At 37.4% G+C, this 72089-nt stretch overlaps 1 long non-coding RNA gene across 1 annotated transcript; it reads left to right on the plus strand.

Annotated features, from left to right (window-relative positions):
- The first annotated feature begins 21949 nt into the window (after positions 1–21949).
- LOC113835959 lies at positions 21950–43001 on the plus strand. The gene is made up of 3 exons (XR_003485861.1): positions 21950–22000; positions 23104–23213; positions 42956–43001. It is a non-coding gene; the product is annotated as an uncharacterized LOC113835959 (long non-coding RNA).
- Positions 43002–72089: the final 29088 nt, after the last annotated feature.

A 72089-nucleotide genomic window follows, 5' to 3' on the forward strand; every position in this document is an offset into this window, starting at 1 on the left:
TCTTTGTTATAAGACGGATGACTACTCTTTGTTCAGTAGGATATTGAGCAGTGTCCTAGTCCCCTACCATATGGATGCCAGCAGCACTTTGTCCTCCATCAATTCTAACAACTCAGAATGTATCCTGGTGTCATATGTTCTTATGGGGAAGGGCAACTGTACAAAAATCTTCCTTCAGTAAGAATCAGTACTTCACAGTAGTAACACATTCACTAGTAATGATGCAGCACACTGGACAGCTGTTGCAAGAAGGAAGAGTGAACAGATAGGCATTTTACATAAAGCAGAAAGTGGACAGAAACACTTACTACGCTGGCAAGCATATGTAAAAGTCAGGAAATAGGACAGAAGTTAGGGCACCTCATTTGGGGAGAACAGGTGACAAGGCCATAAGTGTTGATGGAATGTGAGAGTGAGGATTCCTCCACACTGAGCCTACATCCTCATGGAACCCATCTCTTTAGCATTCTAATCTGTTGGTGAGTCTTAGAGTTCCATTCTTTGCCCTATTTTCACAAGTTCACTGGAAAATCTCTTCTTCCCTAGACAATAACTTTAATCTTGCTAAATCCATCTCTACAGATCTAACCCCACACAGTCAACTGCCAACAATACATCAATCTCTCTGTGGGAGTTCTTCTTGATAGATGTCTAAAGTTAAAGCTGTTGTAATTTCCCTGAAGAAATCCTTGGTCTAAAAAGGCAACTCTACTCATTAGTGGTTAAATTGTGTCTGGAAATTTTGCTGAACACCTCACAGCCAACTAGTCTCTATGAATCATTAAATCCTTCACATACATATCATTGGAATCCATTCTATTTTCTACATCCTTCATTTTATTGCCTCATCTTTCCTATCAACTTCATTCCTACCTTCATATCCTACCATGCTATTCCTCTGCATTTCAATGAATAATGCATGTATAATCTTTTTACCTTACTACACTCCTTCAGTGCCTCTCTGTTGCTCTCAGGACAGTGAACCCAGCATCACTTGAGCTGATCCTCAATGTTATGTCTTCTGGTCCCATATCATGGTTTGTTTTCTCTAAAATTGCCTAAGTGCCCCTGGCACATACTACATACTGAAAAGCTTTCATATTTACCAACCATTTCCCAATTTCTTCTAAGTTTTTTTTAATCTACAGAAATTATCTATTCTAAAAACTAGGGTCAGGTCTTGTTTAGGCATCCACATTGTAGAATATCATGGATGTATCTTCCTGTTATATTAAGAAGACACAATCTTAAAGCAGTCTTCTTGCTCCTCCAGCTCTTACAATCTTTCCAACCCTTCTTTTGCAATCTTCTCTGAGGCTTAAGTATAGAGTTTCAGTTGTAGATGTATAAACTGGATGAGTACCCTCTGATCAGTTGTTCTCTGCATTTTTACCAGCATGGCTTGCTGTAATGGTTTCCATTCACTGTACAAAGAAGTTTCTTGGACAGAAGGTGAGAATTATACTATCTGTGGGTATTCATATTAAATCCATAACCTGACTAGCCATTTGTAGTTGACAGAATTTGAGTACTAGGCATGATTTCTCTCCTGTTGATCAAACCTTGTATCTAGTTACTACAAAGACTTAAGTGCCATGAAAGCACCATTAGGAATACCTTGCCATGCTGGTTATTTTTGTGGTTTGTAAGCATGCCAGATGAATAAAACTATTTCAGGGTTCCTTCATGGCAACTTGCATTATAACCTTGATTTCTGGGAATGCTATTCCTTGGGGGAGGGGGTTTTCAAATCCGATTAAGCTTAAATCTCTGATTTCTATGTCCAAAGTGCTTGGTATCTTCAGCAATAGGGATGTATCTTCAACTACCAGGAGGCAACAAGGTCAGCAACAGTAGTTTATTGTGGAGAGCCACAACCCTAAGATGGCAGCTGGCTGAATGCCAGGTAGTCCGAGCTTAGCTGTAAACAAGCCTTATTTGGAAGTGCTTGAGGCATTGTCGCGCTTCCTCCTTCTGTGGCCTATCTGGGATTGCCAGATGGCATGAGCTGATTGGGCACTGAGCATCTACTTAAGGGCTTTTGGGGGCTGGGAGAAGGGAGAAGCTGATGTACAAGGTTTCTGAGTAAACTGCTTGAAGAAGAGTTGTGGTCGTGTTTCTCTTGCTGGTCAAGATAGACGAGACAAGCTTAGGGCTGTGGCTCTCCACAGTTTATATATTGCTTTAAGAGTCTGTTGGACTCTCCTGACCAGTGACTCAAAAGGAGGCTCCTCATACTTGATACTGGTGTTTTCCTCTTAGATAGTCTATGACTCTTGTTTGGGAAGAGTATTATCATCTCAAGTGTCATAACCTCATTTAAACCATGTATATGGGTGTGTAGACATGAAAGTAAATTCTATTCAATTTTAAGGAAATATAAAATAATATGCCCAATATATTTTAAAAAAATACCTTTTGGTTAATTATCTCTCCTCCCTGTATCCTCCACAATTAAAATACACCCACTAGACTTTTTTTTCCATTTCTCCATTTATCATTTGTTTCCTGCTGCTCCCCTCTAAAGTTCTCCCCCCCCATTTTTTCCTTTTTTTATATTTTTAAAATCCATTAATTTCTGGTTATTTACTTCTTTGTAAGCTTCTAAACAATTCTACACATGTTTTTTTCCTAGAGTGGACAATCAATAAATGTTTGCCAAATGAACAAGTGAAGTGTCCTTTACTAAATGCTCCATTTATTCAGGTCTCACTGGTGGCAGGTTTAGTACTTCTTCCCCCAATGCAGTATGCAATCAAGAAGCCCAAGGCAAAAAATAAAGTCCATCTGCAGGACATAGTCCATCAGAACGAATCAAGAGTTTGTTTTCTTTTGTCAAGCTTTGATGGGAAAAAATGCTGAGAAAAAAATTACCAAGTCTGAGACAGCCAAGGTTTTCTCTCACATAAGAAGACTTTTCAGCTCAATAGTTTCTATTCTCCAGACAGAGAATGCTTTTCTCCCATTTCACACTAATCACTCATAGAAAAAGTCTTAGAAAGCTTTCTTTCTTTATTAACTTTTTCTGGAGGAAAACAAGATGTTTTCTTCAGCTAACATAGATATTAGAATTCACTTTTAAATAAAATATTACTGTCAGTAGATCATAAAACTACAAATTTATTTTTAAAACATTTTCATTCATTCTTTAAGAAATGAGAAAGAATAAAACAGAATCTTATACAATATATTTTATTATATAGTTCCCCAGGTTCTCTCCCTATTTGCTTAAAGTTTTCATACAAAAAAAAATGAATTTTCAGTTACAAGACAATTCAATACTGTGCCAATCATCGAGGCATGATGGTCAAGAAATAATGTTTTATGTTTTCAATTTCAAATATAATGAAAATGGCATAGATCTTCTTGTTGAAAAGGTACCATGTTCCAACACTTCTTCTTTTACAATTTAAACATTGCATTTTTGAGATTTTATTTACCTGATTTACTGAATCCTGCATTTACCTGATTTCAAGCCTATCTCTGTTCCTGCCTTCAACTCTTCCTATATACCCTCTCCCTCTCTCTCAGTCATGACATCTTCTTCAGCTTCTTCAATTATTCTTGTTTTACACACACACACACCCTACTGAGTCTGGTTTTGGTTGCTCACATGATATGTATTTAATGTTAACAAGTAAAGTTTGGATAGCGTATGAGAGGATTTACCCTGAGAGTATTCATTCTTCTTATCTGCTCCCCTCCTTGACCCTGGTCAATCCATATTGGCATGTTAACTGGTGCTGTCACTACATAACATGGGTCCTGCTTATTGTTGAAATTTCCTGAGTGCAGCTTTCCAGTAATGCCCAAAAGACTCTATCTAGCACCAGGTAGCCCAGCTTTCTGACTTACAATCCTCCCCTCTTACATGATGGTCCCTGAGCTTCAGATATAGGAGCTGTATTATAGATGTATCAAGTGGAATTGAGTAGCAGATGGTCAGTTTTTCTTTGAATTTTTGACCATTGTGTATTTCTACAATAGTCTTTCTCTGCTACAAAAGAAGCTCATCCGTCCTCAAATACTTCTTAGATTTTGCAGATCTAATACTTCCTGTGTCTTGTTAGGAACAGGGAACACTTTTCACTGTAGAATTCAGTTCATTCTTTCTCAGTGACTTTGAAACAAAGTCCCAACTAGGACCAGTCCACCACGAACTCCCCTTATAACAGTGACAGTAGCACAGTAAAGATTCTGAACATAGTTAGGGAGCATGAAGAGAGCTCCTGGAAATAACATATGACCCCTAAAATTGGGAATGTGTCAGTGTCAGCCATAACATCAGTGCCCAGACATGCAGCAATAGTATACACTCTGGAGTGGCTTAGAAGTTCTTAACACTGCTTCTGCTTGCTTAGTCTTCATACTAAACTCTCTGGACATCCTAGAAGTACTCTGAACTCTATTGCTTTATCTCTCAAATAGTCAGAGTGAATTTTTATTTTTTTTCCACAGAGAGCTCAGATACAAAAGTAAAAAACGAATTATACCTTAAATTCTTCCAAGTTTCCCTTTGATAAAGTAGAATAAAAGAAGAGGGGTGCAGATAGAATAAGGCTGCTCTACGCAATCTAGTAGAAGGAAATTATCCAAATGTTGTCTGTAGGTCACATATATCATAGCTATGTAGAATATGTTTGCTAGGATGAAGATCACTGTAAAGAGCACAGAATGCAAATCTGTGGATGGAAGTTTCTGTCCTGCCTAGTTCTGCAGCCATTTAGTCCCAAATAAAAACATAGAAGATGATATTAATTATAAACTGTTTGGCCTATAACTTAGGATTCTTATTGCTAGTTCTCTCTTAATTATTAACCCATTTTTATTCATCTATGTATCTCCACACAGTATTGGTTTTCCATTGATACTCAAGCCTCTTGCTTCCTAGGCAGCTACATAGAATCTCCATGACTCTGTTTACTACCTTTTTCTATCCCTGTTTGAATTTCCCACCAGGCTAAATCCTGCCTGTCCATTGGCTGAAACAGTTTTATTCATCAACCAGTAATAGAAACATATATTCATAACATACAGAAAAAATCCCCCATCACAAATCCTTACAGTTCAAAAATCATATCTCCAGCAAACAACTGCTTCCATAAGGGATTAGGAATCATGAACATGAACTGCAAGTCCCTAATATTAGGATCGTTGATGTCAGTATACACCAAATGGAGTCCATTAATAGCCAGAAAAACATCAGTCTTGATACAGTGAAAAAAACTATCATGATTTAGAAATTCATTTGATACCTATGACATTAATTTATTTTAAGAGAACTTCCAGCGTTTTAATTAATGGTCAATGGAAAATTTTAAAAGAAAATTAACAAATATTAATCATTCTTTCTCTGAAGAATTAATTAAAGTACACTGGTAGTGACTAATGTGAGTGCAGATAAAATTATGCATTAATGATTCAAGTATGGCAATTTAAATTTAAATAAGATAACATTATAATGATGAGCTTTTACAGTGCATTTGCTTTGTAAGTGGGTCAATGTCTATATATAAGTTCTAACTTAAAGAAAAAAATACATAGCCAGAGAGATGGCTTATCAGTTAAAAGCATTGGCTGCTTTTCCAGAGGGCCTGGGTTAAATTCTTAGTATCCATGCGGAGGCTCACAACTGTCTATAACCTCAGTTTCTTTGGATATGATGCCTGTTCAGGCCTCATTGGACACAAGACAAAACCTTGGACATGTAGACAAAACCCTCATATATAAAAAAGGAGAAAATACCAATTTACAGTAGATAAGATAGCTCTGCCACGACAAGCAGTTATGTTGTTGTCATTTTGAATTTAGGTTCTTGGTTTATTGGTTGATTGGTTTTATTTTCTTTGATATTTGAGATAGGATTTTCTTTGTTCCATAGCGATGACTGGTCTAATGCTCAATATGTACCCCAGGCTGACCACAAACTCATAGCAATCTTCTTGCCTCAGCCTTCTGAGTGCTAAGATGATAGGCATGTGCCACTATGCCTGGCTTTTGATAATGTTTTATAATAACTTCATGTCCAGTAATGTAAACCTCAAATTTTGCAATCAATATCATATATTATATAAGTATATTCAAAATCTTAAAATGTTGTAATGGCAATATTCTATTTCCTTCACATTAAACCTAAAGGCAATAATGTTCCAGCCTTTCCAGATTATCATCTGTTTCACTCGTTTCATCCACTCCATTTAAAACATTCTCTATATTTATCTCCTGTCCTTCCCAATGAGCCCTCCTCTTTTCCTACTTTTCCAGTCAGATCATTTATATCCTGTTAATCCCCTTTCTAATGCACACAAACAATCAGCATGGCATGATAACCCTAAGGGTACAGTAGTGATACACATACCTTGGCATAATCAACAGCTCATCAATTGGAATTAAAACAACAAGAAGCAAATCGTGATTGGTACTGGAAAAGTGTCAACTACCCAGTATTACTGAAATCATAGATATAGGAAGAGAAACTACAACTACCACTCTGCTAAGCCAGAATGATCCTTACCAACAATGTAAACATTTATGCTCATATCCTCAGATGAGTGTAGTTCTCACCCTCATCAAGTAAACTTTTCTTTGCAACATTACGGAAACCATTACAGAAAACCACAACCAATCAAAATACCAATTGTGGAGCACAGTCCCAGTGGGTACATCTACAAAATATCCTTGCAACTAAATCTCAGGGAACATTTCAGAAGAGGTGGATGGAGAGATTATAATAGCCAGAGAATGAGGAAGTTTGCTAGGAGACTGTTTCTCTAGTAATGTCAGAAGCTATACCCCAAAAGTATAACTAACATGACTGTCTAAATGTTAGGTGAACAAAGAACAACAATAGACATGCCAAAGAAGACAGGAGCAAGTTTACAAGGCCTCTTCCCTACACAAATAACCAAAAGCAACTAAAGAATGCTGACACTGGGAGAATTAGTCTTTCTTTGGAAGAGCACACCAATTTGTCCAATAACAAAATGACAGCCCTAAGATCATACGCATACAACTAATATTGTACAGATTGAGTATGTTCTGTGTTTGAATATAAGTATATACACATATGAATGCAAAACAATGAAAAGTACACTATGAATTTGTAAGAGAGAAAGGCAGAGATAAGAGTGGTTGAAGGAAAGAAATGGAAGAAGATGTTGTAATTGTATTATAATCTCAAGAAAATAGTCATCAGAGTAATGCAAATTATGAAAATGAGAAATCACTTCTTCACCCCAGCAAAATGGCTATAATTAGTGTTCAAAGATATTAAGTGTTGAGGAGAATGGAGAAAAAGGAACTTTGCACAATGTTAGTGGGAAGACATATTTGCACAGTCCTTATGAGAAACACTGTTAAGATTTTCAAAATCATTAACTATAAAGAGTTATGATCCAGCAATCTTACTATTGAGTATAACAAAGGGATGAAATCTGCATGTCAAAGAAACATTTGCACCCTTATGTTTGCTTCACTAGTATTAATAATATCCAAGAAATGGAAATAATCTAAGTGTCTAACAGTTTATGGATAAATAAAGCAAATGTGCTATATATGCCCAATGCATACTATGTATTACCAAAAAAAAAAAATCTTTCACATAGGTCTTCCCACATGGCCACTTCATCTAAGCCACCAAAGGGGAGAACTCATTGAATTCTACTAGCAAAATAGAAGGTACAGTCTTACACAACATTATCATTGAAGTAACAACCTGTCATAATTTCTACATTCCATTGTTTAAAAGCATGTCACCAAGACCAGGCAGACAGCTCAATGGGTGAATTGACTTGGGATCCAACTGGACGCTTTAATTTTTGTTATTCCTAGAATCCACATGGTAGAAAAGAGCACTGACTCTCAAATTGTCATCTGACCTCTGATATTCTGAGATACATAAGCTGTACAAAAGCACAATCATAAAACAAAACAAAAATAAATGTAAATAAATAAATGAATAGAAGCAAGTCACCAATGCTGCACTCAAAGTAAAAGAATTATGCACATGTATGAATGCTAGGAAGTGAAAACTGTTTTTTCAAAGTGCAGTTTTCATCACCCTCAAATAATAATTAAACATCCACTGAGTAGTACACAATTGTGTAAATGTACCATTTTTTCTCTATTCATTTTTCAGTTGAGGGGCATCTAGGTTGCTTCCAGGTTCTTGCTATTACAAATAATGCTGCTATGAACATAGTTGAACAGATGTCCTTGTATGAATGTGCATCTTTTGGACATATGTCTAAGAGTAAAATTGCTGGATCTTGTGGCAGACTGATTCTCATTTTCTTGAGGAATCCCCATACTGTTTTCCAGCAGTGGAGGAGTGTTTCCCTTTCTCCACATCCTCTCCAGCATAAACTGTCATTGGTGTTTTTGATTTTAGCCATTCTGACAGGAGTAACTTGGTATCTCAGATTTGTTTGATTTGCATTTCCCTGATGGCTAAGGCTGTTGAGCACATTCTTAAGTGTCTATCAGCCATTATAGACTCTTCTATAATGAGAATTTTCTATTTAGTTCTGTACCCATTTTTAATTGAATAACTTGGTGTTGTGGTGACTAATGGAGTAGTATCCCATGGAAAAAAACCAATGGAGTCTTGAAATTCAAAGGCAAATGGATGGAAATAAAAGAAACCATCCTGAACGAGGTAACCCAGTCACAAGAAGACAAATATAGTTCTATGTACTTACTCACTCATATATGGATTTGAGACATAGAGCAAGGGATTACCAGCCTACAATCCACACTGCCAGGGAAGCTAAGAGACAAGGAGGACCCGAAGACAGACATACATTGTCCCGAAGAGAAGGGGAAAGGAACAAGATCTCCTGAGATAATTGGGAGCATGGGGGAGGGGAGATGGAGTTAGGAGAAATAGAAGGGAAGAAGAGGAGAGGAGAGGAGGACATGAGGGAGCATGAAGGTTGAGTTGGGGAAAGAATAGAGGAGAGCAAGATAAGATATACCATAATACAGAGAGCCATGAGAAACCTGGTAGTAGGGAAATATCCAGAGATCTACAATTATGACACCAACTAACAACCTAAGAAATAGGAGAGAGGCTACCTTAAATGGGCTTCCCCAACAATGAGATTGTTGTCTATATTACATGCCATCCTAGAGCCTTCATCCAGTATCTGATGGAAGCAAAAGCAGGCATGTACAGCTAACCACTGAACTGAACTCCTGGAATCCAGTTGCAGAGAGGGAGGAGTGATGAGCAAAGGGGTCAAGACCAGGCTGGTGAAACCCACAGAAACAGCTGACCTGAACAGGAGGGAGCTCATGGACCCCAAACTGATAGCTGGGAGACCAGCATAGGACTTATCCAGACCCCCTGAACATGAGCATCAGTGAGGAAGCTTTGGAAATCTATGGGGCCTCTGGTAGTAAATCAGTATTTATTCTTAGCATATGAATGGACTTTGGGAGCCTATTACACATAGATGGATACCCTCTCAGCCTAGAAACACTGGGGAGGGCCTAGGCCCTGCTCCAAAGGAGATGGCAGATTCTGAATATATCCCATGGAAGGCCCTACCCTCACTGAGGAGCAGAAAGAGAATGGTATAGGGGGCCATTGGGGGTGCAGGGGAGGAGAGGAAGGAGAGGAAACTGGGACTGACATATAAAACAAGCTTGTTTCTAATTTAAATTTAAAATCTGAATAAAAGGAAAATAATTTATACAAACTAAGAAACACATCGATCCAATAATGAGGAATGTTTATCTGGAAAAAATAATTGAACATCTTTTGAAGTAAAGAGCTACAGGTTCAAGGGAGTCTTGTTTTCCCTTAAATTTGCATTTTTTTTCAAACAACTTACATGTTGATCACTTGTATGCATTACTTTTACTTCATGAATCTTTGCATAGTATTCCTTCTTTGATGGGAAATGATGAAATTAGCAATTTTCTATACAGACAAAAGGCATCACCTCTCACCTCTCTTGGCATAAGCTGGAGGTTTCCAAAAGAAGCTTGCTCCTCTATAATCAAAGCAGCATGCTGATGAAAAGTGTGAGAACAGTACTTGTTTCATACATTAAACAACTGCCTTAATTATTTCAGCTATTATAACTATAAATGCTAGTCTAATGAAAATTGAAATGGATTTGAAAATTTGGAGCAATTACTTGGTGACTAAATGTAATTCAAAAGCATTTTCTCATTCATTCCACAAATCTGTTTATTACTTGATGGCTACTTTGTCACTCTTCAAATAAGTTAGACAAAGAAAATTATAGCATAGTTTTCTAATATGGTCCCTGTTAATAATAACAAAGGGAACATTCCAGTTTATGGTAAAAAATTGTTTAATGATAGTAAGAAGCTGAATTCTAAACTGTGTTTCTCCATAGGCATTTGGGTAACCACTTCATCTCTAACACACTTTTAGAAATGATCAACTCCCAGTTTTTGCTGGATGAGTATCTTTATTTCAGTATTATTTCATGACATGCCTAAACCAGTGGAAGCCATTCTATTTCTTAAGATTAATGGAAAAACAAATAGTATATAAATATTTATGTTCTAATAATTTAGCATAATAGTTAAAGTAAGGTGCATAAACTTTTATTTTATACCACATGTGACATGTGCACTTCAAGGTCATTATACAGCTTCTCAGACTTTACAATTAGCTGAGACTATGCCATCCTCATTGGGTGGTCCATGGGGATTTGGGGAGTTCTTTCTTTTTAATCAAAGCAAGAACTGGCTTGCAAAAATGTAATGCAGTTAAAAACAATGCAGTACAATCTAAAGTTGAAACTGTTACCTACTTTGACCTGGCAACTCGTGCAATATTTAAAGATGCTGGCTTCTTTTGGTATCCTTCAAACATTTAAAATATTCTGAGTTTCCATGGTGGGTTTACTTCAGTCTTGTGGGACATATACAAACCTATTCAGGTTATCTGAGGCAGGAATATAAATACTTGTATCTGTGGTTTACTACAAGAATCCTTTTACTGATATTAATGGGCCTTAAAATCAATTTGACTGCTAACACATTAAAACTCAAATAAATGAAGCGAGTAAATAGAGAAATTAAAGTTTAGAGTTTCAAACAAATATACATTTTATTTATGAAAGGTCCTGATTACATGCACTTTAATGAAAAATTGCTGTTGCATTAGCAAAACTAATATTATATTGTCTCCATTCTGTTGCTACATAAGATAAATCTAAGAATTGTCCACACTGAGTAGGTGTTTCTGTGTTGAACACTTGCAAAGAGTTTAACATGAGTTATTGGAAAATCATTCTACATTTAAAATAAGAACAGCTAAATGAATTAACCCCAAGTATACCTTACAGAAGGACAGGGGTTTTGCTGGGTTCTTGCTATTTTCTACGATGGAATTTGTTTCCAGTGAAACCTGGTGTATATTCATTAATCTGTTCTGAACAAAACTACCTTTGTTTTCTTGATCTTTCTCAGTCCATGGATAAAAATTTATTCTGCCACACATACATTGATGAAGAAGCTACCTATGTTGAGAATCAAATTAGATAAAACCTATACAGTGAAACACAAAGTGAGTCCTTATTTAACTGAAATATTATCTCACCAGCAAGTTTCATTTCAAAGCAGGAATTCAAATTCTATAGCAGCAACACAACAGGGATTGTGCCCAGAATGCATGTCAGAGATAAATGGCACCTGTGTGATTACTAAAAGTTAGGCCAGTAACTTAAATTCTATTTTGAACCATTTTGTCTGAATCTCACATTTTCTTGACATAAATAAAGGCTGTCTTGTCTAAACAGTCCCATCCATCTCTGCAGTGGGTTTTCTACAATGTAATTGCATGTTTTGAATAATAAATCTTTGGGCAGACCCGACGTCTGGAGAAAGAAGTTCCTCAGAGAGACATTTTAAAACATTGGTGTCTGTATTATCAGTCATTTTGCAAACATGAGTTAGGAAGTATTTTCATACAAAATTCACAACAAATTAGGTCATGTTTTCTAGCCTGTAATACAATCTGGGTGTCAGTCTGTCACATTCTGTTATCTTTTCCTTCCTCAGAATGAAATCAGCATGGGCTCATGAACCAACTCCTACATGGCAGATGTGTTGATTTCTAAGGATCTCCTCACACATGAATATAATAAACCCATACTTTTATGTAGCAGTACCTTTAATAGTGCAAGAATATTCAGTCTACTGGGCCTGTATACAGGAATCCTATTTGACTGTGATTCTATGCATCACTGCTTGTAAATCTCTTCACTTCATACATGGTGAGTGCACATATAAGCACTAGACTGGGTTTCAGGGCAATTCTGCCACTGACTAGCTGTGAAACTAGGAACAATGACCTAGCATTCTGTAAGTTCCCTGTCCATTAAGTACCTACTTCTTGGTGATATTTGTTCAACTGAACAGATAGTATCCCCAACAAATGGCAAAGATTCAATGATGGTTCTTGAAGAGATATTATCTATTTTGTCTGCAATATCGGTGATGAATTTTTTGATAGTTATTTGACAAAGGAACATTCTTATGCCAGTCTGGATCTTTTCTTCTTCCCGAAATTTGCAATTATAATAAATAATCATCTAAGCATAAATATACAGACTTATTTCATTAAAGGCAAGACTTGATATTAAATCTGTCATGAGTTAATCATCTACAAGTTACCTAGGCAGTCCTAAGGACAGAACCTCGGGACTATAAATTCAATGAACTCTGAGAACAGAAAAGGAATTGCTGCCTACCTGATAAGGTCATAGACCTAAAAGTAAGTAGTCCCTTAGACTAAAATCTCATTAATTTGTAAAGTAGTTCAACTACATTTAATATTCATTAGTAGTTGTATTTTTATTAATATAAATTATAAGTAACATTCTAGGATGCAAATCATAAAAACAGCATAATGTAAATTCTGGCTTTGGTACATGTAGATTTTTTTCCCATCTTATGCAGAAGGTTCTCTGATGATGGCTAAATAAGGCACTAATGTATTAGTATATAAGAATAACATCAGGAGTCATTTTTATTGTTCTGTTTTATCTATCTATCTATCTATATATCTATATATCTATCTATCTGTCTACATCATCATCTTCTACATTCAGCCATATTGACTTCCAGATATTTCTTTTAAGTGTAAGTAAAGAATTTGCAGCATTCAAGGAAACCCTACCTTATTAAGTCCCACAAGACTGATGCTGCATTTTGGAAATATCTCTTTACTAATAGGAAAACACAAAGTAAAGCAGCTTTTACTGGAACTAATAGATTTCTCTGGATGCAGATGTACATGAGTCAGAAGGATCAGACACAATTTTATAACTAAAAAGGAGTCAGATGTGCTAACTCAGTTGGAGGATTCACAGAGTCAAAATTCCTAATATTGCAGATTTCATATATTCCAGGAATTCATGAAAGTCTATGGAATAAAAAAATAAATTTAGAAACCATAAACTTCAACTAAAGTTGTTCAAGGCAAAGTTAAATTTAGAACACTTGTCCTTGTTGTATGAACATGCATATATATAAGAGAGGAATTGCTGGCTCTTGAGGTAGACTGATTCCCATTTTTCTGAGTCACCACCATACTGATTTCCAGAATGGTCTTACAAGTTCACACTCCCACAAGCAATGGACGAGTGTTCCATTTTCTCCACATCCTCTCCAGCATAGATTGTCATTGGTATTTTTTAATTTAGCCATTCTGACAGGTGTGAGGTGGTACTTCAGAGTTGTTTTGAGTTGCATTTCTCTGATGGCCAATGATTTTGAGCACTTTTTTAAGTGTCTTTCAGCCATTTCAGATTCCTCTGTTGAGAATTCCCTATTTAGTTCTGCACCCCACTTTTTAATTTCGTTGTTTGGTGTTTTGGTGGCTAGCTTCTTGAGCTCCTTATATATTTTGGAAATCAGTCCTCTGTCAGATGTGGGATCGGTGAAGATCTTTTCCCATTCTGTGGGTGGTCGTTTTATCCTACTGACTGTTTCCTTTGCCTTGCAGAAGCTTCTCAGTTTCAGGAGGTCCCATTTATTAATTGCAGACCTCAATGTCTGTGCTTCTGGTGTAATGTTCAGGAAGCAGTCTCCTGTGCCTATTCGTTCAAGGATATCTCCCACTTTCTCTTCTAGAAGATTCAGAGTGACTGGATTTATGGTGAGATCTTTGATCCATTTACACTTAAGTTTTGTGCATGGGGACAGATACAGATCTATCTGCAATATTCTGCATGTCTGAATCCAATTGTGCCAGCACCATTTGTTGAAGATGCTATCTTTCTTCCATTGTATAGATTCAGCATCTTTGTCAAAGATATGATGGGGAATGTACTTCTTTGTATGTTTATCTTATTGATTGTTGAATAAAATACTGTTTGGCCAATGGCAAGCAAGGACTAGGAGTCGAAGAGGATTCTGGGAAATGTAGTAGAGAAGTGATGATCCAGGCAGGAAATGACATGGCAAGGAGACTCATATCTAAGCGAAGAAAGAGGATGTATGCCTCTTTTCCCCTCCTCTCCTGCTCCAGTGGCACAATGTGATCCACCGGCAAGGAGGGATGCCAATAAGGCATCTGATAAGATAAGTCTTATAAAATATATAGATTTATGATAATTAAGACTGAGCAAACAGATGAGAATCCTAGTCATTGGCCAAGCAGCATTGTACCTAATACAAGTTTCTGTGTATTCATTTGGGCCTAACTTGGGCAGGCGGCTGGCATAAAGCTTACACGTGGCGGTGGGGCTCAGGAGTCTTTTGGCAGAAAGATTTATCATAACTAAGATAAGGTGTTCATAGGTGTGTGGGTTAATATGAGGGATTTCAATTCGATTCCATTGGTCTATCTGTCTATTTTTGTGCCAATACCAAGCTGTTTTCAGAAATATGGCTCTATAATAGAGCTTGAAGAAAGAGATGGTGATGCCTCCAGAAGATCTTTTATTGTACAGCATTGTTTTAGCTATCCTTGGTTTTTGTTTTTCCATATGAAGTTGAATATTGTTATTTCAAGGTCTGTGAAGAACTGTGTTGGTATTTTGATGGGTATTGAGTTGAATCTGTAGATTACTTTTGGCAAGATTGCCATTTTTACTATGTTGACTCTACATATCCAAGAGCATGGGAGATGTTCCCATTTTCTATTATCTTCTTTAGTTTCTTTCTTTAAAGACTCAAAAGTTCTTAATGTACAGGTCTTTCACTTTTTTGGTTAGCATTACCTCAAGATATTTTATGTTGCTTGTGGATATTGTGAAGGGTAATGTTTCTCTGATTTCTTCCTCATTGGATTTATCATCTGTATATAGTAGGGCTACTGATTTTTTTGAGTTAATTTTGTATCCTGCTACTTTGCTGAAAGTGTTTATCATCTGTAGGAGTTCTCTGGTAGTGTTTTTCAGTTCACTTATGTAGACTATCATATCATCTGCAAATAGTGAAAGTTTGACTTCTTCCTTTCCAATTTGTAGCCCTTTGATTCCTTTTCTCATCTTATTGCTCTCACTAGAACTTCAAGTACAATATTGAAGAGATATGGAGAGAGTGGACAGTCTTGTCTTGTTCCTGATTTTAGATGAATAGCTTTGAGTTTATCTCCATTTAGTTTGATGTTGGCTGTCATTTGGTGTATACTGCTTTTATCATGTTTAGATATGTTACTGTTATTCCTGTTCTCTCCAAGGTCTTTATCATGAAGGGATGTTGGATTTTGTCAAAGGCTTTTTCAGCATCTAGTGAGATGATCATGTGATTTTTCTTTTTCAGTTTGTTTATATGGTGGATTACATTGATGGATTTCCATATGTTGAACCATCCGTGCATTCCTGGGATGAAGCCTACTTGATCATGGTGGATGATTTTTCTGATGTGTCCTTGAATTCAATTTGCCAATATTTTGTTGAGTAATTTTTCATAGATGTTCATGAGGGATATTGGTCTGTAGTTCTCTTTTTTAGTTGTGTCTTGTGTGGCTTGGGTATCAAAGAGAATGTAGCCTCATAAAAAGAGTTTTGCAATGTCCCTTCTGCTTCTATTGTGTAGAACAATTTGAGGAGTACTGGTATTAGCTCTTGTTTGAATTTCTGATAGAATTCTGCAGTGAATCCATTTCTCCATGGACTGTTTTTGGTTGGAAGGCTTTTGATGACTGTTTCTATTTCATTAGGGGTTATAGGTCAATTTAAACTGCTTATTTGTTCTTGGTTTAATTTTGGTAAGTGATATATATCCAGGAAACTGTCCATTTCCTTTAGGTTTTTGAATTTGTGGAGTACAGGTTTTCAAAGTATGACCAGAAGATTCTCTGGGTTTCCTTAGTGTCCATTGTTATATCCCCCTTTTCATTTCTGATTTTGTTTATTACCATGCTCCCTCTCTGCATTTTGGTTAGTATGGATAGAGGTTTGTCTATATTGTTGATCTTCTCAAAGAATCAACTCTTTGTTTCATTGATTCTTTGTAATGTTTTCCTAGTTTCCACTTTATTGATTTCAGCCCTCAGGTTGATTATTTCCTGGCATCTACTCCTCTTTGGTGAGTTTGCTTCTTTTTGCTCTAAAGCTTTCAGTTGTTCTGTCAATTCTCTCATGTGACTGTTCTCCAGTTTCTTCATGTGGGCTCTTAGTGCTATGAACTTTCCTCTTAGCACTGCTTTCAGAGTGTCCCATAAGTTTGGGTATGTTGAGTCTACATTCTCATTAAATTCTAGGAAGTCTTTAATTTCTTTTTCTATTTCTTCCTCAACCCAGGAATGGTGTAATTGGGTGTTATTCAATTTCCACAAGTTTGTAGGTTTTCTGCAATTTGTATTGCTGTTGAATTCTAGCTTTAAAGCATGGTGATCTGATAAGACACAGTGGGTTATTTCAATTCTTTTGTATCTGTGGAGGTTTGCTTTGTTGCCAACTATGTGTTCAATTTTAGAGAAGGTGCCATGTGGCACTGAGAAGAAGGTATATTCATTTGTGTTTGGATGGAATGTTCTATAGATATCTGTTAACCCCAATTGGATCATAACTTCTACTAGATCCTTTGTTTCTTTGTTACCTTTCTGTCTGGTGGTTCTGTCTAGTGGTGAAAGCAGGGTGTTGAAGTCTCCTATTATAAGTGTTTATGGTTTGATGTGTGGTTTGAGCTTTAGGGATGTTTCTTTTATAAATGTGGGTGGCTTCGTATTTGAGTCATAGATGTTCACGATTGAGACTTCATCTTGATGGACTTTTCCTGTGATGAGTATGAAATGCCATTCTTCATATCTTTTGATTGATTTTAGTTTGAAGTCCGATTTGTTAGATATCAAGATTGCTACACCAGCACCACGTTTATAGCAGCATTGATTGTAATAGCCAGAACCTGGAAGCAACCTAGATGCCCCTCAACTGAAGAATGGATAGAGAAAATGTGGTACATTTATACAATGGAGTACTACTCAGTAGAAAAAAAGCAATGGAATCTTGAAATTCATAGGCAAATGGATGGAACTAGAAGAAACCATCCTGAGTGATGTAACCCAGTCACAAAAAGACAAACATGGTATGCATTCACTCATATATGAATTTTAGACATAGTGCAAATGATTACCAGCCTACAATCCTTTTCACCAAAGAAACAAGGAAACATGAAGGACTCTAAGGGAAAATGCATAGACCTCAGGAATGGGAAAGGACAGGAACTCCTGAGCTAATTGGGTGCATAAGGGTAGGGGAGAGGGAGCTGCCAGAATCAGAGGAGGAGAAGAGGAGCGGAGAGGGGGAAATAGAGGAGCAGAAATATTGAGTTGGGGGAAGAATAGAGGAGAGCAGGATGAGAGATACCATATTAGAGGGAGGCATTATAGGTTCAAAGAGGGATCTGGCACAAAGGAGATTTCCAGAGACTTACAACCATGACAGGAACTGAAAATCCAGGCAATGGTGGAGAGGATAACCTAAATGCCCTTCCCCTAAAATGAGATTGATGACTACTTTATATGCCATCATAGTGCCCTCATCCAGTGGCTGATGGAAGCAGAGGCAGACATCCACAGATATACACTGAGCTGAACTCTGGAACTTAGTTGCAGAGAGGGAGGAATAAAGATCCAAAGCATCGGTACCAGGCTGGTGAAACCCACAGAAGAGCTGGCCTAAACAAGGGGGAGCATATTGACCCCAGACTGCTGTCTGGGAGGCCAGTACAGGACTGATCCAGACCCCTGAACATGGATGTCAATGAGGAGTCCTCTGCACTCTAGGAGGTGCCGGTAGTGCATTAGTATTTTTCCCTGGTGTAAGAAGGGATTTTGAGAACCAATCCCACATGAAGGGATGCACTCTTGCTCTGGACACATGGGGAAGGGCCTAAGCCCAGCTCAGGATGATGTGGTAGACTTTGAGGAGCCCCCATTGAGGGCCCTACACTGCCTGGGAAGTGGAGGGTGGATGGGGTGGATGGGGTGGCGGGTAGGTGGTGGGCTGGGGAGGAGGGGGAGAGTGAAGGGAGAGGGAGAAGGAATTGATATGTGAAACAAGCTTGTTCCTAATTTGAACTAATAAAAAAAACTATTCCATTTCTAAAAAAAAAAAAAAGTTAAATCTAGAGTAAAAACTTGAATGAAGCCTTACATATTAGCTAAATTTGCAATGGGCAATTGAAAAGAAATAACTGAAATAAAAATAAAATAATGTTTTCTGTGCAACTGAAAATACAAAAGAGTATATACAGTGACTGGTTTAATGTGAAGAACACATAAATATTGCATTGTGATACTAATTAATAATACATGTGAAGCCTCTTAAGGTCCACAAAAAACTTGTGAAGAAAATGCAAATTTTCCAAAGACATTGGAGAATACTCCAAGAAATCAAGATGTAGAATTTTAACAAAAAATTAAATGGGTGACATTTTTTCTAAAGAGTACACAATGCAAAAAACTGTGTAAAGTAATATAAAACTCTGATTGCACATATCTTTTATAAATTGATTCTAAGTCTCTTCTGGTTATTTATAGATTTTTTATGCATGCATAGGAAACAAGCAAAGCCATCACAACAAACTACAAAAGATACTTCTGATTCAAATGTAACTCATTAAAAATTGTTCCTTCTATTTCTAGTTAAACCAAGGAAAACCCAGAGTGTGTTACTTAGAATTTTACGTATCCAATGACAAAAGGGGAAGTTAATCATTTCACAGCAAAATCAAGGTAAAAATTTTTTGATAAACAGACTCAGAAACCTCACATAACATTCTACACTAAGCCAGAAAGTGTCAAAATTATTTTTGAAAAAACTTAAACAAAACAAAAATACTTCTTAAGATTTTTTTCTTCAAAAAGAATAAAACAAAGACATGTAATTGCTACCGTGACAGCATTCAGACTGTCCCTCCCACACATTTCTTCAAATTGGAGTATGTGTTCTTCAAGAAATCTGAAATATGCTACCCTGGGGCATCAAATGCCCATTTTACATTGCAAATATGTTTGAATTTTTGTTTTATAGTATTAGAATAGGGTTTAAAAACTAACATGTAGAAAGTTCCTGGTGATGTTCTCAATGCCTTATGGACAATCTTTCATTTAAGGCATTTCATTAAACAGAGAAGCATTGAGCTCCCAGAATGTTCTTTCTGACATGCTCACCCAGTGAAAAGTTGAGACGTTATATGATGGGGAATGTACTGTGTATGTTTATCTTATTGATTGTTGAATAAAATACTGTTTGGCCAATGAGACAGCAAGTTAGACGGAACTAGGAGTCAAAGAGGATTCTGGGAGATGTAGTAGAGAAGTGGTGGTCTAGGCAGGAAGTGACATAGCAAGGAGACTCATATTTGAGTGAGGAGAAACGGGAAGTTTTCTCCTTTTTCCCCTCGGCTCCTGCTCCAGCGCCATGATGTGATCCACTGACAAGGAGGGACGCCAGTAAGGTGTCTGATAAGATAAGTCTTATAAAATATATGTTTATGATAATTGAGACTGAGCTAACAGATGAGGAATCCTAGTCATTGGCCAAGCAGCATTGTACCTAATACAAGTTTCTGTGTAATCATTTGGGCCCTAACTCGGGTGGGCAACTGGCGTAAAGCTCACACATGGCGGTAGGGCTCAGGCAGCTTATGGTAGAAAGATTTATCGTAACAGAATGGTGTCAGAAGTGGGATGACTCCATGCCTCAAGGTTTCCAGAGAAAGAAGTAAACCTGCCGCCACAGCCTGCCCTGTCCGGCCGCTGAGAGGCATCAGAGCAGCTTCCATATGCTCGCGCCATCCCAGAGCTTCTGGGGTTTAGACTCGGCACTCCCAAGATGATAAAGACAGATCCAGATAAAGAAAAACCTCTAAATGTTTACACTATATTAAAAAATATATGTAGGCTTGTGAGAGAAAAAATAACAGGAAGAAATAGATTAGCCAGTTGTGGTGGCACACACCTGTAGGATTTGCTGAAGGAAGCAGAGGCAGGCGGATTTCCTCAGAGGAACCCTGTCTCAGAAAGAAAAAAAAGAAAGTAAAAGTAAAGTAATAAAGAAGCCACATAAAGATGAAAAATACAGAGAGAATCTGGATACTAAATGCCATATTGTTGTCTTTAAATTGTTTGATTGCCGAGGAAAGACTTATTGCTGCTAAAATACATTTGATTATAAATGCTGCTAAATTAATCCAACTTATACATTTTAAAAATACTCTAACTTTAAAATTTAAGTTTAAGGACAGGCTACTTAGAAATAAAGGTTTTGCTTGTATTTCCACAGAAAATAAAAAGCTGTAGATTCCTTCCAGACTATTATGGTTTGATCAAACAAGACCCCCTGACGCTGAGACGATACAGCCTTACTGACTACAAAAACAAGGACTTGGTCAGGTTTCTATGTTTTATCATGATCCCCATGGTATATAAACATCGCCCCCAATCAGCAGGAAACAGTTTAGAAAGAGCGACGCCCATATTCCCAAATATTGTTTATAAAAGTTTGTTTTCATTTAAATGGGGTTGGATATAAATAATAATGAGCATAGACAATTTTTTTAAAGAAAAAAGGGGAAAAGGATATAGGAATTAATACTTTACATTGGTATAGATTTTCATTTATTGATACAACTTTAAGGTCAATTTTGTGATATGTATATGTCTCCTCTTGTTTAGGTATTCTGTTTATACAGATCTTTTACCTATAATAGTCAGAACTTATAATTAGGTTAGTTAGGTTTTCTAGATTTACAGAGATGTATTTAAAACAGATAGGTATTCTTCAAACCTTTCAAAGACCTAAAAAAAAAGGCATTTAAATGGTTTAGGGCTTTTCTTGGCAGTGAGACACAACTGCTCCTGGCACACCAATTATGTCAGAAAGGAGGATGGGCATCGAAGAAACTTGTTATGAAATTTGCTTTCAACATGACAAGATTAGCCATTTGGACAAGAAACTGCTCTTAACTGGACTGTTTGTTGCTGTATAAACTAGACATACAGGACCCACAAGAAAATGACTGCTAAACTTACAAAACAAGACAGTACTGAAGGGTTCCTGTTAAAATGGAAAAGTATGCCAGACACACTGTGGCCTATGGCTAAAGATGGATGCCCCATTAGAGAAGAACTTTGGGTGACTGTCCAGGCAGTGAGATGTCTCTGTCAATTCTAGAGTTTATATATTATCCTTCTGTGGTCTTTGATAAAATTAAAGACAGGTAGTTATGATTATAGTTTTCTTCAGTTATTATAAAAGATAAGTTATCCTTTTATTTAGACAGAAAAGAGGAGATGATGGGGAATGTACTGTGTATGTTTATCTTATTGATTGTTGAATAAAATACTGTTTGGCCAATGAGACAGCAAGTTAGACGGAACTAGGAGTCAAAGAGGATTCTGGGAGATGTAGTAGAGAAGTGGTGGTCTAGGCAGGAAGTGACATAGCAAGGAGACTCATATTTGAGCGAGGAGAAACGGGAAGTTTTCTCCTTTTTCCCCTCGGCTCCTGCTCCAGCGCCATGATGTGATCCACTGACAAGGAGGGACGCCAATAAGGTGTCTAATAAGATAAGTCTTATAAAATATATGTTTATGATAATTGAGACTGAGCTAACAGATGAGGAATCCTAGTCATTGGCCAAGCAGCATTGTACCTAATACAAGTTTCTGTGTAATCATTTGGGCCCTAACTCGGGTGGGCAACTGGCGTAAAGCTCACACATGGCGGTAGGGCTCAGGCAGCTTATGGTAGAAAGATTTATCGTAACAGTTATAACCACTCATTGATTTGCAAATGTGCTTTAAGTTTTCTGAGCAAAGGTAGAATGAGAAAAACAATTGAAAAGGAATAAGGCAACCCAGATGAAACACTACTGACTTCCTATAGTACAATGAGTACATCCTTCAAGACTGCCACACAGAGTAGCACAGGCAAGTCAGGTGTGTGCCACAGTCATGAGGAGAAGGGAGTGGTATCAGCAATGACAGAAGGTAGGTAGGAGAATATATGATGTACCTCAGAAGTCTCCTCATGGACTTTCACAAATAAATCTAGTGGGAAAATATCTTTTTGCCCTCCTCCTCCTCCTCCTCCTCCTCCTCCTCCTCCTCCTCCTCTTCTCTTTATTCTTCTTTTTTTTCCAAATTGCAAATAAGAGGAATGGTATGGATAAACCTTAATAGATGACTGGAGACTTGACTACTTGATTTCTGTGTTACACAGAACTTTATTTTCTTATTATTTGTTCATTTGTTTGTTTTTGTTTTTCAAGACAGATTTTCTCTTTAACTTTGTTGGGTGTCCTGGAACTTGCTCTGTAGACTGGCTGACCTGGAACTCAAATGGATCCACCTGCCTCTGCCTCCCAAATTCTGGGATTAAAGTTGTGTGCCACCACTGCCCAGTGAGTTTACTTCTTAATTCTCAATGTCTTTCTGGTTTCTGTCTAAATTTCCAGTATATGATATATTTGTAATTTTATAACTGCTTCAAAAAACTACATAGGTATCCATTTATTCCTAAACATAAAGTATTATGGTGAAAGAAAATGTCCACAAAGGAAGTGGCACCATTAGGAGGTCTGAAATTTGGGGGGAAGTGTGTCACTGTGGGGGCTGGTTTGAAGTTCCTTTTGCTCATCCTTCCTTTCCTGTGACAGGCAGTTTAGTTCTTGTTGCTTGCAAGATGTAGGACTCTCGGCTCCCGCACTATATCTGCCTAGAAGCCATGTTCTGCATCATGATGCTTAAGGAATGAACCTCTGAAACTGTAAGTAAACCACCCCAATTGAATTTTCTCTTTACAGGAGTTGCTGTGTTTCTTCACAGAAAATAAACAAACAAACAAAGTAAGACAGGTACTGAGAATTCTTTGGCAGAAAATTCAAAGTAACAAATATGTGGGGAAACATAGAAGAGGGGCTGAATTCACAAAATTTTTAAAAATGCTTGTGTAGGTATCTAGATTCTGCATTGAAATAATGTCCTCTTTCCTAGCTATGTTAAAATAGGGAGAATGGGACCTTCAGAACAATCTTCTCCTTGTTATTATTTGCAAATACTCACAAAAATGTTAAATTTTCTAATTATGTACTAAAAGTAAATATTTACAGTTAACTTAGTTACTCTAAATGTAACAGCCCCTTGCTGCTACTCTCACTTTGACACCTGATAGTCCTCCCTCCTTTTTGTCTCTTCTAATGTTTAGAAAAAGATATTTGCTGTGATAAATATCATATTTTACTCATCTAACCCCCCATTTTTCCAATTATTGGTAGAAACTGAGATCATTAGGTCATACTTCAAACACTTATATTCCACCAAATAGGAAAATCTAAAAGAAATGAACAAATTTCTTGATAGATACCATATACCTAAGTTAAATAAAGATAAACAATTTAAATCGACCTATAACCCCTAAGAAAATAGAAGCAGTCATTAAAAGTCTCCCGACCAGAAATAAAAGCTCAGGGCCAGACAGGTTTAGTGCAGAATTCTACCAGATTTTCAAGGAGCTAATACCCAACACTATTCAAATTATTCCACAAAACAGAAAGAGAAGGGACACTGCCAAATTCATTTTATGAGGCCACAGTGACCCTGATACCCAAACAACACAAAGACTCAAAAAAGAAAGAGAATTACAGGCCAATTTCCCTCAGGAACCTTAATGCAAAAATTCTTAATGAAATACCAGCAAGCTGAACCCAAAAACACATTAAGAAGATCATGACAAAGTAGGCTTCATCACAGAGATGTAGGGATGGTTCAACATATGAAAATCTGTCAATGAAATCTACCATGTAAAAAGTGAAAGAAAAAATTACACATGATCATCTCTTTAGATGCTTTGACAAAATCCAGGACCCTTCATGATAAAAGTCTTAGACAGATCAGGGATACAAACAGCATCCCTAAACATAATAAAAAGTTATATGCAACAATCCAATTGCCAACATCAAATTAAATGGAAAGAAACTTAAATTATACCAATAAAATCAGGAACAAGATAAGGTTTTCCACTCTCTCCATACCTAGTCAATATAGTATTTGAAGTTCTAGCCAGAGCAATAAGACAACAAAAGCACATCAAGGGGATACAAATTGAAAAGGAAGAAGTCAAAGTATTATTGCCAATGATATGATAGTATATATAAGTGACTCTAAAAACATCTACCAGGGAATTCCTACACATTATAAAAACATTTAGTCAAGTTAGTGAATACAAGATTAACTCAAGAAAAATCAGTAGCCCTCCTATATATAACCAATAAATGGGCTAAGAAAGAAATCAGAGAATCAACATCCTTTACAGTACCTAAAATAATATAAAATATCTTGTAATGCTAACCAAGCAAGTGAAATACTTGTATGACAAAAAATTCAAGTCTCTGCAGAAAGAAATTAAAGAAGATATCAGAAGACTGAAAGATCTCCCATGCTCCTGGATAGGTAGAGTTAACATAGTAAAAATGGCAATCTTACCAAAAGCAATGTACACATTCATTGTAATCCCCATTGAAATCTTAATATAATTCTTTACGGAAATTATAATACTAAACTTCATATGGAAAAAGAAAAAAATCCAGGATAGCTAAAACAATACTACGCAATAAAAGAACTTCTGGAAGTATTGCCATCCCTGATTTCAAGCTCTACTCCATAGCTACAATAATGAAAACCACATAGTATTGGCATAAAAACAGACAGGAGGAACAACGCAATTAAATAGAAGACACAGACGTATACTCATCTATGGATACCTTTTTTTGACAAGGAAAGCAAAATTATACAATGGGAAAATGAAAGCATCTTCAACAAATGTTGCTGGTCTAACTGAATGTGAGCATGTTAAAAAATGCAAATTGGTCCATACTTATCATCCTGCACAAAACTTAAGTTCAAGTGGATCAAAGACTTCAACATAAACCCAGATACACTAAACCTAATAGAAGACAAAGTTGGAAATAATCTTGAATGCATTTGCACATATGACAACTTCCTGAAAAGAACACCAATAGAACAGGTACTATAATTGACAATAAATGGGACCTCATGAAATTGAAAAGTTTCTGTAAGGCAAAGATCACCATCATTAGGACTAAATGACAGCCTAGAGAATGGGAAAAGATCTTCACCTAACCTTACATCTGACAAAGGACTGATTTCCAAAATATATAAAGAACTCAAGAGACTGGACAACAACAAACCAAATAATCCAATCAAAATTTGAGGTACACATCCAAACAGATAATTCTTAGAAGAAGATTCTCAAATGCCAGTGAAACACTTTAAGAGATGTTCAACATACTTAGCCATCAGAGAAATGCAAATAGAAAGGACTCTGAGATTCTGTCTTGCACTTGTTAAAATGGTTAAGATAAAAATCACATGCTGGAGAGGATATGGAGCAAGGGGAACACTCCTCCATTGCTGGTGGGAATGCCAAGTTATACAGCTGATTTGGAAATCAATATGGTGGTTCCCCAGAAAATTAGGAATCAATCTACTTGAAGATCCAACTACACCCCTCCTGGGCATATACCTAAAGGATGCTCAAACATACCACAAGGGTACATATTCAACTATGATCATAGCAGCTTTATTGTAATAGCCAGAACATGGAAACAACCTAGATGTCCATCTATGGAGGAATGGCTAAAGAAAAATTAGAACATTTATATAATGGAGCATCACTTAGTTATTAGAAACAATGACATCAGGAAATTTGAAGACAAATGGACGGAACTAGAAAAATTCATCCCAAGTGAGGCAACCCAGACTCTGAAAAAAAAAAGATGGCATATACTCACTCATAAGTGGATATTAGCTGTAACATAAAGAATAACTATGATACAATCCACAGACTCAGAGAGACCCAGATCACCCTGGGAAGGGAAAATAGAAGAGATTTTGTGAATGTACTGAGGGTGGGATGGGGACATGAGTGATAAGGTTAGGATAGAGCATGGAGGGAGTGGGTGCTGAGTGGGACTGCTGAGGGGGTGCATTTCAGGGTCCAATAGAAGCCTGGTGCAGGAGAATCTCCCATAAGTCTACAGGGAGGATCCTACCTCCTAGAAGTAGCAAATAAATAACCTGAACTAACCTTCTCCTGTGACCAGATTGGTGCCTGGCCCAATTGTCATCAGAGAGGTGCAATCCAGCAACTGTGTAGACAGATTTAAGAGATGTACACCCAAATGAAAAAAAGCAAAAAAAAAAAAAAAGCTGGGTGGTAGTGGTGGTGCACGTCTTTAATCCTAGCACTTGGGAGGCAGAGGCAGGCTGATCTCTTTGAGTTCAAGGCCAGCCTGGATTAAAAAGCTACACAGAGAAACCTGTCTAGAAAAATCCAGAGAGAGAGAGAGAGAGAGAGAGAGAGAGAGAGAGAGAGAGAGAGAGAGATTAGGATTTAGGATTTTGGGAATCCTGCTAAAGAGTTGAGGAAGGAGTGTAGGAGCCAGAGGGGTCAAGGGACACCATAGCAAGGCTCAAACAAATAACTAACCTTGGTTAAAAGGGGCTCACATAGACTGAACCAACAACCAGGGATCTTGCATGAGACTGACCTAGTCACTACATATGTTACAGTTTTTATAAATGTTATATTGCTTGGTTTCCTCCTAGGACTCCTAACAGGGGTAACAGAAGCTGTCTCTGACCCTTTTATTGGCTTTTGGGACCCTACCCCTCATACTGCGTCACCTTTCCCAGTCTTAATACCTAGAGAGCTGCTTAGTCTTACTACAACCTGATGTGCCATGTTTTATTGATACTTATGGGAGACCTGCCCTTTCCTGAACAGTAACAGAGGAGTGGTTGGGGGAGTGAGAGTGGAGAAGATAAGGAGGAGAGACTGGGGAGGGAAGATGGAGAGGAGGCTGCTGCTGAGATGTAAAATAAATACATGAATTACAAGGAGGATACTGCAAGCTGAGAACTATATTCATTTGTCTCTGCTTGTGGACTGCACACACAGTGCAACCAGTGATCTGAAGCTCTTGTCAACTATGACTTATTCACCATCGTGACTACCCCCTGGAACTATGTGACAAAATAAACCCTTTCTGAAGTTGGTTTTACAAGGTAAATTGTCACAGCAACAAATGGCTTTTAATAATGGAAGTGGGTTTCCAGAGCTGTTCATCTAGTAGAAATTGATCAAAATATACTAATTACATTGTAAAATGAAATTAGACATTCTACATATATGCATTCATATATGATACACTGATAAACAACCATACAGACATATAGAGAAATCTAATATATATGTATATCTACATACACACATATATGATATATACATGCATACATACATATGTATATATTCCCCTACCAACTATCACTCTATTTTCCTTTATTCTGTTTTTCTTTTACTTTGTCAATCTTAGTTATTTACAATTAAATGTCTCATTCTGTGATGTGCTGGCTACTCATGAATGAAGATCTGAGTTCAGATGCCCATCACCCACATTTAAAAACCAGGCCTTGTGGGATGTGCTTATTTTCCCAGTGCTTGGATGCAGGGACAGGAGGTCCCTTCAGCTTGCAGAACAGTCGACCTAGCCAATCAGTGTGCTCCAGGTACAGTGAGAGAGGCTAAGCAAAAATAAAAAGAAAATAGGTAGGTAGTGAGTAAAGATGATGTTGGCATTGACCTTTAGCCACCAAATACACACTAATGCACCTGTACCTGGGCATACCTGTGTACACCCAAGGAAACAAATAAAAAATTGTCAGAGGGTTCTTCAATTATTTTATTTTATTCTTGCTCTACTTGTCTCTATCACTAAACAGCCTCATGAAGAAATAAATTTTGCTTTATTCTTTCCTGTACTGCTAGCCTCAGATAGTGTTTAGTGAACAAATAACACAAGCCATTATATTCTCCTATCTGAAATATTGCAATAAACTTCTAGATTTTTTGTCTGTCTGCAAGAAGGAAAAGGATATTACTATCTAGTTTCTTCAAGATTAAATTTTAGTCATGTGACCGAGCTCTAGCTGTGGGGGTAAGCATTTGTCCAAGGACCCTGATGAGAATCTAGTCACCCTATTTCCCATCTTTATTGTTCTAATTTTTAATTTTTGTTTCCAGTGTCATTGCCATAATTTCCTCTCTCTCCATTCCTTTCCTAGATCCACTCCTCCTTAGTTTCTCTTCAGCAAAGAGCAGGCCTCCCAGGGATATCCACTAAACACATCACAGCATGTTACAATGAGACAAGGCACAAACTCTCATATCAATTAAATCTGTCTGAGTATCCTTGTTGATTGTTCTTTAACTTAATAATAAGACAGCATTGCCCTTGACTATTGCCACAGATTTCTTCCCAACATCTGAGTGATGACTGTAATAACATGAATAAAACCAACAGTCAACTCAATTAATGTGTTCAGATAAACGTGATATGGTAAAATATGTATGTAATTGTGTGTATATGGGTAGAAAATATGCCAAGATGTTAATAACCTTGAAGAAGATTATATCTTTTATTCACTTATATTTCCAGAGTATTCTCAATTTTCTACATGGGATATTTGCAACATTATTTAAAAGAACTCATATGTAAAAATAAATATGTGCTTTATGAAAAATTTTCCAAAGTGGTGTCTGCATGAAGTAGCTGACATAGAAGAATATAATATTGTAAAAAGTGAAAATGCCTGTTGATCCAGACATGCCATTAGGAGATTTATTAGTCATTTGTGCACATGATCTTTTACAATGGTACACAGACTTAGCCTTAATTAGCCTAAGATGGACAAAGGGAGATACTGAATCCAAGAACAGAGATTACATAATTTTGTGAATTGCTTGTAAAAGCTAGCTTTTTTAGTTCATAGAATTCAGGAAAAGCAAAGAACTTATTTGCATATCTAATGCGCTCATCAGTATATGAGTCCTGGAGATCTCTGATATATGCTACAAAGATGCTTGGATATTTTTGAACAAAATAAGCATTCAATTTTTAATTTTTTAAATATTTTTTACTTTTTTCCATTTTTTTATTTAAATTAGAAACAAGATTGTTTTATATGTCAATCCCAGTTCCCACTCCCTACCCTCTTCCCATGTCCCCCACTAACTAAAATCCAACCTATCACATACCCTTTCTGCTCCTCAGGGAGGGTGAAGCCTTCAATGGGGGAATCTTCAGAGTCTGTCATATCCTTTGGGATAGGGCCTAGGCCCTCCCCATGTGTCGAGACTGAGGGAGTATCCCTCTATGTGGAATGGGCTCCCAGAGTCCATTACTGTGCTAGGGATGAATACTGATCTACTACAAGAGGCCCCATAGATTTCTAAGGACTCCTCACAACACCCACGTTCATGGGGCCTGGATCAGTCCTAGGCTGGTTTCCCAGCTATCAGTCTGGGGACCAAGAGATCCCCTTGTTCAGCTGTTTCAGCAGCAGCCTGGTCTTGACTCCTTTGCTCATTACTCCTCCCTCTCTGCAATAGTGAAAGACCTGTATAGCAAGAACTTTGAGTCTTTAAAGAAAGAAATTAAAGAAGATACCAGAAAATGGAAAGATTTCCCATGCTCTTGGATAGGTAAATCAACATAATAAAAATGGCAATCTTGCCAAAAGCAATCTACAGATTCAATGCAATGCCCATCAAAATACCGGCACAGTTCTTCACAGATCTCGAAAGAAAAATTCTCAGCTTTATATAGAGAAACAAAAGACCCAGGATAGTCAAAACATCTCTGTATAATAAAGGAATTTCCAGAGGCATCACCATCCCTGATTTCAAGCTCTATTGTAGATTATTGCATGCTGCATGTGCTCAAAGATGGTCCGTAGTCCGTAAGGATAAGATTTCTTTATTCAGAAAAACACCAGCCCAAATGCAAGCCAGAGTGTGCCAGGGGCAGCAAGGCAGCCAGACCAGAGAGAAGGGTATCTACATGTGCTTGGTCCCTTAAGAACCATTCCCGTGTCATCTTAGACCTCCCCTGATCACGCCCTCATGGGCATGTCCCAGCACACCTTTCGGAGAAACTAGGAGGTGGGGCTACAGTGTCTCCCTACAATTCCCCTTTTAGTCTAAAAGAAGATTAAAACTTAATGGTGTAAAACATCCAAAATTAACAATCATAAAGGTGAAATATGAGAAGATACAATAATCTGCTATTGCACATCCTAACTATGTCTATTCTGGCTAAGCCTAAGGTCATGAGGAATGGTTGTCTAACTTGAACACCTCCTTCCATTCCCGACTCTAAACAATAAGAAAGTTATTCCTAACTAGGCTTACACTACCCTAATAAACAATAATGGGGAGTGGGGGCATAGTATCTTCTAAGTTACTTCCTGCTGAAATGGGACGTTGGTATCCTTGTGGGGTCCTGTGGGGGGAAAAAATGTTAGTACAGGGAATGTCTCTAATGGGTTATCTCCAGTCCAAGTTAGATGGGATTTGCTTGATTGAAGTTCTAGGTTGAAATCCTCAACTTAATTGAAGTCAGTACTCAAGACTCTGGTCAGAGTGTCAGTCGAAACAGAGAAAGTTGGATCCAGTTCAGTCGAAGAAGTATGGCCCAATTCCTTTCCAGAGCATCCAGGGATTGTTATCAGACAGGTCTTCATTGGCTGTATGGGACTCAAACATAAGTGTAAGCAGAGAAATGTTTGCTTGCACATGTATGTGTACTGGGAAAGGCAACCATTGAAAAACGACAATTATGAGAGGGTGTAGGCCTTGAAAGAAAGAGCCAAGAAAAGACAAAAGATAGTCCTCTTATTTTTCATTTATTCTGTATTACATCAATTGGCTTCTTGATATAACACAGAAACTTTAAAATTTAGTTAAATAACATTCTTGGATTTTAGGGGAGGAAAGCCAAATCCAACTCTAAATCCAGCGTTGATTTAATTGAATAGGGAGTGGGAAATGAAGAGAAATAGAGTTATTTGACAGACAGCTGTAAAGTTTACCATGTGGCACATTCCTTTTGTACAGTGTCCTTTGACTTCTGGAGGTGGGTTTTCCTGTGAAGATAAAAACAAAGCACTTCCCATTCCTTTGGGAGGCTTTCATTTAGTTCATGAGATATACCTCAGTAAATACCTGTCAGTCGTCCTTGTCAAGAGGGTTGTCTTTTTCATCTCGACTCTTGATCAATTTTGATGGTATCCAAAGATTTTCTTCTCCTGTGGAAACAAATGCAAAACCCCTACTCCAACGTAACACATGTCCGGATTTCCATACCGAGGTCAGTACATCTTTGAAGTACACTGGTTGATTCAGTTCAGCATTTTTTTTCCATAGTCCAGTGTCTTTCGGCAGCTGTTTGTCCTTTGGCATTAAGAAAGTTTAGTATCAATAAAGCATTATGCAACCTATGTTTGGGGGGTTTTGACTTACCAGCTTGCCTATGGAGCATCTCCTTAAGTGTCCTATTAGACTTCTCAACAACTGGTTGTCCTGTAGGATTGTGTGGTATACCTGTAACATGCTTTATGTTATAATATTTGAAGAACTATTCCATTTTTGTGGAGACATGCTGGGGCATTGTCAGTTTTTATCTGTGCAGGTATGCCCATAACTGCCATCAACTCTAGTAGGTGTGTAATAACGGAGTCAGCTTTTTCAGAGTTGAGAACAGTAGCCCATTGGAAACCTGAGAATGTGACAATGGTTTGATGCACATATTTCAAATTTCCAAATTCTGTAAGGTGAAAGACGTCCATTTGCCAGATCTCATTCCTCTGAATGCCTTTAGGATTACAGCCTGCTGGCAGCAGAGTTTGGTTATAAAAGGAACAAGTAGGACAGTTTCTCACTATCTTCTTGGCTTGTTGCCAAGTGATAGAGAAGTCATTCTTTAAACCTTTGCTATTTTCATGATGCTTTTTATGAAATTCTGAGGCTTCTAGCACAGTGCCAATTAATAAACGATCAATCTCGTCATTGCCTTGTGCTAGTGGGCCTGGCAGACTAGTATGGGATCTGATATTTATATTATATGTAGTATTACTTCTGTTTCTGATTGTTTCCTGCAATTGTAAGAACAACAAGGTTAGCTCAGTATTATCAGGGACGGATTATGCAGTCTCTATGTGCAAGACAACTCTCTCTGCATATCGGGAATCAGTAACTATGTTAAGAGGTTCTGTGAAATCCATAAGCACCATGAGAATTGCATATAATTCTGCTTTCTGTACAGATGTATATGGACTTTGAACTACTTTACTTACCTCACCTGCTTTATAAACCAGCCTTACCTGATTTGCTAGTGTCAGTGTAGACAGTAAGAACTCCAGTAAGACAGTGGGAGTTTGTATTACAATGCGTGGAAGAATCCAGACTGTCTTTTTTATGAATTTAATTCTGTCAGTTTTGGGATAGTTGTTACTAATTGTTCCCCAAAAGTCGGTAAGAGCCATTTGCCAGTATAAATTATCCTTCCATAAGGAAGAAATTTCATCATTAGTTAAAGGTACTATAATTTCTGCTAGATCTTTTCCAGTCAGCTGACAAAGTCTTAATTTGCCCTTTAAAATCAAATCAGAAATCTTTTCTTTAACTTTTTATTCTGTTTATGTGGCAGAAATATCCATTCTAATATAGTGTCTTCCCTCTGCATCAAAATTCCAGAATGATATTCTTTGGATGGCAAGATGACCAGAATGCAGTCTAAATCAAGGTTTATCTGATCTACATGCACATCCAATATTCTGTTTCTACCCATTGTAACTCTTTTTCTGCCTCAGCAGATAATATTTGTGGACTGTTTAGGTCCTTATCACCTTTTAGCACCATTTTTAAATGCTTTAAGTCATGTCCTTCTACACCAATAATCGTCTGTAATTGAGAAATTTCTCCTAGTAGCTTATGAAGACTGTTGAGAGTTTGATAACGGTCCCTTCTAATTTGCACCTTCTGTGGTCTAATTCTTTGTAAGTCTATATTATATTATAAATAGTTAATAGAATCTCCTCTTTGTATCTTTTCTGGGGCTATTTGTAACCCCCATCTAGGCAAAACTTCCTTCACAATGTCAAAGATACGTTCCAAAGTTTCCTTATTAGAAACTGATAAAAGAATATCATCCATATAATGATAAACAAGAGATTGTGGAAATTTTTTTACGAATATTTCTAAAGGTTGTTGTACAAAGTGTTGACACAAAGTAGGACTATTTAGCATCCACTGAGGTAAAACTTTCCACTGGTATTTCTGAACTGGCTGTGAGTTATTAAGAGTTGGTACAGTAAATGCAAATTTCTCTCTATCACTTTCTTGTAATAGTATAGTGAAAAAGCAGTCTTTCAAGTCAATTACTATGATAGGCCATCCTTTAGGTATTAAGGAAGGCAGTGGCATTCCAGGCTGTAGAGAGTCCATAGGTTGAATTACCTTATTTATGGCTCTCAGGTATGTCAGCATTCTCCAGTTACCTGACTTTTCTTGATAACAAATAGAGGAGAATTCAGGAGGATTGATAGATTGTTCTATGTGACCAGCCTCTAGCTGTTCCTGTAGTAACTTTTCTAGAGACTCTAGATTTTCAGAGGTCAAAGGCCATTGCCCTATCCAGACAGGATCATCTGTAAGCCATTTTAATGGCAGGGCTTTGGTTCCTCTGAAGGCCTATCATTTGTATTTAGTTTCTGTACAGCCTGGAGAGTTGGTAACCATTTTCCGTGGCATTTTACCCGATCCTTCCCACTATTCAGCGATTTTCTAGAATTCCTATCTGACATTGGAGGGATGTTAATTTGAGTATTCCATTGCTGTAAGAGATCACAACCCCAGAGATTTATAGCTATATCTGCCACGTATGGTTTCAGTCTCCTTTTCTGTCCTTCCGGTCCAATGCAGACCACCAAGCTAACACTCTGTCAAACTCTAGATAGAGTACCAATTCCTAAAAATTGTACATTAGCATCTTTAAGAGGCCATGTCTGAGGCCAAGACTTTTGAGTAATAACAGTCACATCCGCCCCAGTGTCTACTAAGCCTTTGATAACTTTACCATTAATTTTTATTTCTGAGGCCTAGAATAATTAATAGAAGCTTGCCAAAATAAGCGTTTCTCATTTTTTCCAGTCACATTTGAATCTTCATCACTATTCAGACTGCCATCTAGAGCAGTACCATTTCTCACAATAGGCAAGGAACTATCTATTCGTCCTGTGAGAGATTGTCTCCCACTGCTACTGTGAATGATCAGACCTTTCTCAATGTGGGGACCTGCTGGAGGCCCCCTTCAGAGTTTCCCGACGTTAACAGGTTCCCTTGCATGTCCCTAGTCGATCTGTATTCATTAGTCCAGTGTCTTCCCTTACCACATCTCCTGCATAACTGAGAGGGCACAGACCTTTCACGTGGGGAATTGTTAGAATTTTTTTTTGTACGATTTATCCTTATATGACCCATTCTACCACAGTTGAAACATCTATTCTCCTGATGATTCTGTGTACTCCTGGAGCATGTTCTTCCCATGGCATGTTCTGGCACACCTATCGGGGTTACTAGGAGGCAGGGCTACAGTGTCTCCCTACACTCTATCACAGATCTAAAGTCTGCAAACAGCTTGGTTTTGACACAAAAATAGACAGATAGACTAATGGAATTGAACTGAAAACCCTGATATTAACCCACATACCAATGAACACCTGATTTTAACAAAGAAGCTGAAGTTATACAAAGGAATAAAGAAAGCATCTTCAACAAATGGTGCTGGCATAACTGGATGCTGGCATGTAGAAGACTGCAAATTGATCCATGTCTATCACCATGCACAAAACTTAAGTCCAAATGTATCAAAGACATCATCATAAATAAAGCCATACTGAACATATTAGAAGAGAGAGTGGGAAGTAACCTTGAATGAATTGGTAGTGGAGACTGCTTCCTGAACATAATGCCAGTATCACAGACACTGAGATCGACTATTAGTAAATGGGTCCTCCTGAAACTGAGAAACTTCTGTAAGGCAAAGGATACAGTTGACAAGACAAAACAGAAGCCCACAGAATGGGAAAAGGTATTAATCAACCCCACATCTGACAGGGGGCTGATCTCCAAAATTTACAGAGAACTCAAGAAGTTAGTTTCCAAAACACCAAATAATCCAATTAAAAATTGGGGTACAGAACTAAATAGAGAATTCTAAAATAGAGGAATATAAAATGGCTGAAATACACATAAGAAAGAATTCAACATCCTTAGCCATCAAGGAAATGCAAATCAAAACATCTCTGATATACCATCTTACTCCTGTCAGAATGTCTAAAATCAAAAACACCAATGACATTTCATGCTGGAGAGGATGTGGAGAAAGGGGAACACTCCTCCACTGCTAGTGGGAGTGCCAACTCATACAGCCACTTTGGAAATCAGTACAGAGGTTACTCAGAAATTGAGAATCAGTCTACCTCAAAACCCACCAATTGCACTCTTAGGCATATACCAAAAGGATGCACACTCATACAACATGGACATCTGTTCAACTATGCTAATAGCAGCATAATTTGTAATCTCCAGAACTTGGAGGGAACCTAGATGCTCCTCAGCTGAAGAATGGATAGAGAAAATGTGGTACATTTATACAATGGAGTACTACCTAGCTGAAAAAAAACAATGGAATCTTGAAATTGAAGGAACTAGAAGAAACCATTCTGAGCAAGGTAACCCAGTCACAAAAAGACAAATATAGTATTTACTCACTCATATATGGATTTTAGATATAGAGCAAAGGATTACCAGCCTACAATCCACACTGCCAGAGAAGCTGGGAAACAAGGAGGTCCCTAAGAGAGACATACATGGTCCCCTGGAGAAGGGGAAAGAGACAAGATCTCCTGAGAAAATTGTGAGCATGGGGGAGGGGAGAGGGAGCTACGAGAATGAGAAGGGAAGAAGAGGAGGGGTGAGGAGGACATAAGGGAGCAGGAAGGTTGAGTCAGTGGAAGAAATAAAGGAGAGAAACTTAAGAGATACCATAATAGAGGGAGCCATTATAGTTTTAAAGAGAAATCAGGCACAAGGGAAATGTCCAGAGATCCACAAAGATGACACCCTCAAATAATCTAAGCAACAGTGGAGAGGCTACCTTAAATTCCCTCCCTTGATAATGAGAGTGATGACTACCTTATATACCATCCTAGAACCTTCATTCAGCAGCTGATGGAAATAGAAGCAGATACCCACAACTAAACATCAATTTTTAATTTTAACATATTATTTTAAATGGTGTAATCATTAAGTAAATAATTTTAAGTTAAGATAAAACATATTTCAGTATATATAAGTACCTGTGCATGTTTCACAGAAGACTTAAGGAAAACACAGCACAAATATTTAAACTACTTTCAATTACCAAGGCTAAATTTACAGCAAAAAGTTAAAAACTGTGTGTTGAAGGATAGGAAAATCAGAAGACAGAAGACTGAAATAAAATTTCCTATGTAGAAGACATCAGCGAGAATCAAAATTAAAGTCTTATGATACAATGTGTCAAAACACATTATGGTATTTTGCATATGATAAAGGAATGTGAAATATAACTTTAATTGGAAAACTGTAGCCACTCAAATTGCAAAATGGCAGAAGAGGAATAAGAGAAACTTGTATAAACAGGAACCATCAAGCTTTTAAGATATATATCAAGTTCTACATGGACTCCCTGGTTATGACTACTTTTGCAATACTATCATTTCTTTCCTGGAACAAAAGTTGTAGATCATATAGTCTCTAACTCATTTGAATTTTTAAAATTGTATACAGTACAATTTTATGCCTAAATTTTATGCCTAAAATTTAACATTAAGAAGAAACAACAGAAAATGGTGTTTGATAATATACCATATATTTCTGTTTGTAAATATTGGGGCATAACTGTGTGCTGGAAAATCTAGTGGTCTCACTTGATATTGAGCCCTATCATCAAGAGTATATTTGAGTACACGATGCCATGTATAGGGGTACTGCAGGAAGGTGAAAGAGCAAAGATAAGGGTGCACACTTGACAAATTGTATTAGGAGAAATAATAATAAAGTATATCTCTTCATATATCATCAATGATAAAAATCATTTCAATTAAAATGGAGACAACAGGCCAAAACCAATTGTAGGCTATCAAAATTGAAAATATTAAGAGAATGGTATTCTTGTGGATAAGCTGTACATCTTACATAAAAAAATGTCTTGTAGGAATTTGGAAAGCTGTGCAGGCTGGGAGCTAATCATTGGATGGTACCCTCTCACACACTGCAGTACAGCTGTCACCTTAGAAGCCACACACAGCTTATTAGGGGCAAATGTCGTTATTCTGACAAACTTCAATCCTCCCACAATTTTTCAAGTAGTCCTGATGAAAAACACTGACCTAATTAATTGTTATCATCCTCCAATTAAATGTAATTACTTCCATAAGCAAGGCTTCCATATAACTACTTAAACTCCACCCCACCCCACACACACCCCCAACAGCTCAGTTCCCCTGACAGACAGCCCTTTTCATCACAGTACTTAACAGAATTTGATTCCGTTTTTCAAAGTCTCATTTCCAATTAGGATAGAAACCCCATGAGGAAGGCAATTGGCTGTTTCATTCACTGTGCCATAACTGATGCTTAGCACAGTACTTGACCTGTCACATATGTTTGATATGCTTTCTCCTGCTAAATCCCAATACTGTTTACTTGCTCTGCTTTGTTGTCTTTCTTTAAACCAAATTTGGACTACCCGATTAAAATGACTAAATACTGTGAATGATGAGAGAACTGAAAAAACGTAAGGTTGGATTTGTTAGCTAAAAAACGAAAGAAAACATTATATATCTAGTAACTTGTTAATTAATATACTATAAAGGAAATAAGGTAAGCAAGTTTCTAAAATACATGTTTTAAAGAGATTTATTTTCATATATTTTACAAGAGTAAAATAATTATGATAACATTATCAAGCAGAGATGGCTACAGTGATTTAGAACCAAAGGGAATAAAAATAAGTATTTATAGAATACTTGAAAATTTCTGGAGAAAATTCCAACAAAAATAGTTTTCAAATGTTTTAAAATATCTTATATAAATTAAAAATTAACAACCAAATAGGATGAGGTACACTTCCCATCTATCCACCAGTTAACTAAGTGGAAGGGACCTGGCTCTGACACATTAATAACTCCATTTGTTATTAGTAATTAAGTTTTATACTTTATTAGATTTCATCCTCTTCCTTTATCTGTTTCAAGATTCCAACCAGAACACCACATTTTGTGTGTTTTGTTGTCATGATTCTTGGCCTCCTTTAGATATTTCTCATACTTTCTAATAATTTTGATAGTTCTGAGGAGTGCTGGTATTGTACAAAATGTTACCTTAATTGATTTATCTCATGTGTTTCCTATACTCACACTGGGGCTATACACTAGATGATGAAGTCCTCAGAGTTAGAAGCTCTATACTCAGAATGCTTGCTATCAGCATGATACTACAACTACTATTGCTTATCTGAAGCTACTGCTCATGTTAGAGTTTCTCCACTATAGAAAATCTTCCTTCTCTGCCCTGTTCCTTATTCTGTTCTTGCAAAGTTCTCTATACTCATTCCACATTTATGGGCTGAGGGACTGAACTGCAGGACCTTATGAAAAATTGACTACATAAATTACTTGGAATTTTTCTGTATCAAAGATTTGTTCATTCTCCTGCATTTATTTATTTCAGTAGAGAGTCATGTATTTTTTTATACTTTAAAACACAAATTAATATGTATAATGTTTTTTAATTTTATTGAGCAATTGTTTCAATCTGCCCACTGGAAATCCTGGCAGTTGGGTCCCTGGCCTTTTCATGTGCTTTCATCAAGGTGGCTTTCTGTTTTTGTCTGTTGCTTTAGTTTAGTTTTTGTTTGCCTTTTCAGCATTTCTTGCATTCTTCTGCAATAAGTTATTTTAGATTCACCTTGTATATTTTTCTTCCTATCCCAGATATAACTCTCTCCATTATAGTAGTGTTTCCCTTTTTTAATGCGTAAAAAAACTCTTTCTTTTAACTAATTCCTTCCTAAACAAACTAATTTTCTAACAAATCTGTTGACAGTGTCAGTGAACTGTGAGGCAAAGTATGTCTGAATCAGAGAACTACATTGTGGCTATGAGCCGAAAGTAGCAGCCTGGGGAGAGGGGCTGTACAGAAGTCCCACATCCTATGAGGGTACAAGAAGAGACAGAGACAGCGACAGAGAGAGAGAGAGAGAGAGAGAGAGAGAGAGAGAGAGAGAGAGAGAGAGAGAGAGAGAGCTGTCTGAAACACACATGGGATTGTTAGACACATGTGTGGCAGGATCGACCTGAAGTCAAAGTCACCCGGTCTAGGGCAGTAAGTCCTGTGGTGTTTGGAGTCCAGGTGCTTCTGGAATTTGGGTGTCAGCTGCAGACTGTTTAGAGAGGCTACAACATGAAAATCCCAAACTTTCTCAAATATTTGGGGAGATAACAAAGCCACGTGCAAGAGGCTTTTTCGTGAATTCATACCTTTACAGGAAGGAAGTCAGCGGAGAAAGGGATCTAATTATATTACAATCTCAAAAAATAAAAAAAAAAAGCCACACAGTGATTTTTACCTCTGTCCCATCATCAAGAAGCTCACAAGAATCCTTCTGAACTCCCATTATTGTGTGAAATATATATATAAAAGTTTAAAGCAGATTAACCCATTCACAGGTTTTCCTCTCTCCTGAAGTAGGTGATTGCAACAGTGCATTTGAGGCTCTGCTTAAGCTGTAGCCCAGTAGACTATATAAAGTTAGTCCCGTGAATAGAACTTGTCCTGTGTAATAGGTATTTTAAAGGAATTACTCTGTCTGTCACCTCGATGAAAACCATAGACTTGGTTGTGAATTCTAAGCATGCTTACACTTTTATGACTGTTGAAAAGTATTTCTGATCCCAAATTTCCTGATTTTTAAGAATAACTTGTTCCAGAAATCCCACTTAAGAGATTCTAGCCTTAGGAGCTGCCAAATATAAATTTAGCATACAGGAATTCAAAGCTGCACAACGCACATATGCTAACCAGTATAGTAACAACTTAATGTCAATAAAATGCTGTACTTCTCTTTAAGTGACATGCATTTATTGCTATAGAAAGGAGTTCATATATTTATATTAGGCATAATAATATAGGCCATTGTTGTAGAGTATTATTTTAATTATGTAAAGATGTGTTACATTTTTATGCTGCATAATATTACTTTAGTTGTGTAAAAGTATGTTACATTTGTTTACACTGCATGTCTTTAAAGATGTAAGGATAAGCATTTAAGCATGTAAGGATGTGTTGCAGGTATTTTACCTTGCCAATTTAAGACAACTGGTTACTCTAATAAAGAGCTGAATGGCCAATCACTAGGCAAAGACAGGATAGGTGGGACTCACTGGCAAAAAGAATAAGTAGAAGGAGAAATCAAGAAGAACAAGTAGAGAAGAGAAATGAGGTGACATGCCCAGGGCAAGCCAGGCAGCCACCAGGCAGCCAAACACAGAAGTAGTAACAGTTAGATACGCACAAAGAAAGACAGAAGAAAAAGAAAGAAAGAAAGAAAGAAAGAAAGAAAGAAAGAAAGAAAGAAAGAAAGAAGCAAAGAAAGGCAAAATGCCCTGAGGCAAAGTAGATAAAAAGAAACAGGTTAATTTAAGTTAAAAGAGCTAGCTGGTAATGTGCCTAATCTAGCTCAAACATTCATAACTAAAACTGTCTCCATGTCATGATTTGGGAGCTGGTTGGTGGCCCAAAAGAAAAGGCATGGTACAGTCCATGAGAAAGGAAAGAACTCCAAAAATATAGTCATCAAGTGGACAACTGCAATTATTATAAAGATGGAACTTGTTGGGAGTAAATTTTACTTGTTGCATTATTTGAAATTTTAATATTAAGTGTAAATTATGTTGTTAGAAAACTATAATACTTTATTAACAGATAAGAAACACTGAAACATTCTTTTCAATTGTTTCACCCGGGGTTCTCTAGTGTGTGTATATATGAATATGTATGTGTGTGTAGAGAGAGGGAGGCAGATGGAAGGGTAAGAATGAATTGAATCAGTCAAAGACTATATATACTATGGGGCCTTGGTAAGTTCAATGCCTTCAGTACAAGATAGAAGACTGTAGCACCAGAAAAGAATCATGGTTGAATCCTAAAGTTCTTTGCTCAAATTCTGGGTTTTCTACTGATTCCCCACCATGGCATACTATACAGCTAGGAGATAAGGGCACATTCGTAATTGAAAATTATTTTCCAAGGCCTACATCACATCTAGATTTGGAAGTCCAGTGGGGTCAAAAAAAAGCTTAAAATATCCAAACTAGATGATTACCTTCAATATTGTAAATAAAACTTATTTCTCAGTCACTTCACTTCTTCCGGTTCTTCATAAAAATTTTAAAAACCATCATGGCTATCACCATTGACTCACATCCCACACCCAATTAACCATGCAGCACATCTGTTTCTGATGTTGGAATGCATTAAGAATTTAAACATTAAGTGGTTCTCAGAGTCTTCCCAGACTACCAGTATAACCCAGCCTGAAAATCTGTAGGACGACTCAGATTTACTGATACAAAAGTGAAGATATAGATCAGTTATCAGTGATTTAGCAATGTTTCAGCTGATTCTAAAGCTGAGGTTTTAGTACTTCCCTGGAATAAGTCACCATCCACTGTTGACTTTAATCCAGACTGCCAACGTCACTAGTGCATCACTTCTGTTCCATTCCAGCCTCCTAAACACCATCTTCCACACAACTTGTTTGTGTTTGCAAGTCAGTTTATGTGCCTCCTCTACGACTCTTCAAAACCTTCTCTTATCCCTTGAATAAAAGGTAAACGCCTTAAAATGGCTCCTAAGGTACCTTTACTTTGGACGACTCTCCTCTCTGGCCTTTATTTGTTTTTAGTCTCTGTTTAAAAATCATGTAGAAAAAAGTCCTTTTGTCCATTGTTGCCATATATTTCTACACTCTGTGAAGACACAGTGCTATGATTGGTGTAATAAAGATGTGAATTTGAGGTAAATATCTAGGCAAAGAGAATAGGCAGGAATTCCAGGGAGAGAGACGATTCTGTGAAGAAGAGGGGTGGATTCGACAATAAGCAGGATACTTAGTATGGAGATGAGGTAACAAGCTATATGGCCGGATGTAGGTTTAAAAATATGGGTTAATATAAGTTATAAGAGGTAGTTGAGAGCATGGGGGAGGGAAGAGGGAGCTGTGAGAAGAGAGGGGGAGGAGAGGATGGGGCAGGAGGATCTGAGGGAGCAGGAAGGTTGAGTCAGGGGAAGAATAGAGGAAAGCAGGATGAAAGATACCATAATAGAGGGAGCCATTATAGGTTTGAGGAGAGATCTGGCACTATTGAGATTCCCAGAGATCTACAAGGATGACACCAACTGGCAACCTAAGCAATAGTGGACAGGCTACCTTATATGCCCTGTCTCTATAATGAGATTGATGACTACCTTATATGCCATCCTAGCGCCTTCATCCCATGGCTGATGGAAGCAGAGGCAGACACCCACAGCTAAACACTGAACAGAACTCCTGAAACCCACTTGCAGAGAGGAAGGAGTGATGAACAAAGGGGTCAAGACCAGGCTGGTGAAACATACAGAAGCAGCTGCTGTGAACAAGGCGGAGCTCATGAACTCCAGACTGATAGCTGGGAAACCAGCATAGGACTGATCCAGATCCACTGAACATGGGTATCAGTGAGGGGGCCTCGTCAATATATGGGGCCTTGGGTAGTGGATCAGCATTTATCCCTGGAATACAAATGACATTTGGGAGCCCATTCCACATGGAGAGATGCTCTCTCATCCTGGACACATGGGGGAGGGCCTAGGCCCTGCTATGGATGATATGACAGACTTTTGAGATCCCCCATGGAGGGCCTCACCCTCTCTGGGGAGCAGATGGGGAATGGAGTGGGAGGTTGGGGGGGTTGGTGGGAGGCAGGGGAGGAGGCGAGGGAGAGGGAGCTGGGATTGACATGTGAAGCAAGCTTGCTACAAAATTAAATTTTGAAAAAGTTAAATAATTTTTAAGAAAAGATAAAAATCAGCTAACAATAAAAAAGAGGTAGTTGAGAAAAATCTAAGCTAAGGTCAAGCTTTCCTAATTAATAATAAGTCTCCATGGCATTAATTACAGGCTAGTTGTGCCAACAAAAAAGTACTACTTCAGTTCATCTGGAATAGAATACTGCCTTCTACATGTCACTCAGACGATTTTATTTTCTTCATAGGATTTTTCATCATTTGACATATAACACTTTCACTATTTTGCCAAGAGACATTTGAACTCAGAGTCAAATAAGACTACTGATATTCAGAGTACATATTTAATGTTGATGTAGAGAGAGATCCTCCAAGTGCCTTTTGCTTCATAGCAGAAAGATTTTTAGGGTCAAAATCAAAGACTATCAATTATTGAATATGCAGTGAGAGAATATTAACAAGTTATAAAAATTCTTTTCCTGGATGACGTATACCTGTAGGCCCTTTCAAACATAGATTTTGGTCAACTGTTCTTAATTCTGTGTTAAAGTATATAGCCCAATAAAAATGTGGTAAAATAAAAAAACTCTGAATATATTACAAGTTAATGGATACTGCAAGAAAGTTATAGTAACTACATGATACACTAATCAATACTGTATTATGTGAACTCTTAGGTAGCAAAGTATTCAAGAATTATTAAAATCAGGTAATATATTTTTGAATGTATAACACTGATAATAACAAGAGTGGTGCATAAAGTCATAAAGTCAGCAAAGCTGCTTGACAAAGATCCAGCAAAGCTGAGACACATGATAGGCTCTGGGCCAATTTTGGTTTTGAACACTGCATGTCATGTTGCATGTTTGGAAGGCTTTTAATATTTGTACAACTTTGGGGTATTGGATTAATGAGAAATTTCTTATGAATCATTATGCCTTCTTCCAGGAGTACTGCTTCTAAGCTCACCAGCAAAGTCTTAAAATACTTCTTTTAGGGAAACATTCTTATCTACTTCAACTTCTTCCTTATGCCTTGGAGATTGTGACCCACACAAAGAAGCTAGAGATCTCTTTACAAGACTGTGAAATACTCTTGAAACATCTGCCCCTGTACTTACTCAGGAACAAGAAAATCAGAACAAAGTACAAGCCTCTTCCTACTATTCACTCAGGAGATTATGGAGCATATACAGCAACAAAGTTAGATTAGCTGGAGTTACTGCTGTCCTACCAGCTGGCTTATATTGATGGACAAAGAATGATGTGAAAAGATGATAAAAGAACGGCATGTCAGGACCTTCCTTTCTTAGAAGTTTTAACTCATGCAGAGCCACTGTGGTGTCATATGACTAAGGAAAAAAGAGTATCAATTTTAGATATATAAACAAATTCTATAAGGATATGAAATATAAACATATTATTCCAGAAAATAATGACTGCAGCAGCTTTGGCACAAGGACTTTTACTGGGCCTGTTGGCACTCTGGATGACTAGGACTTAAAAATACACAGTTCTGGATTTAGTAATCCGTCCAAGCTTGCTTGCAGATTTTCTGTCTAGTATCCTTGAAATTGCAAGAGCTGCAATTCAAGTTGGGTTACGGAGTTGATGAGTAAAAATGATTGTAAAAAATAATTCTGTTCTGTCATGTTTATCAGTGGTGATTAAAAGATATGCAGAAGATAGTATAACAAGTGTCTGAGAATAGAAATCATATGATATCCGTTTTCAAACAACATGAATCTATCCCAGTTTACTAAATTCTGTACAAATAAAGAAGCATTCTGACTGCTAATCTGTCTGACTGAAAGATTCCCTCGTGGTGAATAGTCTGGTTCAATCCTTCCCTCACTGACTAATTACCTCCCTCTGGAACCTGGCTATTGCTGGGGCTGGCACCAAGTACATGAAGAATAACAATAATTCCATTATGTTATATAACTTGATTAAATAGTATATCTCAAAATGCAAAATATTCTGTATACTAGACCCAAATATTCTAAAATATTATGATTTTAAAAAGCATAGACCAGACTGTGATGCAAATGGTTCAGTCTACACCAATTTAGGTATTCTGTAACACTTGATTTTCTTCCACTAGAATAGTGGAAGATAATGAATTGTTAAATATTTCTTAAAGTGGTACCAAATATCTCAATAGAATATGAAATTTTGTAAAAACTGAAATAAAACCCGACTGAATACAATCAACCATTCCTTCTAAGAAGCATTTGATCTTCCTACTTTCAAGCATGATAGGCACATTTAAGAACTCAAGCATTTGACAAAAACCCAGTGTCTTTGCTGAGTTATATCTCCCTATGATTATGGTTTTATATTTTGCCCCAAGAGTTGTACTGCCTGATAATGCCTTTTAGTAAACTATACAACTCTTAAAAAAATAGAATCAAAAGGGGGCCAACAGAAGAAATCAGTGGATATGGGATATGATCACATTATAACTTCGGTAATCTATATTTTTTTGTTTGTTTTTTTGTGACAGGGTTTCTCTGTGTAGCTTTGGAACCTATCCTGGCACTAGCTCTGTAGACCAGGCCGACCTCTAATTCACAGAGATCCACCTACCTCAGCCTCCCTAGTGCTGGGATTAAAGGTGTGTGCCACCAACGCCCGGCTGATCTAAAATTTAATGATATACAGATTATTTAATTTTTGAGCACTATAAATGATGCTGCTGTGAAGATTTGTTCATGTGGTTTTGTGTGGAATTCTCTTCTGTGTTTCTCTTAAGACATTAACAGTTTTCCAAAGTGTCAGTATATTTTCAATTCCACCAGCAACATGTGATGATTCCCATTTATCTACAACCTTATTATCTGTGTTTTCTATTGTACCCATTTTAAAGGGTATGTATCATTGTGGTTTTGATTTGCACTTTCCCTAATAATTAATGGGACTGATCATCTCGTCATATACTTGAGTAATCTTTGACGTTATGTCTACTCAAATCCTTGCCATTTTTATTGGATTTTTTATACAATTCTGCTACATGACTTATTTATAGTCTGTTAAAAAGTCTTTTATCAAATATATAATTGTAAATATTTTATCTCCTTTCAAAGGATGCTTGAAAAAGTAGCTTTTAATTTTTATTATTACAATTTATCTATTTTTCTCTTTCTATTTACGCTTTGGTGTCATATCTAAGAATAAACCATTTTCTAACTGAAATCTATAAACATTTACTCATACCTTTTTTCCAGAAGGTCTTATATTTTGGGTCTTTTTCTATGTGAGATTCTTCCAGAGGATATATTAACAACTGTCTATTCATTCTACATAGAGAACCAACAGCAAACCAAAGTAGCTATCTGCAAAAGTCTAACCCAGAGAATCAGTGAGGATATTTGGGTTAGTTACGTGAATATACTCCAGGGATTAATTACCAAAACACAAGTGCCTCAAAAGCAGCTGCATCACCAAAAAAGAAAAAGAAAAAACACCCACTGCATCCTGGGTGACTACCCAAAAATGTCTGCATCCTTTGAGCTCTCTGCATATTCTGCAAACAACTCTACAGGTAGGAGAGTCTTTTTGAAGCAGCTCAGCTGGTCAGTCTGTTCCCAAAGCAGCTGATTTCTCCTTCTAGGGGAGGAGCCTCATGAATCTTTTAACTTTCACATTTCCTTCACTGATGAGGGCTCTTTATCTCCTCACAAGTCCCCCTCCCCCATACAAAAATAATATTTCAATTCAGAGAAAATTGCTATACAACTGTGCTGGTTAGTCTAATGGCAACTTGACACAAGCAAGAATTATATGAAAGAGGGCTTGTATAAGATCCAGATGTAAGGTATTTTCTTAATTAGTGGCTCATGAGGGAGGGCCCAGCCCATTTTGGGTGGTGCCACCTCTGGATTGGTAGTCTAGAGAACTGTAAGAAAGCAGGTGAAGAAGCCCTGGGGAGAAAGCCAATAAGCAGCACACCTCCAAGACCTCTGCATCAGCTTCTACCTTCAGGTTCCTGTCTTGTTGGAATTCTGTCCCTTTATTCCCCTACCTAAACCAGAAACTAGAGTTGACTATACTATGGAAGCTGCGAAGGGATTTTACTATCTTGTCAATTTTAGCTCTTCCTATTTCTGATTATGAATACCTTTCTGATTATTTAAAAGTTTTTCTTTATTTCAATAAGGTTTAATAGTTTTAAAAGTGTAAATCTACTAATTTTATAAAATTTATCCTTTAAGATTTTATTAAAGAAATTAGAATGTTTTTCAATGCATTTTCAGATTGCTCAGTGCTAGTAAATAAAAATTCAATGATTGCTTGCATATATATTGATTGGAATACAACTTGATGCACTCACTTGCAGTTTTAATCATTTATAGAGAGAATTAAGCATATTCTATATTTAATAACATGTTATATCTAACTAATAGATTTACATCTTCCTTTACAGTTTGGATATTAGATGTATTTTGTGTTAGTCTTTTGTGGGAATATGCTTTTATTTCCTTTGGATATATACTACAATGTACATTGTTGTGGCAACTGATGAGTGTTCTTAACATTTTGAGACACTGCATACATAATTTCTAAACATTATTTTATTTTTATGTCAAATCTGCAATGTGTGTCAACTATGACTGCAGTGTGTGCTCATCAAAAACTGGTATTATCTATTTTCTGCTAGCCATTCCAGTTTCTGTGTGTAGCTTTAGTATGAAATTTTGGTTTGACTAACTCAATTGTCTGAAGACTTGAGGCAAACTGATGAACTGAATTTTACTAATAAAATATTCATGACAGGCTAACAGGCCACTTGCATCTCCCTTTCAAGGGGCTTTCTATTACATTTACTTGGTAGTAGAAACATTTCATATTCACAGGCTCTTCTAAATGTTGCCTAGCCTTACCCATTAAAGTATTCAAAACCATACCAGATACTGATTCTAAATCAAAGAACATACATGAGAAGGCTCATTGTTCCTGTCCCAACAAGATTATACCAAGTGCTTTCAATAGCTCCTGTTGCCATGCATTTCCTCATTTGAAAACCTTGAGCACTCACATTCCCCTAGACAGAACGTTAACAGCCTCTCACTGCTCACACACTGAACAGGCTCTTTCTTTTCATCATGAAGTGAATATAACACTGACAGCAAAACACCTGGCAGAGCTGCTCTGCCACTTGCTTAAATGGGAATCTTATCTCTTCTCTGAAAGCCAGCACTTAAAAAAAGGTGCACTGTGCACTTCACCTTTGTAAATGATTGATATCTTTTCATACTACACTGATCCTTTAGGATTAAGATAGTGTTTACAATTGAGGTAGAAATGGGCAACATAAATGTGGAAAATTGTGTAGTGGTTTCCACTGAGCTCTCTCTGTACTGAGATGGAGCCACCAAGGCTGAGTTAATATTGCTGGCTAAAGGTGAAATGTACTAGGTTGTATTTTCATCTTGTTTTCTACTATGGTGTTTATCATCATCTTGCCCTGTTGATTACTTATAATATCTATACAATCCAGATAAGTTATGAATGTAAAAGCCTTAGATTTCCAAGCACAGTGGAAGACCAGTGGCACAGTGGAATACTGGGGTCCCTGGGGGCATGGAAGGATGAAAGGGAAAGGGAACTGAGATTGATATGTGAAATAATATTGTTGCTGAATTAAATAAATGAAGTAAAAAGAGAGAATTTCTAATAAAGCAGCATAAGGAAATAGAGAAAAGACTTGGTTTGAAAAGAATCTGCAAGCTGGCCCAAACCTCAAATAATCAAAGTTGTAGAAAGAACAGACATGGGTGGAGCACAAATTATTAAGCAAAGAAGTAATTCAAGAAACCTTTGAAGAACATGAAGCTAAACATTTACAGATTGAAGGGGTTCACACTATGATACCCTGATACAACTGAAAAATAATTGTATCAAAGTATGCAATCATGAAACAACATGACCTTAAAAACAAAGAGAATTTTTTTAATTTATTTATTAGTTCTAGTTAGGGAACAAGCTTGTTTCACATGTAAGTCCCTTCTCCCTCACCGTCTCCCTCCCCTCACCCCCATTCCTCCTCCCCCACCCCCAGCCTACCCCCCACCCCATCTACCCACCACTCCCCAGGCAGGGTAGGGCCCTCAACAGGGGCTCTGCAAAGTCGACCAAATCTTCCTGTGCAGGTCCTGGGCCCTTCCCCATGTGTCCAGGGCCAGAGTGTAACCCTTCACATGGGATGGGTTCCCAAAGTCCCTTCTTGCACCAGGGAAAAAATACAAAACAAAAAAATGCAAAAAACAAAGAGAATATTTAAAAAAAAAACTTATGGAGAGCTAAAGGGATGTGTGCAAAACACTAAGAATGTAAAGCCAAAAGAAGTTTTAAAAGCACTGTGACCCAGAAGAAAGACAATGGGAAAATGGCTTCCAAGTTTTGATGAAAAATGATCAGTTCAATATCAAATGATGCCATCTATAAAATGTGGCCACAAAGTAAAAATATTTTCACTATCCATGTTTTTTAAGAGCCTAAATCATATGTAATAATATAATTTATATATTAAATATTATATTAAAATGATTTTGTTTTGAGGGATCACGTTTTATAACTTGAATTTTGCTTCCTTTCTTCATCTGTTTCAAACTATATCAAATCATTCTAGAAAAGCTTTTTAAATGTATCTTCTTTTAATCATTACTTGGGAACAATTTGAAGATAATACATGTAGAATCATCATAAAACAATAAAAATAGAAGCATCAGATGTAGGAATCAGGGCATAGAACTCAAGAAAAGGCTAAGAAAGTGTCCAGAGTGATAATAAGTGATGTTGAGAAGCAGAGACCCAGAGAAAGTTCCCACAGGATTACATACAAACCAATTTATAATTTATTTTCTCATGTATCTCATCATATGAACCTCATTTTTAAGTTCTTCCAATGATTTTATTATTTTATTTTATTTGTATTTTTTAGATAAGGATATTGCTTTATTAAAGAATCAGGGTTGTCAGAAAAAATTAACTACAACTATATATTTTTGTGTGTCTTTAATTTATTACATTTGTATTATTTAAAACAATCTTTAAAATGAAATATATTTTGGTCATATTCTTCACCTCTCCTCAAGTCTTTCCAGATCCTATCTTACTCCCTACTCATCCAACTTTGTTTCTCAAAAAAAAAAAAAAGCAAAATACCAATACACCCACAAATCCCTCCAAAACCAATAAAATACAACCTAAAATGAAGAAAAAGAAAAAAAACATCAAATTGTAACCTAATAAAAGCACACACACAAAAAAAAATGTTGAGTCCATTGTAGGCTGATCAAATACTCTTGAACATGAGACCTGAACTTCAGTGACTTACATATCCAATATGTTGGAGGAGTAGCAACAGAGACCCATTTGTTTGCCTATTAAGGGATTCCATAAAAAAAAAAAAACTAAACTGAAACCCATACTATGTACACAGAAGACCTGATGAAGACCCTGTGCATATTATTTCAGTCTCTGTGAGTCATAAGAGATATAGTCATGATGCTATAGCAGTGGTTCTCAACCTGTAGGTCATGACCCCTTTGGGGGTCACATATAAGGTACATCACAATTCACAACAGTAGCAAAATTACAGTTATGAAGTAACAACAGGAGAATTTTATGGTTGGAGTCACCACAACACGAGGAACTGCATTAAAGGGTTACATCTTTAGGAACCATGAGAACCACTGCTCTAGAAGAAGTTGGGATTTTTGGTGTCCTCCATCCCCTCTGGTTCTTAAACTCTTTTAGCCACCTATTCAACAGTATTCCCTGAGCTCTGAGGGAAGGGATTTAAGGGAGACATCTCATTGAGGACTGAGTATTCCAAGGTCTGTGTGTGTGTGATGTCTGACTGTGGGTTGATGGGGGATGTCCATATACATATGTAGTTGTCCCGACCCGCAGGACAGCAACCTAGAGCAAGAAGACCAGGGAGGGGAATGCGGACAAGAGATGGGAGAGAATGACCAAAAGACAGGATTCTGATCAAGTGGCCAAGTTCATTTTTTCCAGACTAGCTTATATAGTCAGTAGTATGGGGTAAAGGGGAGGGGGAGAAGAGGCCAAGAGCCAGGTGTTAGTTTAAGCAGGATGTTGGAAAATTATAGAAAGAGGATATAGATAGGGTAAAAAGTTCATGGGTGGTGGGGAGAGGGAGGGTTACCTAGGTAAGTGGTGGGATGAGGAAGGGTTGCTTAGATAAGTGGGCCTATGGAACAAAGGATTGACGTCTGGGTCATGTTGTTCCTTCTGGGTGCTCATGCTTCTAGAAGACATTTATCATCAAAAGACAGTTCTATAACCCTGTGGCTTGCCAAGTTTGGCCTAAAGGTTCATGCCAAGCTATATGGCTCCATATATATATATATATATATATATATATATAATATATATATATCAATAAAGCAGGAAGAAAGGTGGGACAAGGAGATGGAAGAGAATTTTGGGAAAGGGAGGCAGAGAAAGACCATGAAACAGTTGCCATGTAAGGACTAGGAAGAAAGGACACACCAGGCTTTCTCCGGTAAGATAAGACCATGTAGAAATACATAGATTAGTAGTTATGGGCTAATAATTAAGACAGAGCTAGCCAAAGAAGAAGCCCTAGCCTTTGGCAAAAAAAAATTTATAACTAATACAGCATCTGTGTGTTTATTTGGGGCAGAGAAGGGTGGCGGGACCTGGTGGAACAAAGAAAACAACAGCAACAGAGGGACTTTATATTTGTTCCTATTGTCTATAGAAGGTAGCTTCTCTGAATATGGCTGAAGAAGACACTGATCTATGAGTATAGTAGAATATAAGTAGGGTCATTTTATTATTACATATTTTTTTTGTTTTGCCCTAGGTCCTGGGATGTCTACATGCAAATTCTTAGGCAACTGAACAGTGTAGCATATGAGTTCAATCTTGTGGAATACACCTTAAGTCAAAACAGTTATTGTTTAGTTATTTCTACAGGCTCTGTGCCACCATGCTCTTGCATATCTTACAGGAAGTAGACTATTGAATATCAAAGGGAATATTCGCTTCATAGTGTTTACATTTCTCTTTTGGTACTATGCCAAATACTTTCCTATACCAAGACACTAGAATAGTGGGGAAGGCTCTATGTATGCAGCAGCTTGAAATTCTTTTGTTCAATGAGTTGTATAAGTGTTGTCTTCAGGAATGGGAACTTGCTGCCCAATTGTGGAAAGCAATCTATAGTCTCAGCAACAGTTTGGGCTTTTTCAGGATTCCTGTTGGACCCCTTTGTCCAACAACTCAATTAGATGTTACAAGAGATGGCCAGTTAGGACTCTGTCTTACCAATTATTTTGGCTATTACTTTTAAGTCACCTTAGTGTATGCATATATTACAGGAAGATTTAATTGTATTAAGTTTACAAACTATCCCTGAAATGGCTCTTAATTTTTGCTGTCTCTCACTTTATTTCCTCTGTCAACCTTATCTTCATTCTCCATCCCCATTTGATCCTAATGTTCTGTTGCCCTACACCTATCCATCCATAAGTGTTCTATTCACCTTTCCTAATGAGATTTGTTCCCTCTAGCCCTATATTCTATACCTTCCTTCTGTGGTTCTTTTGATTTTAGCTTGGTTATCACTGATTTCACAGCTAATACCCACCTATAAATGAATAAATATCATATTCAATATTCTGAGTGTGAAATACCTCACTCAGAAGGTATGGTGTCAGGATGTGGTTTTACAAACTTCCACACAAAAACTTCACAAAAGCTTTAAAAGGGATTTTAGAAGCAAAAGAACTAAGTCAAGCATGACTTTTTGGTAGCAGCATTTTCTCGGGTGGTCTCTGTTTGCCAGTGACAAGCAGAGGCTCAAGGCTCCTTTAAGAGAGATTTCCTGACTCAGCATAAGCGGAAAAAACTGCAGAGCTCCTGATAACAATTGAATGGTGTGTACCAGCAACTGGCAGTGGCAGTGACCACATCTCCAAGCCAACAGCATAGACCAAGGCAGTGAGCACAACTCTCAGTACTGGCGATAAATGTACCTCTGTCATCTTTGTTTTCAGCAGTGTTGTTTAACAGATAAAAAAAAAAAGACTGTGTGGCCAGAAAAAGGTAAAGATTTACAATAAAGACAGATTCTGATGAAGAAAAACCTCTAAAGGTTTACAGTGTGTTAAAAAATATATGTAGGCTTGTGAGAGAAAAGAAACAGGATAAAGTAGTTAAAAGAAAGAAAAGAAAGAAAGAAAGAAAGAAAGAAAGAAAGAAAGAAACCAAGCCGGTGATGGTGGCACTCGCTGGTAGGATTTGCTGGAGGAAGCAGAGACAGGCAGATTTCCACAGAGAAATCCTGTCTCAGGAAAAAAGAAAAAAAGAAGGAAATAAAAGAAATAGAATAATAAATAAGCCATGTAAAGATAGAAAATACACAGAGAGTCTGTATACTATATGCTATATTGTCTTTAAATTGTTTGATTGCTGAGGAAATACAGCTGCTAAAATACATTTGATTACAGGTGCTGCTAAATCAATCCAACTTACATATTTAAAAATGCTTTGACTTCTAAATTTCAAAATAAGGACAGGTTACTTGGGAAAAGAGTTTTTGCTTATGTTTCCAGAGAAAATGGAAAGCTATGGATTCTTCCATACTAATATGGTTTGATCAAGCAAGACCCCCTGAGTCAGTGGCCCAATTGATCCTACATCCAAAACAGCTGAGATGATGCAGACATAGACCACTCTACAGCCAGGATTTTTATGTTTTATCATGATCCCCATGGCATGAACATCGCCCCCCAGCCAGCATGAAGTAGTTTGGAATGAACAACTCCCAAATTCCCAAATATTATTTACAAATGTTTGTTTTCATTTAAATGGGGTTGGTTATAAATGGTAATGATCACAGTCAATGTCTTTTTAAAGGAAAAAGAGGAATAGGATATAGAAATGAATACTTTGCTTTGGTATGGATTTTCATTTATGGATACAACTTTAAGGTCAATTTTGTGATATGTATATTTCTCCTCTTGTTTAGGTATTGTGTTTATACAGATATTTTAAAATGTAATGCATAATTAAATACAGATTGTATGTAGTCAAGTATAATAGTCAAAACTTATAATTAGGTTAGTTAGGTTTTCTAGATATAAAGAGATGTATTTGAGATGGATAGATATTCTTCAAACCTTTCAAGAACATATGCCATTTTAAATGGGTTAGGGTTTTTCATGACAGTGAGACACAACTGCTCCTGGCATACCAATTACATTGGAGAGGAAGACGGGCATCGAAGAAACTCAGTATGGAGTTTGCCTTCAACCTGGCAAGATTAGCCATTTGGGCAAGAAACTGCTCCCCCAGACTCAAATGCCAAACACTCAGGAGCCTCAAACAAGGCTCAGAGAAGGCTACCTATTAAGCCAAATCAACTTGCCAGCTAACAGAATCAACATCATTTTAACTTAATAGACTCTGGATGGTTGTTTACACAGCTATGTATACCTAGTAGAGAAAATGTTGTTTTTTAAAAATTTATAATGATTTCACCAAAACTAACTAAACTATGTTGATTAGACATGAAACTATAATCAACCATTGTTGACATGGAAATGATAAAGAGTAAACTTAAAGTTCATTCTGGACATTTGTATGTTAAAAGAACAGGAGATGACATGAAATTTAAAGCAAAGAGAAGAAATTTTCTACACCCACCAAGGAAATTAATGTAAGGACCTTCTAATATTCACAGGGTATTACTAAGGCGAGCAGGTTGGTGACACTATCAAGGGTACTGAAGAAAACATTTAGAGGCCAAAAGAAGATAAAGCTGCAGAAAGCAGTGGAGAAGAACAATGAGCAACCACGTGTGCTAGGTGTACTCACAGCCTGTACTGATGCAGGGACACAGAATCGAGACTCTATAAGGGTGGCTACTCCCACCCCTCAAATTGGTACACGACATACCCAGACACCACATTCTCAGCTGTTTAGATAAAAGGAATTGAATTACTGATGAGTAAACTCAAAGAATGGTTAAGAGTAGGAAGTATTGGTATTTGGAAAGGAAAGCAGAAGTTTTTTGTTTTTGTTTTTTTGTTTTTTTTTTTTTTAAATGTAGTACTGAAGGGTTTGTTTTGTGTAGTAAAAGAAGGACAGGTGGTATCTAATACAGTGGTTTGTGAATTTTGGAAAGGGAGAGGGTTTACAAATAGAATCTGAGAAACAGAAGAGAAGGGATACAGAAAGGTGTTTTAGGAGCTGTCAGAATAGAAGACAAAGTTTATGTCAGTTTCAGAAAGAATAGGGCTTGAAAGAATGAGGAGAAAAGTAAGAAGAGGAAAAAAATCTTGAAAGGAGCAAGGTAAGGGTGGATATTGGAGTGCTCTGGAGGCCTAGTTGTTTACTCTGACTATGGGTGAGGAAGAGGGGTGAGTTGGAGTGAGTGGTGTGGTTTAGGTTGTCAGTCAATGTTGTCAAAGATCTGAGAAGGATAAATTATATGAGGAGGTATCATCTAAATGGTCTTTGTATCACAATGAGAGAGACTTTTTCATTACCTGGACAGTTGACCTAGGTTTCCATGGCCTTGATAGCTACACAATGGTCCTAGGTCGTCAGGTGTCATACAAAGCAGGATTTGGCTGTCAGACCCAGGTCTAAATTTTTAGTTTGGAAGTACATGGGAAATTTGCTTTATTTTGAATAAGCAATCAACCCAAAAGTGTTTACAGTTCAAGCAGAGTCCTGGCAGCAGGCAAGGAATGGGGCAGTTGAGCTCAGTGGTTAGTGTTACCACAGTCCAGATGGTGTTGCCACCATGTGCTTTCTGTCTTCTTTAGAAACCATACAGTTTCTGTTAGGCATGATTATATCTCTATACTGGGAATTTACATGTTTTCCATGCCATGTTTAGTAGATCTCTGAAGAGGACCATCTTTCAGTCTGATTGATTTTAGACTTAGTTTTGAATCCAGTGTGTGTAGCTTAAGGAAGAGGGAAAGGGTGGAAAAACAAAGCTCCATGTAAGGGAAGAGGAGATAAGAGATTTTTGGAAGAGTAGAATAAGTAAGATACAAGAGATTTGGGAACTCTCTATGTGTGAGCTAGGAGAGGTTTTGTCAGAGGAAAAGGACAGAGCAGGCCATAAAGGACAGGAAAGAGTTAACTTGAGAAAGTGGCTGACAGGAGGAAACAGGGATATGAGGTAGTGTGACCAGAAGGTATATTGCAGCTCCTGGGGACAGGCTAGAGAAACCACTTGTCATTAAGTTGAGAATTTGGCTTCTGGAAGGGAAGGGGGGCAGGCGGTAGTCAGCAGACTTCCATGCTGGGACAGGCTCCTGGTCAGGCACAGGTGGTAGAAATTTAGCAAGTTGCTGGAGCAGACTGCTGAAAGGTTGGAGGGTGGCTTTTTGGATGTTGAAAGTTGGGGGAGGGCTTCTGGAGCTTCATCTCAATGGCAGGTCTGCCTGTGGGCAGGAGGCAGCCGGAGAGGGAAGCAGGTGCAGGACATCAGAGGGTGATGTCAGAAAGTAAGCGATGTTTCTTGAGTGTTAACATGTGCTAGTAATATGAGCATGAGTATGAGTGTTCAATTGGGATGGAGATTGCTGATTTCCTTTGCTAGGGGAAGACTTGAGCCAGGGTCCAGAGCTAAGAGAGTCCCCTAGGCTTCAAATGGCATGTAAAGAATCTCCTATGAGGGAGAGGTTGTCACTCAAACTCCATTCAAGAGGGGGACACATATGTCTGAGGAGAAATCTGGGGCCTATTAACACCAAATTCCTGCGGAGACCACCAAAAGTGACCAGAAAACTGCAAACCAATTTGGGCTGAATGGAAAGTGCCTAAGGGAGTCCATGGCCACTGAAGGCTGTAGTGGGGCCGGTTCTCAGTCATCATTGATGTCTAAGGGGAAAACTCACTATGGGTAGTAAGGGAAAACTCACCAGTTAGCTGCTGTTGGATGAAGTGAACAGGCCTCTGCAGTAGAGAAAGTGTGAGAACTGTCTTGGAGGTGCTGTACATCAACCCTAGTCATTAACCGTGTCTCAGAACCACTGTATGGAATGGGTGACCCTCCTGGAATCAGTACAAGATATTCCCAAACACCAAAGTCTTAGCACAAAGGAGATTTATTACATAGGGGAGGGAAGGGGTGGTAAAAACAGAAGGAAGCATAAGCAAGCAAGCAAAGGTGCTTCTGCTGGGGGGAGTCTGTGCTAGGGTGAGTCATCGGTAAATCTTGATTGGACATATCAGCCATGACAGCTGGACCTCGGTGTTTTGTTTCAGGAATGAGTCAGTGGCCAAATTAGGGAACATACCTAAGCGGCTAGCTTTAGGGATGTTTAGGTTTTAAGCAAGAGAGAAAAAAGAGTGTGAAGGGGGAAAGCCTGTCTGCAATGGTTGCCACGCTGGGGCCTATGTTTCCTATGTTTAGACCTGTGTCCCTACTCTTGGGTCTGCTACAGCTCTTCCTTCTCAGCCTTGGTTTTCCAGCAAAGATTTCTTTGTTAGCACTTGTAGCTGGAGAGATGGCCCAGTGGGTTAAGAGCTTGTATTACACTTGCAGGTGACGTGTGAGTTCTGTTCCCATCATTCTTACCACCAGGCTGTAGGTCAAGTTCTAAGGACTCTGATGCCTTCTTTTCTCACTAATGCCTGAGGTCACATGGGTGATTGGATGTGTGCACCTTTCCTTATTGGTATATCACTGCACAGTTGGCTGGGGTTGGAAACAAGCAGGAGAAAAGCAAACCATTTCTTCTTCTCTGATGTTACTATGATACATTACAACTTGATCAAGATCCTAGGACTGGCTTTTCCTTTTTTCAATAATAATGATATATTTTCTTTTTCCAGATTTCTGAGATGCTCAGATACATGTTGAATAGATAATATACTATGTTACAGAATAGGTATGTTTGTTCCACCAGTGAAATTTTTTTATTTTTTTGGTTGTTGAGTTTTGTTTTATCTTGAGTTTGCTTGTTGTGGTGCCCATTTGTTTGCATCCAACAAATCCCCACCAGTTTTATTTTTTATTTTTAAATTACTTGCTTTATTATAACCTGTGACTTACCACATCCAGTTACTGCTTTGAGGCACATGAAAATGTTTGGTGTTATATTTTTTTCAGGAATTCTTATTCTTTTATTTTGTCCTGAAGCAAACAGATAAAGATTTCTTGAAAATCTAAGGGTCACAAATATGTACTACAATAAATTTCCCAATGTACTTGTTTCAGCTAAGACTAGCAAAAGTAATGAGCAGTCAGTAATAGGTGAACACATTTGTAAATCATATACACTGGGTCAATACTTTGATGAGGGAACAATTTTAAAAAACCTGGAACCTTTTGCTGTCTTTCTGTGAGGCCTGGTAATAGCTTACAAAAACTGATTTTTTTTAATTCTATTTTTATTACTTAAAGTTGGGAATAAGATTGTTTCACATGTAAATCCCTTCTCCCTCTCCCTCCCCACAAGCCCATCCCTTCTCCCCCACCCCTACCTACCCCTCACCCCATCCACCCTCCACTCCCAAGGCAGGGTAGTGTCCTCAATGGGGGCTCAGCAATGTCCACCAAATCTTCCTGGGCTGGGCCTGGGACCTTCCCCATGTGTCCAGGGCCAGAGTGTATCCCTTTACATGGGATAGGCTCTCAAAATCCCTTCTTATACCAGGGAAAAATACTAATGAAAGACCCCTGACCCTTAGCCCTTTCTTTCTCAAGTTTGTCTCCTCTTCCTCCTGTCGGCGGCTTCCCCGATCCCCACCCCCTGCGGCTTCCACTTCCCCGCCACCAGCCGCACGCCCAGCCCGAGAACGAGCACCAGGTGGGCTGGCCCGAGAACCAGCACCAGGTAGGCTGGCCCGAGAACGAGCACCAGGTAGGCTGGCCCGAGAACGAGCACCAGGTGGGCCGGCACGAGGGCGAGCACCAGGTGGGCCGGCACGAGAACAAACACCAAGTGAGCCGGCCTGGAGCCCTGCCCCTGAGCCCCCGCCCGATGAGAAACACTCCGTCCCAAGGTCTCCGCCCCCAAGGTCAGCCATCTGGATGCGGAGGGAGGGGGAATTGAGTCTGTTGTACCAGACACAAGACCTTGAGAATATGTTGATCTGGAATGGCTCTGTGTCTCATTTGAACCATCCAATGGAAATGATTCTGTATTTCATCTCATTTGAAAGACTCTATGTTTCACCTCATTTGAATAACTCTGTACTTTGCCCTGTATAGCGCCTCATATACATTGACCAATGGGAATAGCTCTGTACAATGCCTCATTAGAATTATCCAATAGAATCCCTGCTCCTAGCTTGCACCTTTTTCCCTATATAAGGACCCCTTTCCCTTGGCTCGGGGCGCTTAGCCACACAGAAGCTAAGTCGCCCCGGGTACTCGCGTCTCCAATAAAGCCTCTTGCTTTTGCATCCAAGTTCGTGGCCTCGCTGATTCCTGGGTGCGGGTCTCCTTCTACGAAAGTACCTCTTCGGGGGTCTTTCACTAATCCACTACCAGGGCCTTCCTATAGTTCAGAGGCCTCCTTATTGACATCCATGTTCAGGGGTCAGGATTAGTCCTGTACTGGCCTCCCAGACAGCATCTGGGGTCGCCGTCCTCCCCCTTGTTTCTGTGGGTTTCTCCATCCTGGTACCAACCCCTTCGATCTTTATTCCTCTCTCACTTCAACTAAGCTCCAGATTTCAGCTCAGTGTATATCTGTGGATGTCTATCTCTGCTTCCATCAGCCACTGGATGAGGGCTCTAGGATGGCATAAAGAGTAGTCAACAATCTCATTTTAGGGGAAGGGCGTTTAGGTTATCCTCTCCAACATTGCCTGGATTGTCAGATTGTGTCATCCTTGTAGGTCTCTGGAAATCTCCCTAGTGCCAGATCTCTCCTGGGTCCTATAGTGGCTCCCACTATAATGGTATCTCTCATCCTGCTCTCTCTCCTCTGTACTTCCCCCAACTCAGTTTTCTGCTCCTCCATTGCCTCTCCTCCACTCCTCTTCTCCTGCTCTTATTGTGGCAGCTCCCTTTCCACTATGCTCATGCTCCCAATTAGCTCCGGAGCTCATGCCACCTCCAATTCCTGGGGTCCATTTATCACTTGGAGTCCTTCAGGTTTCCTAGTTTCTTTGGTGAAGAGGATTATAGGCTGGTAATCCTTTACTCTGTGTCTAAAATTCATATATGAGTGAGTACATACCGTGTTTGTCTTTTTGTGACTGGGTTACCTCACTCAGAATGGTTTCTTCTAGTTCCATCCATTTGCCTGATAATTTCAAGATTCCATTGCTTTTTTCTGCTGAGTAGTACTCCATTGTATAAATGTACCACATTTTCTTTATCCATTATTCAGTTGAGGGGTATCTAGGTTGCTTCCAGGTTCTGGCTATTACAAACAATGCTGCTACAAACATGGTTGAACATATGTCCTTGTTGTCTGGACATGCAGTATTTGGGTATATACCCAAGAGAGGAATGGCTAGATCTTGAGGTAGACTGATTCACATTTTTCTGAGCAACTGCCATACTGATTTCCAGAGTGGTCTTACAAGTTTGCACTCCCACCAGCAATAGAAAAGTATTCCTTTTCTCCACATGCTCTACAGCATAGATTGTCATTGGTATTTTTGATTTTAGCTATTCTGACAGGTGTGAGGTGGTATCTCAGAGTTGTTTTGAGCTGCATTTCTCTCATAGCCAAGGATTTTGAACACTTTCTCAAGTGTCTTTCAGCCATTTCAGATTCCTTTGTTGAGAATTCTCTATTTAGTTCAGCACCCCTCTTTTTAATTTCATTGTTTGGTGTTTTGGTGGCTAGCTTCTTGAGCTCCTCATATACTTTGGAGATCAGCCCTCAGTCAGATGTGGGATCAGTGAAGATCTTTTCCCATTCTGTGGGCAGTCGTTTTGTCTTACTGACTATGTCCTATGCCTTGCAGAAGCTTCTCAGTTTCAGGAGGTCCCACTTATGAATTGCAGACCTCAATGTCTGTGCAACTGGCATAATGTTCAGGAAGAGGTCTCCTATGCCATTTTGTTCAAGGATAATTCCCACTTTTTCTTCTAGAAGATTCAGTGTGGCTGGTGAGATCTTTGATCCATTTGCACTTAAGTTTTGTGCATGGTGACAGGTATGGATCTATCTGCAATCTTCTGCATGTCAGAATCCAATTGTGCCAGCACCATTTGTTGAAGATGCTATCTTTTTTCCATTGTATAGATTTAGCACCTTTGTCAAAAATAAGGTGTTCTTAGGTGTGTGGGTTAATATCAGGGTTTTCATTTTGATTCCATTGGTCTATCTGTCTATTTTGTGCCAATACCAAGCTGTTTTCAGAACTATGGCTCTACAATAGAGCTTGAAGTCAGGGATGGTGATGCCTACAGAAGATCCTTTATTGTAAAGAGTTGTTTTGACTATCTGGGTTTTTTAATTTTTCCATATAAAGTTGAGTATTGTTCTTTCAATGTCTGTGAAAAACTGTATTGGGATTCTGATGGGGATTGTGTTGAATCTGTACATTGCTTTTGGCAAGATTGCCATTTTTACTATGTAGATTCTACCTATCCAAGAGCATGGGAGATCTTTCCACTTTCTGGTATCTTCTTTAATTTCTTTCTTTAAAGTCTAAAAGTTCTTATTGTACAGGTCTTTCACTTTTTTGGTTGGTGTTACCCCCAGATATTTTATGTTGCTTGTGGATATTGTGAAAGGTGATGTTTCCCTATTTCTTTCTCATTGGTTTTATCATCTGCATATAGTAGGGTGACATTGTTTTGAGTTAATTTTGTATTCTGTTACTTTGCTGAAGGTGTTTATCAGCTGTAGGAGTTCTCTGGTAGTGTTTTTCAGTTCACTTATGTAGACTATCATATCATCTGCAAATACTGAAAGTTTGACTTCTTCCTTTCCAATGTGTATCCCTTTGATCCCCTTTTCTTGTCTTCTTGTTCTAACTAGAACTTCAAGTACAATGTTGAAGAGATATGGAGAGAGTGGACAGTCTTTTCTTGTTCCTGATTTTAGAGGAAATTCTTTGAGTTTCTCTCCATTTACTTTGATGTTGGCTATTGGTTTGGTGTATATTGCGTTTACTATGTTTAGATATGTTCCTGTTATTCCTGTTCTCTCCAAGATCTTTCTCATGAAGGGATGTTGGATTTTGTCAAAGTCTTTTTCAGCATCTAGTGAGATGATCATGTGGTTTTTCTTTTTCAGTTTGCTTATATGGTGGATTACATTGATGGATTTTCATATGTTGAACCATCCTTGCATCCCTGGGATGAAGCCTACTTTAACATGGTGGATCATTTTTCTGATATGTTCTAGGATTCGATTCACCAATATTTTATTGAGTATTTTAGCATCTATGTTCATGAGGGATATTGGTTTGTAATTCACTTTCTTAGTCATATCTTTGTGTGGCTTCAGTATCAAAGTGATTGTAGCCTTGTAGAAAGAGTTTGGAAATGTCCCATCTGCTTCTATTGTTCGGAACAGTTTGAGGAGTGCTAGTATCAGCTCTTCTTTGAAATTCTGGTAGAATTCTGCAGTGAAGCCATCTGGCCCTGGGCTTTTTTTTGGTTGGGAGGCTTTTGATGACAGCTTCTATTTCATTAGGGGTTATAGGTCAATTTAAACTGCTTATCTCTTCTTGGTTTAATTTTGGTAAGTGATATCTATCTAGAAAACTGTCCATTTCCTTTAGATTTTCAAATTTTGAGGAGTACTTGTTTTCAAAATATGATTTGAAGATTCTCTGGATTTCCTCAGTGTCCGTTGTTACATCCCCCTTTTCATTTCTGATTTTGTTAATTAGCATGCTCTCTCTCTGCCTTTTGATTAGTTTGGCTAGAGCTTTGTCTATATTGTTGATCTTCTCAAAGAACTAACTCTTTGATTCATTGATTCTTTGTAATGTTTTCCTAGTTTCCACTTTATTGATTTCAGCCCTCAGGTTAATTATTTCCTGGCGTCTACTCCTCATTGGTGAGTTTGCTTCTTTTTGCTCTAAAGTTTTCAGTTGTTCTGTAAAGTCTCTTATGTATCTATTCTCCAGTTTCTTCATGTGGGCACTTAGTGTTATGAACTTTCCTCTTAGCACTGCTTTCACAGTGCCCCATAAGTTTGGGTATGTTGTGTCTATATTCTCATTAAATTCTAGGAAGTCTTTAATTTCGTTTTTTATTTCTTCCTCAAGCCAGGAATAGTGTAATTGGGTGTTATACAATTTCCATGAATAAGTAGGTTTTCTGCAATTTGTATTGCTGTTGAATTCTAGCTTTAAAGCATGGTGATCTGATAAGATACTGGGGTTATTTCAATTCTTTTGCAACTGTGAAGGTTTGCTTTGCTGCCAACTATGTGGTCAATTTTTGAGAAGGTTCCATGTGGCACTGAGAAGAAGGTATATTCTTTTGTGTTTGGATGGAATGTTCTATAGATATCAGTTGAACCCAGTTGGGTCATAACTTCTGTCAGATCCTTTGTTTATTTGTTAAGTTTCTGTCTTGTGGTCCTGTTTAGTGGTGTAAGGGGGTGTTGAAATCTCCTACTATAAGTGTGTATGGTTTTATGTGTGGTTTGTGCTTTAGTAATGTTTCTTTTACATATGTGGGTGCCTTTGTATTTAGGGCATAGATGTTCACGATTGAGACTTCATCTTGATGGATTTTCCTGTGATGAGTATGAAATGCCCTTCTTCATCTCTTTTGACTGATTTTAGTTTGAAGTCTAATTTGTTAGATATTTGGATTGCTACACCAGCTTGTTTCTTGAGTCCATTTGATTGGAAAATCTTTTCCCATCCTTTTACTCTGAGGTATCACCTATCTTTGAAGTTGAGGTGTGTTTCTTGTAAACAGCAGAAGGATGGATTCTGTCTTCGTATCCATTCTGCTAGCCTATATCTTTTTATGGGTAAGTTAAGACCATTGACATTTAGGGATATTAATGTCCATTGATTATTGGTTCTTGTTTGTTTTGGATTTGTTTTTGGTGCTGTCATTGTGTGTGGATTTTGCCCTCCTGTTTCTTTTTGTGTTTGGGAAAATTAGATTATCTATTGCCTGTGTTTTTGTGAGTGTAGTCATGTTCTTTGGGTTGTTTTGGAAGTTTTCCTTCCAGAACTTTCTGTAGTGCTGGATTTGTGGATATGTATTGTTTAAATCTGTTTTTGTCGTGGAATATCTTGTTTTCTCCATCTATAGTGATTGTAAGTTTTGCTGGGTTCAGTAGTCTGGGTTGACATCCATGCTCCCTTAGTGCTTGTAGGTTATCTATCCAAAACCTTCTGACTTTCAGAGTTTCCATTGAGAAGTCGGGTGTGATTCTGATTGGTTTGCCTTTATATGTTACTTGGCCTTTTTCCTTTGCAGCTCTTAATATTTTCTCTTTATTTGTAGATTTGGTGTTTTGATTATTATGTGTCGGGGGGACTTCTTTTTGTGGTCCAGTCTGTTTGGTGTCCTGTAAGCTTCTTGTACTTTCATAGGCATATCCTTCTGTAGGATGGGGAAGTTTTCTTCTATGATTTTGTTGAATGTGTTTTCTGTACCTTTTAGCAGTGTTTCTTCACCTTCTTCTATACCTATTATTCTTAGGTTTGGTCTTTTCATGGTGTCCCATATTTCCTGGATAATTGTTAGGGATTTGTTGGACTTGAGGTTTCCTTTTGTCGATGAATGTATATCCTCTAGCGAGTCTTCAATAACTGAGATTCTCTCTTCCATCTCTTGAAATCTGTTCTACTCATATCTTTATATCCTGATCGGTTATCCAGCCTTTCCATTTCTAGCATCACCTCATTCTTTGCTTTCTTTATTGTGTCTATTTCAGCTTTCATGCTTTGAACTGTTTCAAGAGCTTCCTTCACTTGTTTGGTTGTTTTTTCTAGGGTTTCTTTAGATTCTTTAAGAGATTTGTTTATTTCTTGAATTTTTTGGTTTGTCTTTTCCTCCATTTATTGTAATTTTTTGCTTGCTTTTTCTTCTATTTCTTTAAGGGATTTTCTTGTTTCCTCTTTAAAGGTCTTCATCATCTTGCTGAGATAATTTTTGAGGTCCATCTCTTCTTTATCTTTTGTGTCGAGCTTTTCAGGTCTTGCTGGAGTGGAGTCCCTAGATTCTGGTGGTGTCATATTGGTCTTTCTGTTGTTCAGTAAGTTCTTATTCTGTCTTCTTCCCATTATTTCTTCCAGTGGGTGCAGGTGGGGTCTCTCTATCTCCTCTTGTGACTCAGTAGTGTGTGGGGGCCAGGGATTCAATGTCCTCAGCTCTGGATGGTCTTGCCTCTCTTGGTAGTCTCCTCACTCTGAAGGAGTGAGGCCTCCATAGAGGTCAGGTCGGAGGAATGGGAAGGAAGATTGGGGTGTTTCCAGATTCAGGGAGCTCCTCCCTGCCTGAGCAGGTCTACCCCAAGCAGGCACAGGCCCAGAGAGATCGGGGTGAATGGTGCTTTGGACAGGAATTGGGCAAGAGCAGAGGGTCACTCCAAGAACTGGTTTTTTTAAAGGAGTGAATTCTTGCAAATTAAATTATTTTTATTGCAAAAATCAAGCAGCTTTATTGTTACTCCAACACACATATCCCTAACTTCTGCACAGGCAAACAAGCCTCACTGTGTACTCTTGGTTTACAGCTATATCTTCTTTTTTAATCATGCCACACTCACTATCCTCACTCCTTTTGCCACCATACAGGCTTAAAGATATGAAATCATATTACTGACAATTGAGTCCATGGCATCTCTTGTTATAAATAATTCATGTTGCATTGTAATAGTAGCTGCTCCTATTGAGAATATTATATGAAGCATTTACCAGTCATAGCACACAATCCTACCTATAAAATAAATTACCCTTAAATTAAATATTTATGATGTACATGAAAAATAAACTCCTGAAATGTTGCATATTTTATCTATATCAAGCAAATAGTAAAAATTGGTAAACCTGAGACTTACAGTTCTAGAATAGTATGTGCCATTGCCTCTCCCAGAAGATTTGTATCTTCATAATAGTTAAATCATTGAAATCTGATTTAAATAAAATAGGTAAAGACACAATTAATTTACCCATAATGGATCTGAAATGTCTCTCGTGAACTCTTGCATTGGATGTTTGTTCAGTAGCTTAGAAAGTTTTGAAAAATGTGGAAGGTGAGCTATACATAGTAGAAAGAAATAACTAGGATGCATGTTTTGCAGGAAATTATCCTTGGCTACATTCCACCTCTTCTGCCTCCTCTCTTCTGGGTAGAGAAGAGCTCTATTCTCCCACTTTCCCCATTATCATGATCTTCTGCTCTAATATAGAGCAATTCATCATGGACTGAGTCCTCAGAAATGACTTAGGCTTCTTACTGGCTAGCTATGTCTTAATTATTAACCCATTTCTATTAATCTATGTATAAACGAAATATATATACATACAGAAGGACATTTCCCCAGTCCTTATTATTGAGATACAATTCAAACACTAAGACATTAACCACTTAAAGTGTATGGGTCAGTATGCTTTATTTTTCTTATATACACGTAGTTCTGTTAAACTGTCCATACTCTAAATTTAGATATTTCATTATCTCAAACCTTCAGCTACAACTATATATATGTGTGTGTGTGTGTGTGTGTGTGTGTGTGTGTGTGTGTGTGTGTGTGAGAGAGAGAGACAGAGAGAGAGAGACAGAGAGAGAGAATCATGTATTTTCTTCATAGACCCAGCAACTGCTAACTTCCTTATAGCTCTATCAATCTGCATCCTTTTCTCATTTCAAAAGTGTGGTAATGCAATGTAGCCTTTTATGAAAGGCTTCTCTCATTTACCAGAATATTTCAAGATTCACACATCTTATACTACCATTATTACCTTCCATCTTATGCCTGAATACTCTTCCCTTGTATGGATACCCCATATTTTATCTATATCTCAGATTAAGAACAATTGGATTAACTTAACTTTCTAAGGGTTTGAATAATTTTATGAACGTTTTGTACTTATTTGTTGTAATATACTTTTTTTTTTTTTTACCTCTGAGAATGTGCCTAGGAGTAGAAATGCTAAGTTATAATTTCACGGACTTACATGTTGTTTTCCACTTTATATCTCCAACAAAAATGAAGTGTATTCTATTTTTTTTCTGTAATTGCTATTATTTGTTGTGTTTGTTATAGCAGTATAAAGTGGTATCTTGGATTTTGAATTGTTTTTTTTCCTTATCCTGCTATAATTCTTTGTACTTTCTGCATATGAGCCTCTTATCATAAAGATAAAAGTATTTTAAAAGTATTTTTGCCTCATGCTTTGTGTTGTCTTTTTGATTTCACAAAGTTATATCTTACAACACAAAAGTTCTTAATTAGTGAAAAGCAATTTAAACATTTTTTTCCTTTGTTACTTGTACTTTGGTATGATGTTTGAAACAACTTCAATTTCAAAATCCCATGGTGACATTTTCACTGAAGATATTTGAAGAAATATTGGATAATACCTTGAGCCACTGCTGTGATTTTGGACTATGGAGTGGGTTGAGAATCCATCTTCTTTATTTGGACATCACATTAAAAATCATTATTTATTTAATAACTATTTTTATCCACTTATACTTAGGCATAATTAATGAAAAGTATTTCACTATAGCTGAAAAGGTTGTTTATGGACTCACATTATATGTCACTGAATTATGTGCTATCCTAAGGCTGGTACTTGTATCTTGATTTCTATAACACTATGATTAGATGTGACACTTAATATCTGTGAGTTTGGAAGAGTTTTTCAAGCCTTTTAGCAACATCTACAAAAGAGACAGTGAGCAGTTTAATAGTGATAATTATACTGCAACATTAGATGTATAGATCAGCTGGGGAATATTATCATCATAAAAATATTGAGTGTACTAATCATTGAAAAAGGATAGCTATCCATTCATTTGGAAATTTGTAAACATCGCAAGAATATTTAGTAATTTTTACATAAAATTTTATTATTACCTTGTTCATATGTAATTTAAATATTTTATTCCTTTCAATATGATTGCAAGTTTTATCACATGTTTAATTTCTTGTTTTCTTCATAACAAATGCAAATATAATTGGTTTTAGAATTTTGCTCCAGTGAATTGTTATGTATTGCAACCTTATGGAACTTGTTCTATCATTCAAACAGTTTTCATTAGGGTCTCTTGGAATCTTTTTATATACAATCAAGCAATTCATCAGCAAGTCATTTTACTCCTTCCTTTCCAATCTCAATAGGTTTATTTCCTTTGCAGAAAAAGTTTCCTGGTTAGAATATATAGTAACCTGTGTGAGAGAAGTAACAACAACACATATCACCATCTTGTTCCTGATATTAGGGGAAAACATTAAGTTTTTTAACATTAGACATGATACAACTGTGGGGTTTTCAAATGTCCATTATCAAGTTGAGAATGTTTTCTTTTCTGTTGAATTCATAACTTTAAAAAATGGAAAAGGATGTTATTTTTCTCAAATAGTCTTTAATCTATTTAGGTAATCAATTAAACCTACAATAGGAGACTACTCCTAGGCACAGAGACCAGGGTTTCAGAGAAGAAAGATCAGGTTTCCACAAAGGATAATTGTGAAGGTTTTATTGTCCATACTTATTCTACTTGCTATAACTTGATCCAAAACAATAATGGCTAAACAATTAAAACACATTGATAGATGGTAAGATGGCTTAGTAGGCCTCTATTCAGCTGTAGCACTCAACTTGATAAATGCCTAGATTCACCTGAGAAGGGAGCTTAGTTGTGAAATTGCCTAAACCAGATTACCCTATGTGTATGTTAGTGAAGGACTATCTTGATAAGTAACTGATGGAGGAAGACCCAGCCCACCATAGGCAGCACAATCCCCTAAGCAGCACACAGTGGCTCCAGGCTGTATAAGAAAGCTAACTAAAGCCTACAATCCACACTGCAGAGAAGCTAGTAAACAAGGAGGACCCTAAGAGAGACATACATGGTCCCCTGGAGAAGGGGAAAGGGTCAAGATCTCCTGAGCAAATTGAGAGCATGGGAAGAGGGGGGAGGGAGCTATGAGAATGAGAAGGGAAGAAGAGCAAGGATGCAGAGGTCATGAGGGAGCAGAAAGTTTGAGTCAGGGGAAGAATAGGAGAAAGGATGCTCCACCAACATGGATTTTATCTCCCTGAGATGGTAAACCAAATTAAATAGTTTATATTGTAACTTGCCTTTGTCATTTTATTTTATCACAGCAATAGAAAAGTAACAAAGACACTCTTCTAAACTGTCTTTGCTCCTGGTATTTGTCACAGCAACAAAATGAAATTAAACCATCAGATAAAGGCATTTGCCACCAGCCCTAACAACCTGAGTTTGATACCTGAATGGTGGAAGGAAAGAAAAAATCCTAATAAGTTGTACTCTCATCTCTACACATGCACTGTGGCAGGGTATACCCAACTACTTTTATACACAAGGAAAACATGAAATGAATAAGTGTAATAAAGTTATAAAAATGACAGAAAAACTCAAATATGTATTTGAAATAGTTTCAGTTACAGATAGAAAAAAACTAAGGCAAAATAAAGATACTGTCGTTATTACATAAATCTAAACATTTTATAGCAATTAGGAAGAAGTGACTTGCTCTAATAAGTATAAAGTACAGCTTTTGTAAACTTTAAAGTCTGTGAGTCTCTGTTTATTTCTGTCTGGAAAGTCAAAAACTAAGTTAAAATATACTAAACTGTTTCCCAATGATTAGATCCAATTTCATTTGAAAACGAATGTGGGAGGAAGAAAAATAAGAAATGTTTGGTTTTGACCTTGCATCTCACATAGTCTAAACTGTTCTGATTAATGAAAATGGTTCCCAATTGGAAGAATAGGTGGAAGGAGACCATGACCTCACAGATCTGGAGTAACTTCATGTGGGAGTTGCAGTGGAAAAATTTGCAATGCCAAAGATATATTCTATAAGCTGTTTTGGCATGTCATGTACTTCAAAGAAGAAAAGTAGAAACTGCAAGAGATAATTTGGATCAAAGCTAGATAAGTGTGATGATAACAAATGAAATCTCATCTTTCACAAGCCTTGAAATTCATGCTGCCATATTTCCCAGGTGCTATTAGAACTACTACTTTCTCACTTCTAATGCATGAAGCCAATAATATAGGAAATAACTTTCAAAGTATGCATTGGCCAGCACTAAATCATACTTTCATAATTAAACATGGAAGATTGGCCTATCTGGAGAAGAAAGATCAAAGGCAAAGAAATCACCTACTGTGCCAGTGTAAAGTGCTTTTGGTGACACATGGATCCTAAAGTATGAAGGAGTTTTTATAATATTACTAATGTGAATCTGGAGATAGTTGATTAAATTACAACAAAATAACATCATCAAGGGCCTGAGTGCTGCTGTCATCTACAAGTTTGTGTCATCATGACTAGCTGATAATTGCCATGATTTCAGAAATCAACCTCACAACCACACCCAAAGTATTCAAGGGGAATCAAATCACTTCAAACAAGTTCCTTTCAGAGAAGGAAGTCCAAGAGCCACTGTTTCTGATTATACTTCAAAATCTGCAGAGACAGTCACATGGGGTAGTGAGTGTGCACTATGAAGAGATGATCTCAAATAGGATGTATAGGATCTTCTGTCTTGAAGACCACCAGCATAATTCTCAGAATTAGAAACTCTATCATATGCTAAAGAGTTTAGGAAAACATGTTAAGTTTTTATCAGACTCTTTAGCAGCCTACTATAGAAGAAAAGAAGGTGAAAGGAATTGGCCTTGAGTCATTCTCTGCACTAACCTATGGTTTCCCATAATTTAGTTCTAATTTGATCACTTTTGGGGCAGGTCAAAGGTATTTTTGCTTCATTTTCTCATTATTGAATTTGGATTATAAATGTTGAAAATTTATTCATGTTAAATTTATTTAATCAGTATGATGCATCAAAATCAACAAAAAAACATTCATGGTCTTTGACCTATAAGGCTACTTCAGAAAAAATCAATCCCAGAAAATATTTCAATAGATGACCAAATCATGTACAAGCAAAAAAAAATGTTAATAATATTTTAACCAAGTCTCTTTGAGAACTCTTGGGTCTTGCATAGAACACAATTTTGTTATTTTGCTATCATTGAATAACTCAATACAGCCTTTATATTTATCAGGAAATAAACATTTGTTAATGACAATAGTATAGAAATAATACATATAAATATATGACCACTAATTTGAAAAAATTGACAAATGACCAAGTGACAAAGTATACAAAATTTTCATGATATAAATCATTTTAGAAAAATTCCCATAGTATTGTCAGAAAAATTTAAAAAGGGCCTATTTCAGAGAGATTAAGATTAAAGCCAAGCACTGAAGAAAATTTAATGGGAAATAAGTCAAAGACTAAAGTTAAAACCTTAGCTAGGGTAAAAAACTAATCAAGCTCATTGTCCAAACCATACTTTCTTATAGAGCTATACAGTTTTCAAATGCATCTACACCTGCAGCTTTTAAGAAAGTCCATGTAATACTCATATTACAATGATAAACTTTTATTCAGTTCCAATTGGGCAGTGAGTTACCTAATT

Source organism: Cricetulus griseus, chromosome 5 (assembly GCF_003668045.3).
Source record: "Cricetulus griseus strain 17A/GY chromosome 5, alternate assembly CriGri-PICRH-1.0, whole genome shotgun sequence".
NCBI lineage: Eukaryota > Metazoa > Chordata > Mammalia > Rodentia > Cricetidae > Cricetulus > Cricetulus griseus.